The sequence below is a fragment of the Bos javanicus genome, chromosome 29 (assembly GCF_032452875.1).
Source record: "Bos javanicus breed banteng chromosome 29, ARS-OSU_banteng_1.0, whole genome shotgun sequence".
NCBI lineage: Eukaryota > Metazoa > Chordata > Mammalia > Artiodactyla > Bovidae > Bos > Bos javanicus.
Genome location: NC_083896.1, coordinates 32,030,409 through 32,102,497, shown reverse-complemented (window position 1 = coordinate 32,102,497; position 72,089 = coordinate 32,030,409). Strand labels below are relative to the sequence as shown.

The following is a 72,089-nucleotide window of genomic DNA, read 5'->3' as shown; positions in this document are numbered from 1 at the left end:
AAAAAAGCGATTCAGCCCTGGGTCTCAGTGTCTTCACCTCCCAAAAAAGAAGTTGTGCTAGAAGACAACTGAGTTACTTTCTGACATGTGATTGGAAAACTTGGGTAGTGATAATATGACCCACTTATCCAAATGGGAAGACGCAAGGGGTAGAAACCAAGAGAGCAAAGGAACTGTCCAGGGTGCTTAGAAGCACTCGGTCCATTCATTCTCTGGAATTATGACCAGAAGCCACAATAAGACTCCATCTGTTATTCATCCAGCATTTCTACTATGTTAAATACATAGCAAACTATTCTGTCAGTATCAGTTCAGTTCAGTTCAGTCACTCAGTCGTGTCCGACTCTTTGTGACCCCATAAATCACAGCATGCCAGGCCCCCCTGTCCATCACCAACTCCCGGAAATCACTCAGACTCATGGCCATCGAGTCAGTGATGCCATCCAGCCATCTCACCCTCTGTCGTCCCCTTCTCCTCCTGCCCCCAATCCCTCCCAGCATCAGAGTCTTTTCCAATGAGTCAATTCTTCGCATGAGGTGGCCAAAGTACTGCAGTTTCAGCTTTAGCATCATTCCTTCCAAAGAAATCCCAGGGCTGATCTCCTGCAGAATGGACTGGTTGGATCTCCTTGCAGTCCAAGAGACTCTCAAGAGTCTTCTCCAACACCACAGTTCAAAAGCATCAATTCTTTGGCGCTTAGCTTTCTTCACAGTCCAACTCTCACATCCATACATGACCACAGGAAAAACCATAGCCTTGACTAGACAGACCTTTGTTAGCAAAGTAATGTCTCTGCTTTTAAATATGCTATCTAGGTTGGACATAACTTTCTTTCCAAGGAGCAAGTTTCTTTTAATTTCATGGCTGCAGTCACCACCTGCAGTGATTTTGGAGCCCCAAAAATAAAGTCTGACACTGCTTCCACTGTTTCCCCATCTATTTCCCATGAAGTGATGGGACCGGATGCCATGATCTTTGTTTTCTGAATGTTGAGCTTTAAGCCAACTTTTTCACTCTCCACTTTCACTTTCATCAAGAGGCTTTTTAGTTCCTCTTCACTTTCTGCCATAAGGGTGGTGTCATCTGCATATCTGAGGTTATTGATATTTCTCCCAGCAATCTTGATTCCAGCTTGTGTTTCTTCCAGTCCAGCATTTCTCATGATGTACTCTGCATATAAGTTAAATAAGCAGGGTGACAATATACAGCCTTGACGTACTCCTTTTCCTATTTGGAACCAGTCGTCTGTCAGTATCAGGTGGATATAATTCAATATGAGTCTATTTCCTTTTGCTTAAGAGAAAAATTGCATATTTAGAATCATTTTGTTCTGTCTCCAATTTGTTAGTGGTCTTCAGACCAGTCATTCCATCCACTGGTTATTTAGAATAAGATCATTTCAGTTCAGTTGCTCCGTTGTGTTCAACTCTTTGTGATCCCATGGACTGCAGCATGCCAGGGATGGAAGGTTGATGCCATCCAACCATCTCATCAAGATATCACAGTAGATTTCATGGCATATTTGGAACATTGATTTTTAAAGAGTAATCTTGGGAGAGGTGAGAATGTGTATACTCTTAAAGAAGCGGAAGGGACAGAGATGGGAAAACACACCTTTGACCAAGGTACAAAAATGAAGATAAAGGAAAGAGAAAGAGGGAGGCTTCTAAGACAGACAAGGGAGCTAATTGTAATTAAGAAATCCTCAGTTGCTTGACCAGACCACACTGAAGGTGTTTGTGGATGAGTGTGCATGGGCTGTGTTAGCTTGTCACAGCAGAACCTGTTACTCCAGCACGAGTTGCCACAGCTTCTTGCTGACAGCCTACTTCAGGGCAGGGAAAGGTGCATTGAGAACCTGCTGCTGGTGAATCTTAGTGAGACATAAGCCTACTGGGTGGAAAGAAGGGATGTGAGAACTCCTTGAAGTTGCAATACTCGTACCAAATCTGTATCTTATTCCTTCCTAAGGAATAAGAAAAGGTGCATAAGCAGTCATCTTTTGGGCAGTGTCCAAGCTAAGGCCTAGGGACTGAGGATCTGAAGTTGTGGGCTTAGTGTGACTGGTAGAGATCTTAAGAGAAGTGTGATGCTCAAAGTGGCATGGCAGCATCACTGAGGTCACACTGGCACAGAGGACCCCAGAGGAGAGGAGTTTAGTACGAATTAGACAGTGTCCGAGTCTCTGCTTAGTGCAGATGAACTTTGGTCTCAGCAGGTTTGGAGAGTGCATAAAATAACCAAGACAGAGCCCTGCGGCTGCTGCTGCTGCTAAGTCGCTTCAGCCATGTCCGACTGTGCGACCCTATAGACGGCAGCCCACCAGGCTCCTCCGTCCTTGGGATTCTCCAGGCAAGAACACTGGAGTGGGTTGCCGTTTCCTTCTCCAGAAGCCCTGCTGCATGGACTCATTAAATGAGAAGAATGAATAGGAATTTACCCTTTAGGCATATGGATGCCAGACCACTTCTCAGGTCTGCTGAATACCAGATTACAGCAGGGAACTGGGGAGGAGGAAGGGAAAGGGTGCTCAGAAATTATGAGAATGACTGACTGAAAGATTTGTGATTCCATTTGCTTAGTCTGAGAACCAATGGGAGGGGATATTTGGGAAGAGAGCTGTTTAGTGCCTTTTTTTTTTTTTTTTAGCATATTGAGTTTGAGATTTTTACATCATCAAAGAAGACTGTGCAGCAGGTGGTCAGAGCATGAATTTGAATTTTGCTTGAGAAACAGCCTCAGGATGATACAACACCCTGCATTCTGACTTTGATTTTCCTCCTACCTGTAAGTCTCTTGAGTGTTTTTTTCTTTTTTCTCCAGCAATTTCTTTGATATTTATCCCAAGTTTTAGTGTCTTTGTAGCTGGGAGGTTTTCAGATTCTCAGTTAGTCATATATTTGGAAGCAGCCTTGGCACGTTAGGCACGTAATCAATACTATAGGGTAAATGAGTAAAGTGAAACCGAGGGTTTTGAGTACATTTGATGGGAAGATTAAGTGAAAATACCGGCTGATAGAAAAGTAAAAATACCTGGCAGAGTCCCCAGCGTCGCTGAGTGACAGAAAGGAAAGGGGAGGACACGGGGGTGTTCAGCTGCAGTGAACAAGGAAAGTGATCTGAGATTTGGAGGAGTACTGGAGGATTGTTAGGTCAGTTGTTTTTTTAAAAAAAATATTTATTGGAGTATAGTTGATTTACAATGTCATGTTTCTGCTGCATAGAAAAGTGAATCAGTTACACGTATCCATAACGTTTAAGGATTCTCTTTCCACGTAGACCATTACAGAGTATTGAGCAGAGCTCCCTGTGCTATGCAGTAGGTCCTTATCAGTTATCTGTGTTAAATATAGTAGTGTGCATATGTCAGTCCCAATCTTCCACTTTATCCCTCTCCCCCTTACCCCGTGGTAACCATAAACTTGTTTTGTACATGTGACTCTATTTCTGGTCACTTTTAAGAAGCCCAGTTTCTATAGGTGATGAAAGAAGAGCCCGGTGACAAAGGTTTGGGGAACGCGTGGGAGGAGAGCGAGAAATGTGGCTGAGAAGAGAAGGTGAGAGGTGAAATAGCAGTTTGTGTGGGAAGCAGATTTGGGGAGAGTTTCTTGAAGACAAGGGAGCCCAGAAATTGGAAGTTTTATTCTCACCACCACTAAGTGTTATCTAGAGTTTCAGGATAAAGCAAACTTTGTTGATTAACTGACTTTGTTGATATCGGATCTTAAATGGTTATTAAAATTTGTGGTGTTGTGCATGAAAAGATGACACCTAAGGGCATAGATCGGAGAAGGCAATGGCACCCCACTCCAGTACTCTTGCCTGGAAAATCCCATGGATGGAGGAGCCTGGTGGGCTGCAGTCCATGGGGTCGTTGAGGGTCGGACATAACTGAGCAACTTCACTTTCACTTTTCACTTTCCTGCATTGGAGGAGGAAATGGCAACCCACTCCAGTGTTCTTGCCTGGAGAATCCCAGGGATGGGGGAGCCTGGTGGGCTGCCGTCTATGGGGTTGCACGGAGTCAGACACAACTAAAGCAACTTAGCAGCAGCAGCAAGGGCATAGATTAGAAAATACGATAGGGATCTAAAGCTTTATACTGTTTAAAAACACAGTTAAATCCCCTACCTATGAACCTTCAAGCTGCAAACTTTCAAAGGCGCGAACGTGCATTCTTATGTCCAGTCTCTAACTTAGGTTGTGTGTCTGACGTGCATGGTCAGGTATGTGCATCCTCTACAAATGGCTGTGCTTTCGTTTACTTCACTGTACAGTACACTGTATAGAGTGGGCTTCCCTGGTGGCTCAGCGGTAAAGAATCCGCCTGCCAGTGCAGGAGACACAAGGTCGATCCCTGGTTCAGGATGATCCCCTGGAGAAGGAAATGGAGGCAACCATTTGCCTCCACTGGAGGTGATTTATTAAATAAGGCAATAAGAATACTGGAGGCACCCCACTCCAGTATTCTTGCCTGGAGAATCCCATGGACAGAGGAGCCTGGTGGGCTACAGTCCATGGAGTCACAAGAGCGTCAGACACGACTTAGTGACTAAACAACAGCACCTGTATAAGGCACAGTGGTGCAGCCTCTTTATTTCAAGCCCAGGATGTCTGGAAGCAGGCACAAAAGCAGCGGTGATGTAGCTGGTACGACTGTACTTTTCAAGGTTCTGCACTGTAAGATTAAAAAATGTTTTCTTTATTTCTTGTTTGTTTTTTTATGTATTACTTGTGTGAAGAATATTATAAACCTAATACAGCACAGTCCTATATAGCTGATTGAGTTAGTTAGGTACCCAGGCTGACTTTGTTGGACTTCTGAACAAATTGAACTAAGGAACGAAACTCATTCAAATGTAGGAGCTCAAATGTAGAAGACTTGCTCTTCTCTTAGCACTTTTTATCCTCTTTTGCATAACTTACAGATGATTACAGAACTTCAGAGATGCTGGTGAATCGAGCTGTATACATTTGAACTATCCTAATTTTAATGTTAAAATGCAAACAACATCTAACAGCAAGGTGCTAAGCATGGGTGAGCTAGAGGGTTTGGAGAAGAGCCTGTATTCACTTTCCCGAGCTCTCATAAGAACTCTTGAATATTTACTCAAGGGGATGTCATAGTTTGATTTTGTCCAGGAATATTTAGTTCTACTCAGAGTTCATTAAACCCAGCTGTTTGCTCAAAGCACCAGCTGAAGGAAGTGGCAGAAGTGGTGACAGAAAGGCAGAAATAGAAGACCAGAAAAGGTGAGAAAGCAAGTGTAAAACAAGAGGGGTGATCACAGTTTCAAGCTGTGTATATCATTTGTTTACTCTTGAATTCTGCGAGTAGGTGATTTATTAAATAAGGCGCTTTGCAATTACACCGCTGACTTCTTCACCAAAAATAGGACAGGGCTGGTTTGAACTTTCTGGAAATCTCATATAAATTAGCATCAGATGCCTCTGTTGTCTTCTGACTGTGTAAGGTTTTGAACTCTGTCCGTTCCTACTAAGCTCTTTGGCTTCAGGGCCACTGACACACTCTTCTCACCATCAGCCTGGCAGAGGCCATCAGGGCCCAGTCTCTAGTGGGGTGGCGAGGCCCCCAATCTCTCTGGTGACAAACAAAGCCAAGTGCTACAAGGAATCACCATGCCATGTGGTGGCCAAATGTTGTGAGACCTAAAGCTGCTGTGGTAGTCTGCTGTTTGCTAGGATAAGACTAATTAGGGAACAGGATAAACATGCATGTTGCTTTGGGATAAGTGGAGGACAGTCAACTGAGGCCAGGCTTTCAGCCTGTCTCACAGCCATCGCTTACCCCCAGGGCCCATGTAAACACACACGCTCACACATGCTTAATGAAAACTTGTCTCCAGCCCCAGGTCGAGCCAGCAGAGAGTACAGAAGGCAAAGACACAGTAAAATTCCTTTTCTTCAATTCTCAAATTCCGTTACACCATCTAAAGAAACAGATCCTATTATAACCTGTGCTTGAAAGTTGGATAACAGCAAGATGAAGTGGCAAATGCATTTCTACTTAGGATGTAAACTGGAGAAAATAGTTAAATAATTTTCCACATGGAAAAATCGATGCAGAATGCATGAATTCTTTCAAGCTTATTCGACAGTGGTGTTACTGTTTTTTTTCTGGGGGGCATGGCTATTTTCAACAGTCTGATGAAAAACTATGGATAGTTTTCCCCAGACATATGCATGCATACTTACACACACACAAACATACACACATACCCATAGATGGAAAGAGAACTTTGGATGCTGTTTCAAAGGGACTGTTCTTTCTCTGTAGCTTATTTATGGACCAATTTATGGGTTTGGGATAAGATGTCCTGGCATAGTATATCATGATTAGGCACTTCATGGACAGTATTTCTAATTTTTGTAACCATACTGAACAGTAGGGACCACTTGTGGTCAGTCTGACTCTTGGAGACCCTGTGGACTGGAGCCCGCCAGGCTCCCCTGTCCATGGGATTATCCAGGCAAGAATACTGGAGTGGGTTACTGTGCCCTCCTCCAGGGGATCTTCCTGACCCAGGGATTGAACCTGTGTCTCTTGTGTCTAACCTGCATTGGCAGGGGGGTTCTTTACCACTATCCTGTCTTTTATAGAGGAGAAAGTTGAGGCTAAGGGACAGAAACTTAGTTGGCAGGAAAAGAGTATTTCCTAGTGTTTAGGAGCCCAGACTCTGTGGGCAGATTGCTCAGGTTCAAATCTTGTTTTTCCTCCACTTATCAGTTAGAAAATTCTGGGTGAGTTTCTCATCCCTTGGTGTGTTTCCTCAGCCATCAGTGAACATAATGATGGGAGGTAACTTCATCAACTCTTGCTGTTGGTGTTTAGTCACAAAGTTGTGTCCGACTCTTTTGTGAACTCATGGACTATAGACTACCAGCCTCCTCTGTCCAAGGGATTTCCCAGGCAAGAATACTGGAGTGGGTTTCCATTCCCTTTTCTAGGGGATCTTCCTGACTCAGGGATTGAACCTGGGTCTCCTGCGTTGGCAGGTGGATTCTTTCCCACTGAGCCACCAGCGAAGGTCCCATAAGGTCTTATGAAGATTCAATAATACAAGACATGCCAAGTGCTTAGAACATTGACTGGCACGTGGTGAGCACTAAATAATTGTTGTAATACTATGGTTAAAGACCACAAAGCTAGTAAGTAGAGGATCCAAGAATCAAACTAAGTTCTGTCTGGCTGGAGCCAGACCCCTAATGCCACCACACACATTTTCAAACTTGTTTTTATGTTTGTCCTTTGGCAAATCATATAATGCTTCCAAATTTTAGTTTCTGCATCCATAAGATACAGATGATGATAGTAATAGTAAAGCACCTCCTTCCTTTTGGGGAGGATTATATAAGACCTGGCTTCCCTGGTGGCACAGATGGTAAAGCATCTGTCTGCAATGTGGGAGACCTGGGTTCAATTCCTGGTTTGGGAAGATTCCTTGGAGAAGGGAAAGGCTGCATACTCCAGTATTCTTGCCTGAAGATTCCATGGACAGAGGAGCCTGGTGGGCTATAGTCCTGGGGTTGACAAAGAGTTGGATAGGACAGAATGACTAACACTTTCACTTTCACATATAAGATACCAGTAAGTACAGTTGGGTAAACTGTTAGGCGCTGTGCCTATATTCATTGTGATTAAAGAACCAATTTGTGAACTTCTCTGGTGATCCAGTGGTTAAGACTTCACCTTCCAGTGCAGGGAATATGGGTTCTCCCTGGTTGGGGAACCAAGATCCCATATGCCTCCTGACCAAAAAATCACAACATAAAACAGAAGCAACATTGTAACAAATTCAATAAAGACTTTAAAATACAAAAAAGAAAAAAAAGAAAAGAATTTGACTCAAAGCAAAGAGTCTTATGTTTTCCCTTCTACGTTTATTGTAAATAAATTGGCACTCACCTCCAAATCTACTTAAAAGACACAAATCACTGGAGGTGATCACAATTATGAAATGAGCACTCCATCATCTTAATGACTCTCAAAGTGGGATAGAAAAGAGAGGTCAGCACTCCTCTGGACCTTCAATAACATTTGCCTAAGGTAGGTAGAAAAAACAAAAAGTGCTTTTATTAAAACAAATATTAGGGAATCACATTTATGTTTATGCCAAAACCAAGAGAACACAGTAGTATCCAACAAGTTCATTATGTTGGCAGAGAAATTTATATTTTGTTAAACATCGAGTTCATTGTCCTTAGCTGGAATGCATGATTTCAGTTAGTTTTCAAAAGGTCAGTTTATTTCAGGGAGTAATATTTCTGCAATGCTAAGAATCAGAGGCCAAAAGGGGAAAGAGGACATGGCCTGTAGAATAGATTACATCCCTTTCTGGAGTCCCCGAGGGAAGCTTAGAAATGAAAGCTTAGCTGTGCTGAAGTGGAGACTTGCACAGTGCAATGGAATGACGATGTTGCAAGAGACTCATCAAATTTAGTTCTATCTTGCTCACAGAGTCCAATTCCCTTAGATATCAATTCAGGTCTTTCTGCCAATTCTTGTCCATCAGCCCCTTTGAAAAATAATTCCATTTGATGACCAGGTGTATGCATGCATGCTGAAGTGCTTCAGTCGTGTCTGACTCTTTGCAACTCTACGGACTGTAGCCTGCCAGGCTCCTCTGTCCATGGAATTCACCAGGCAAGAATACTGGAGTGGGTTGCGATGCTCTCCTACAGGGGATCTTCCCTACCAAGGGGTCGAACCCACGTCTTCTGTGTTGCAGGCAGATTCTTTACCGCTGAGCCACTGGGGAAGCACTGACCAGTCATATACTGAGTGCCTAATATGTACGAGGTGTGTACACTAGTCCAAGAGGAAAGACACTGTTTCTTCCCCAAGTTGTTCAGCCTGATGGAAGAGACCATGCTGCCAAAAACCCATCTCAGGGCTTGCAGTGTGGTAGGGATGCAGTACATCTCTGTTGAAGGGTTCAATTCATGGCAATAAAAGTATAATGTGCTATAGGAGAAATGTTGCTAGGAAGTGCGCTGTTTTTGTGGCAGGTGGTCAGGGAAGAATTACCAAGGGCAGCAGTATATGCACAATGTTGGTAGAAATGTAGGAATTTGCTGGGTGAGAAGTGAGTGGGAGTTGGAGGGGAAGAGTGAACCTGCAGATTGGGCTAAATGCCCACCAAGCAGCAAGAGATGCCCGGACAAACTGTCACTGCGTTAATGTTCTCCATAAGAGAAAGTGCAAGTTCATGCTGTCCTTTGGAGGAGTCCCATGAATCGTCACACGAGTCATCTCTTCCTTTTCTTGTTTTTTGTTTTGGCCACGCCACGTGGTATGCAGAATCTGAGTTCTCTGGAATACCAGAGGAGTCTCTTTTATTTTTTGTCCTTTTTTCATCTCTTTCATTTGTCCTTTCAGCACTTCACATCCACAGGAAATTATTGACGTTCTGTCCACGTGAGCAGAGAGTTTCTGTTCTATATCTGAGTCGGATATTAAAAGCCAGTCCCCACTCCGCCCCAAGGGTCGAGTTCACACCCTTCGTTTCACCACCTACGAGTTCTTCTCTTTGGTGCTGCCTTCTTCCACGAGTGACTAAGGGCTGGGAGGTCGAGCGGCTGAGGCTAGGAGCATCACAGAGCTGGGGCTGCTGCAGGGGCAGGATACAGGGTTGAGCCAGCACTCACCTGAATGGGGGCCAAGTGGCTGCTGGAACCAGCATCTTCAGGAAAGACAGGCGAGAACCACAGTGGCTGGTCTGCAGCCAGAATACCTGGCCATAGAGTGGATGAAGGAAGGGATCCAAGACGGGAAACTAAGTGACCTACGGGAAGTTTGCAGAGGCCATTGGAGAGGATGGCAAGTCTGGAGGAATTTCCTGGGCTGGTTTGGATACTTGTGATGCTTTGGAAGAATTGCCTGAGGCCTCCTTCAGGGATGGAGGAGATCAGTAAAGGGATTAATTTATACACTGGATGGTTAGAACCTCTTTTGTGAGCTTCTATGCTATGGTACACTGTGAGTGTCTATCAAGCTAGTAATCAGTTCTTTTCTTTAAACTTTGTATTTTGTATTGGAGTACAGTTGATTAACAATGTTGTGTTAGTTTCAGGTGTATATCAAACTAATTCAGTTCCATATGTATATAAATGTATCTATTCTTTTTCAAATTCTTTCCCTATTTAAGTTGTTACATAATACTGAGTAGAGTTCCCTGTGCTATACATAAGGTCCTGGTTGGTTATCCATTTTAAACATAGCGATTTCTTAATGCCTGTATCCCTAACGGCAGGAACGGTGGCTGTTGCACCTTTGAGACTATGTTCTCAGTACTTAGCTCCATAGGCGCTCAATTAGTATTATTGAACAATTCATGGGATGGGTGGGTGGGTGGCTGGCCTGGCTCTCTCGTCTAGCCCTGTAGGTATGTAATTGGTGGTTTTGTTGAGATGGGAAGGAGAGGTGAAATCTTGATTAAAACTTGGATCCATTGGAGCTCTTTCCCCAAGGAAAGGAAGCTGCTGCCTTTTGAAGTGGTACTGAGGGGCCTGAAGAGAACCTTGCCCATTCATCGTTCTACCAGAGAACATGATCCTCCCCTGAACTTCCTGCTCCCACAGATGAGGACTGGGGGTTTTTCTTTGTGTAGCAGACGCTCAGGAAATGCCTGTTGATTTGACTTTTCAATGTGCCATACAAGAAAACAAAAGGCAAGACATTTGAGATTTTTCTGAAATGAAGGAAGCAATTTGGATAAAGGTCATAAGAAGGAAGAGGACTTTTTTACTAGCACAAATTTAGACTTGGAAGTTAGCCTCACCCTCATTTCATTGATACGTGTGGGGATCCTGAGACCCAGTGGGTGAAATTCTTCTCTCAGCCACACAAACACATAAGGTTTGTGTGTCTGTGCATCACATATGTTGGTTTTTATTTGCACACCCAACACTTGAACCCAACTTCCTGATCGCCTCTTAGACTCAGACTTTCTCCTTTCTCAGGAGGAAGAAGGTAGGCATGTCTGTCTATGACCAAATGTGGTGAAGGTAGCTGAATAAGAAGCCCAGAATATGCACCTTATTAGCTCTGATTTCCTCTTCACTTTGAAGTCCTCTCCAAGGCTTTGAGAGTTTTCTTTTATTCATCCACATGCAGCTCTGTACCCCCAGACAGCTCTCCAGCTCCACACACATACATATCTCTGATTCTAAGACAGCTTTGATGGATATCCGTGAGACCACATGTTCCTCCATTCATGCTTTTCCCTTCTTTTAAATATTTATAAAGGTTCACAAGCAGAAATAAAAGTCCTTCAGATTCAGAGCCAACTAAAAATAGCACCTCCATTCCTTGCCAGGCAATCTGGCATCAATCAAGGCCATCGGAAAGATGCTAGGGAGGAAAGAAGGGGAGCTGATAACCATTTTATCCAGCTTTTTTTTTTTTTTTTAAGTTATCCCCCTCTGTTATTAATAAGTTAGCAGGACAGACATCTTGGGATGCAACCCAGATGTTTTCTGGGTTCCCACTGCTGAAGATAGCTGTTGCTTCAGGGTTTCTCTGATAAAATGTGTCCATGTGGAGAGAGGGCTTTGAACTAGCTAACTGCCAGGGGAGTCTAGTTGTTGGGCAAGGGTAGGATGGGTGGAATCTTCAGGATGGGATGGGGACCCTGTGAATTCTCTAGAAAACCACTACTTCTATTTACTGGGTTTAGGCTTGCTTTGGGTCATGTATCTGGAGAAAGGAATGGCAACTCACTCCAGTATTCTTGCCTAGAGAATCCCACGGACAGGGCAGCCTTGTGGGCTACAGTCCATGGGGTCACAAAGAGTCAGATGCGACTGAGAGACTTTCACTCACTCACTCACACTTGGGGTCATGTATACGGAGCTGTCACTGACTCAGTGATAGCTATTGTATAGCTCCCTTGTCAATACTGGGTTTCTTTTTCAGTCTTGCAGTTTCCCAGAGCTCTAACATTGGGAAACTGGATAGTCATTCATCTGCTCTGGGATTGCCCCTTCGTTAGCTCTGGCAGACAGATTTTTGAAGTTTTCCCTTGGGATTCAGGTCTCTTCCTCTGTCCTTGGGTGCTGATGTAGTTGGTGAAGGCCCTTTTCAGAGAACTACCAACCCTAAATTCCAGCCACCTTTCTCTGAAACATTATTTTTGGATTATGATGCATTCTTTTTTATTTTTTTTTCTGCTGCTTCTCAAAATTTTGGTTTATGTGTTCAAAAGTTTTGATTTTTGATACATTTATCACTGACAAGGCTTTTAAGGGCAGATTTACAAATTTAATGCCTTGAATTTGACTCTTAGATTTGATCTGAATCAACTAGTCTCTCGGAGAAGGCAATGGCACCCCACTCCAGTACTCTTGCCTGGAAAATCCCATGGACGGAGGAGCCTGGTGGGCTGCAGTCCATAAGGTCGCTGAGGGTCGGACATGACTGAAGCGACTTAGCAGCAGCAGCAGCAACTAGTCTCTGCGAGTGTGCTAAGTCACTTCAGGTCTGTTCAACTCTTTGGGACCCTATGAATTTGTGGCCCACCAGGCTCCTCTGTCTATGGGATTCTCCAGGCAAGAACACTGGAGTGGGTTTCCATGCCTTCATCCAGGGGATCTTTCTGACCTAGGGATTGAACTCACATCTCATGTCTCTTACATTGGCAGGAGGATTCTTTACCTCTAGTGCCACCTGGGAAGCCCACTCTCATCAGGAAAGTGCATACAATTATTACTACTGCCTGAATGGTAATAAAACAGAAGGGACAGAGAGTGATGAGTACAAAAGAGAACAACCCTAGGTAATAGCTCGAGGTTTCATCCTGTTATACAATCGATAGTATCTTTCTCTTATCTATTTATTCCTTTTAATTCAGAAATAGTCACTGAGAAGGAGAAAGGAGAAAAACAGTTCTTTATATGTGGATGGATATGGGTCTGCAGTGGGGAAAACAGAAGTTTGAAACGTATTCAAATCTGAGCCAGGTAAGTGACTTTATTAAGCATCTATACCGTCCATACTGCGTGCTTGGTTTTCCCCTCAGGAACGTTTATTTCTTTGGCTCCAGCTGAACTGACTGAAGGAAAGAAGAGGTGCTTGCAATCTTTTTCACTATTTAATTTGCCATATATATATATATATATTTGGTTCAGAAGCTGAATGCCTTTCATGGTCACAAATAAAAGTGGAATAGGTGAGGGGTTCTTAATTACACTCACTTCCCATTTTCCATTACATGAGCTGTTTTAAGCCAGAGAGCATGTGGTCGAGACCTTATCTTTATGGTATTTTCTGTTTGTTTCCCTACAATAGAAAAAAAGTTTACTGAAGCTTATAAAATTAAGGGAAGATATGGGTGGGTGTGAAAATGGGTTAAAAGACCTAGAGAACCATTTCCTTGGAAGGAAAACTAGAGTGGTTGTTATTGATGAAGCTAATCACGGAAATATGCAGGCTTAAACATATTAGAACTTTTCTCTGTGTCACTTGCTGTCCCCTCACTGATGGATTTCAGCTCACATCACTTCTCAGTGTCTTGAGGTTATTTCACAACATTATGTGATACTTGCTTTTGTGCAAATACAGGCTTCTGTTGTCTCCTTGATGTAGATTGGAAGAGCTGTTTATTGGTTTCACACAGGCCACCTCTTGTGTTGAAGATTCGTGGAATTACTATTGCCTTTCTCTCTGACTCTCCTTCAGATTCCTGAAGCAACGTCAAGCAACGTCAGTTTCTTCATGCATATGTAGCACTCAAGAGCATGTTACTTTCATTTTCCCAGTTTTACTGAGAAATAATTGACCTGCATCATTGTATAAATTTAAGGCATATATTAAAGTGGTTTGATTTATGCTCATTGTAAAGTGATTACGATAGGTTTGTTATTCATCAACTCATATAGAAATGAAAAAAAATAATTCTGCTCTCAGAGAACTCTCAGAGTCTACTCTCTAAACAACTCGATACATACCACACAGCAGGGTTAACTACTGTCGCCACGCTGTACATTACATCTCAGCATTTATCTTATAACTGGAAGTTGGTGCCTTTTGCCTGCCTTCCTCCAGTCTTCCTCTTCCCTCCATTTTACCTTTCGATTATGTGATCCATGGATACTTTCTTCTGCTATAGAAACCCATCCACTCGATATACTGTTGTCGTCGTTCATTCACTCAGTTGTGTCTGACTCTTTTGCATCCCCATGCACTGTAGGGTTCTCCGTCCATGGGATTCTACAGGCAAGAATACTGGAGTGGGTTGCCATTTCCTCCTTCAGGGGATCTTCACGACCCAAGGATCGAACCTGTGTCTCTTATGTCTCCTGCATTGACAGGCCGTTTTTTTTTTTTTTTTTAACCTGGGAAGCCCTTTCTCAACAGTTAACATGTATAATCCTTTCTCAGAGTTCTCTTGTGTCCAGATCTCAGCAGGAAACAAAAGGAGTGCTTGAATTGGGCGGTTAGAGTGGAGTAGAGGACAGCTCATAAATGTGTGCACAGAGTGTGGGAACAGCACAAGAAATGTCACAACATCATAGGCTTCATAAGACTAGGCTGTTGGCCTCCCCAGAGGCGTTGCTAGTGGGTTCTGGAACCCAGGCACAGAGAGCTGAAGTGGAGAATGATAGACCCTCAGTCCTGCTCCTGTTGATGCCACAGGAGTAAAAAGGAATCTGTATCGGGATTTCCCCAGTGGTCCAGTGGTTAAGACTTCGCCTTCCAATGCAGGGGGTGTGGGTTCGATTCCTTGTCAGTAAGCTAAGATCCCACATGCTTCACAGCCAAAAAACCAAAACATGAAACAGAAGCATTGTTATAACAAATTCAATCAAGACTTTAAAAGTGGTCCACATCAAAAAAAAAAAAAATCTTAAAAATAAAAACAGAATTATTATCTTGGCCTCATTCTCCTCTTCTGTATGAGCTCCCTGATGATCAAACACGAGAGGAAGCCTGAGGGGAGGTGAGCATTGGCAGCAGTGTGCACGGCTCAGCCTTCCAGGGCACAAAGTAGGGTGGAGAAGGGGGCGGGGAAACGAAGGGGAAAAAAAAAAATCCATCTTCATTCCGGGCCAGGGATGGGATGTACTGGCCTTGAAAAGTCATTTGGCAGAGACATGTACAGTTTCCAGAAAACACCCATGCTCCCCAAATTTCTCAACCCCTTTTTGCCAGGTGAGGTCATGTGGCTAGTTCTGAAAAACGGACAGCGAGTGGACGTCGTGTGTGTTACCTCTGGGCTGAAACACATAAGGGGCAGCACTGGACCCTGGGCTTCCTCTCTCTTCGCTCTGCAACGTGGAGGCTCTGTGTGCTGTAGAAGAGTATTGGAGAAATAGGTTGGAGCGTGAACCACCTCCCGAAGGAGAGGCGGCCTGGAGAGACGCTGGACCTGCAGCAGACTTTGCGTAGTTAGAGATAAAACTTTGTGGGTTGGCTACTGAGATTCTGGGGGCTAATTTCTTCCTGCAGAATAACTTATTCATCCTGACTAACACAGCTAGGAAACTTCTGGCCTCAAACACTGACCTCTCAAAAATGAAATTGACTAGTACCATATACTGAAGAAGACTTTACCAGTATAGGAGGCTGTGTGATGCATTAAGAAAGAAGACCGACCACTGCCAGCTGGATACTTCTTTCCATGAGACTGCCGTAGGCGTTTACTGATCCTTGAGTTCTTATCCCTCAGTTTGTTTGATTATCCTGTTTCTGAACGTGATTCTTCCCCAGTTTCCCCCTCCTCACACTTGCCATCCAGATGTAAGCAAGTTAGGTACTGCTTCAGAAATCCCCACCTCCTTTTTTGAGGCTAACAGTTACTATTTTCTTTGTTTAAAATGTATTTTATCAAAGTATAGTTGATTTCGGACAAGGCAATGACTGATTTACAATGTTGTGTTTATTTCTGCTGTACAGCAAAGTGATTCAGTTATACATATGTATATACTCTTTTTCACATTCTTTTCCATTATGGTTTCTCACAGAATATTGAATATAGTTCCCTATGCTCTACAGCAGGACCTCATTGTTTATCCATTCCGTATATAATAGTTTGCATCTGCTGATCCCAAACTTCCAGTCTGTTCTTCTCCCAGTTCCCCTTCCCCCTTGAGGACTAGAACCACAAGTCTGTTCTCTGTCTGCAGAATCACTGCCTCTTGAAATATACCAGTCAAATTAATTGCTTGATGATAACCTAGAAACACATTATCAATTTGAAATCATAGAATCTCCCTACAGACTATGGGAAGAACTTGGATTTTGCAGCCAGCCCTCCCAGTGTTTGAGTTTCATTCCAGTCACTTATTAACTCTGTGACCTTGTGTATATTATTTAACTGAGCTTTAATTTCTTTTTCTCATCTGTCAAAGGAGGTTTTATTATCACTTTTATCAAAGTAGGATAAAATCTACTTTGCAAGATTATTGTAGGCATTTAAAAAGATAAGACATGAAAAACAGACTTATGGTTACCAAAGGGGAAAGGGAGGGGGCGGGATAAATTAGGAGCTTGGGATTGACATAGACACACTATTATATATATATATAAAATACAGCAAGGTCCTACTGTATTAGTATAGGGAACTATGCTCAATATTTTGTTGTAACCTATAAGAGAAAAATATCTGAAAAAAAAAAGTATAACTGAATCACTTTGCCATACACCTGAAACTCAGGCAACATTGTAAATTCAATACACTTCAACTGAAAAAAAAAAAAAAACAAAAATAGCACAGTGGTTGCCTGATATATTTTAGAAACTAGATGATTGAAAATCTTTATTTTCAGTTTGTGAGAATTCAGCTGAGTTTGTGGCTGATGGTAATTGAGTTTACCGTAACATCATCACAGATCTTTACCTCATGTTTGGTTATGTTGGTTGGGCCATGTCATGGGGCTTTGTGGGATTCTTGGAAATATAACATAGATGTTTTAAACTTGTGTACTAGTTTAAAACTGCTGAATTTCTGAGAGCGTCGTTCTTGTTGGCAAGCTGACTGAAAAGTTATAGCTCCTGACTCACCGCTCTCAATTGAGAGGTTATGGAGAGTATTCTATAATGAATAATGTTCTATTCAAAATGCAAAATACTATTTTATTGGCGCTATTTGGAATATTGGATTAGAAATTAGTCTGAGAGTCAAAAGATGTGGTTGCTCCCATCTCTCACAAATTTTAGATGTGTAACCGTTGCGAAATCATTTATTCTCATCAGTTCCTAGTACTATTCTCTTTATTAAAAAGTGGAAACAGGCATGTCTGACTTGCCTACACTCACAAGGTTATTAGGAGACTCAGAGAAATAGCACATATGCCAGGCTTTGAAGAATTATTTGCTATCTAGCATAGCGCTTGCGTGTGACTAAATATTTGCTGAATGGAGAAGGTTGGATAAATAAAAACTGAATCAAAAGAAATAGAACAGACTCAAATTATAGTTTCCCCTGAGGATGGAGAAGCAAACACAGACATCCACAAGCCTAGAATATCGAAGTCCTACTAACATGGCTGAACTTAGTGACTTAGAGCCACAAAATTCCACACTGGAGAGAGTTTTGAAAGTCCACAAATTCAATCTTCTTTATCCATGAGTACATCAAGGGGAAAGCGGCTTGTGGTCGTGGTAAAGTGGGAGTCCCAGCCTTTGTCTTCTAAATGTCAGATGAGTGCTGGACTCACGCCACCAGTTGGCGTCCTTCTAGGCTTGGTGACATCCCTTTGAGTCCTGAGACTGTGCAGATTCTAAGGGAGGGTGTCTGATCCTTGTGAGCACACATATGGATGAGATCCGATTCATGTGCTTTGCTTTAGATCCACAAACAACACAATCCTTAACCCACACACATTTTGTCCCAAATAAGCCCGAAGGGTGTTTATGGTTGTATTCTGAGAATTCAAGGGTGATGGGGAGATTTTACCATTCTCTCAGGCTCCTCCCACACTCTCAAGGTTGCCAGGTTCCTCTTCAAATGAATAGAGGCTTTCACATGTTGACAAAGCCTGTTCCAGGTGGTCTGGTGTTTCCAGGCATAGATAGAGATTCAGGTGCAGGGATGATGTCGCCTTCTGTCACAGGGCTGTCATAAATGCACTCTCCATGGTGAATCACTTTTGCATGAGGGGTCCTGAGACAACACGGGGGCTTGCTTCTGTCTCAGACCGCCCCATAGCCTGTAGGGCTAAAACTTCTGTACCCATAAAAGTTGCTGCTTCTGATAGCGTCAGTCTTGTTGGCAAGTAGGCTGTGAAGTTACCGCTCCTGACTCACCACTCTCAAATGAGAGTGTGAGAGCACACGTGGGCGTGGACACAAGATCACTTGCACCATGCCTGGAAATGGATTATGAACGGACGGCGCTCTTTCTTGCCATTGGTGGTTCCTTACTATAAACTGGAAGCAGCCCAACGCTGGATTTCAGAGTAGCTCTGGGGTATTTGCTACCTAGGAAACAGAAGTTCTGCTCTGTGGGTTCTTTACTTTCTTCAGTCCTGAAGAATGAGGGGAAAACTCAAGTTTTTCTTTACCTTGGACAGGATTCCAGGTTGTCTGTTCCAATTAAATTCCATGACTTGATTATGTGGGTCTTTACCCCAAAGTGTGGATTGCACCTGGGTCTCCAAAGCAGAATGCAAGTTGAAAGAATTTCAAACATCCTCGTGGAAAAACAGGTTCACTTTCATTTACTCGTAGGTGTGGGTGTCTTTCATGAAAACATCACAGTTATTCTTGATTATATAATTGCAACAGTACTTTCTATAAAATACCCCTTCTTTGGGTCAAAATTCCCCTTTGGTGTCGATAGGTTTGACATGATAGATGGATAGGGTTTGTGTGTGTGTGTGTGTGTGTGTGTGTGTGTGTGTGTGTGTGTTTGGGGGGAGGTAAACGTAAAACTGAACATGGGTCCATTGAGTGAAAAAATTGATGAGATATGAAGGACCAGAAAAGGAGCAAGGTAGATTTGTGTGTTCCTTACGCCTGGTAGAGAAGAGAAGTGGATTTGAAGAAGTGTGGACATTTTGGTTAAATTGGACTGAAGGTAGATCACTGAACAATCCCTTTTTCTGCTCCCCATCTAAATATGAAAATACAATAAATCCAATTCCATTTTCACTTTTAACCTTATTTAAAATTTTTTTCTTGTAATTATTTCTAATCTTTTACTCAAGTGACTTACTGGAGCTGAGGATAATAAGGGGGTGGTCTTTCATTTTCCCGTATTTTGTGTCCCTGGGATCTAGTAGCTATGAATTTTACTTCCTACCTTTGCTCCCCAGTTGCTAGGTGATCTCAGTTAAGGCCTTTGATCTCCCTTTGGATCTGAAAAAGAAAAACCAATGAAATTAATCTACATCTCAAGTATTAAGTCCCCCAAAGCAGCACATTTCAACATTTCCCCTGACAGATAAGTCTGAGGTGAGGCAACTTTATCGTTCACTTTGCAGGGAAGCAGGAAATATGAAGACAAGGACAGAAAGAGACAAAAAGATGAGACAATGAGTTAAACTTTTCTTTAATTTTAAATTTTCAGTAGTTTGATTTGAGAATTAGGTGAGCATGCACGTCAGTGCCTTTGGTAGGGACACGCGCAAGAGCAAAAAAGCCAGCTTGTGGTGAGTATCTTTTGATGAGAAAAAAACAAATTCAGGTATCTGTGGTAACGCTGTTTGTCTCCTTGTTTATCTCCTGAAACATCCCTCGATCTACACAGAACCACCAGAGAAAAACCACTGCCCCACATAGACCTTAGAGAGCTGACCTGAAAATTGAGATGGAAATTCCGTGACTGGACCAGACTGCAGTGCTTCCAGAGTGATCTTGGTCACTGTTGAATACCCCTCCCATCTCAGATGTGCACACATTCTTCTTACTGAATTTTCTTCGATTTGGGAAAGCTGGCCCGAGCCCTAATTCAGAATCCACCCTTTTTACTCTGTTAATCAGGTCAGGCAATTGACAGAAATGATTCCTGACAAGAAAGGGATTATACAAAATATCAAACACATTATCTAATGATTACTCTGCTGTTGAGAACAAAATCTAAAATTCCCAGCAAAGAGTCTGAAAAGATGTTCCTTTGCAGGGTTGAGGCTTAGAATTCTGCCCCTACTTAATAGACGGGATGTGGAGTGCTGACATTTTAGAGCTGAAAATCACCAAAGGCTTAGAGGAGAAAAACATACATGAAGCCCGCTGATTTTCAGTTCTGTGTTTGCATGGCTTGGAAACTCCCATAACTGTGAATCTTGATGCCATCCCCCAAAGGGGAGATTCTAGATCTAATATGAATGCACGCTCCCCAAACTTTTTCTGAAACAAACAAACAAAAAGGCCCAAAGAAACACACATCAGCTGAGTTTTACTACTAGCGTGTTGTCCGGAGCAGAATTTAAGGTTTTCGCAAGTGTCCAAATAGATTCTTTTTCTAATTTTCCCTGAGTCTACAAAGCCATATTCCTTCCACACATACCTGTTTTGTGCCTGTTCTGTACCGAGTTGTGATCTAAGGCGTTGGATACACAAGGAAATGTGATGATTCCAAGGAGCTTAAAGCTGGCATTAGTTTTCTTTCTATAGTAAAGAAAATCTACTGCAATTTCTGTACCCTTTTCCCTGTCTCGGTCTCATGGACCAAGTTTCACCTTGGTCTCCCATCATAACTGCCACCATTATGTGAATGACTCTTAAGTCATTTTCAGGACTTTTGAAATCTCTCCTAAGCTGTGGTCTAAGATTTTCAGTGTTCTGCTGTTTGTACTTACATTCATCTCAAGCTCAGACTCACTGACACTGTGCATAGATCTCCCTTTCTTGTCTGCCAACCAGATCATTCTCATAACGTTTCTTATTCTCTTAAAGGCACGATATTCCCCAATTGCCTAGCTGGGTTCCCCTCTGTGGGCCCTTACATGGCAGCATGTCAAATGGTCCTTTAATTCAGCCTCCCCTACGTGTTCCCCATCACTCCTTCACTACCATCACCATCTCATTCTGGTTTGGCTTATTATCTCCTGCCAGCTCTGTGATAGTTCCTCAGTTTGTCCCCCATTTTCCCCTCTCTTTTCTGTTTTTGGCTCTGCTTTGTCTTTGTTGCACGGGCTTTCTCTAGATGCTTCAGGCGGCCTTAGATGCCCCTAGGCATGTGGGATCTTTGTTCCCCCACCAGGGATTGAACTCATGTCTCCAGCTTTGGAATGCAGATTCTTAACCACTGGCCCATCAAGGAAGTTCCTCCTCTCTTTTTCATCTTAAACATAATGCTCACTGCTGATTGCTTTTAACAAAGCATCATTTCTTCAGCACTCAGCCTTCTTTATGGTCCAGCTCTCACATCCATACATGACTACTAGAAAAACCGTAGCTTGACTATATAGGCCTTTATCAACTAAGTGATGTCTCTGCTTTTAATACGCTATCTAATTTTGTTGAATAATCATTTTGCTCCTATTGACTTCCTTTTGGCCACAAATAAACTCTAAACTAAGTATTATTCTTTTTTATGTCTATCTTAATTTCATGGTGTCTAGCCAAATGTCTTGCCATGTTAGATACTCCAGACTATTTGGTGAATTAAAAAAAGAGAGAATTCCTTAGTCAATTGATTCATGTGAGATAGTAAGAGATTAGGGCTCTGCAGTCAGATGTCAGGCTTCAAATACATACTAATGGCCCTGTGACTTTTGTTGTTCAGTTGCCAAGTCATGTCCTTCTCTTTGCGACCCCATGAACTGCAGCACACCAGGCTTCCTTGTCCTTCACTTTCTCCCTTAATTTGCTCAAACTCTTGTCCATTGAGTCATTGATGCCATCCAATCATCTTACCCTCTGTCACCCCCTTCTCCTCCTGCCCTCAGTCTTTCCCAACATCAGGGTCTTTTCCAATAAGTTGGCTCTTTGCATCAGGTGGCCAAAGTATTGGAGCTTCCGCTTTAGCATCAGTCCTTCCAATGAATATCCAGGGTTGATTTCTTTTAGGATTGAATGATTTGATCTCCTTGCAGTCCCAGGGACTCTTAAGAGTCTTCTGCAGCACCACAATTCAAAAGCATCGTTTCTTCAGCACTCAGCCTTCTTTATGGTCCAGCTCTCACATTCATACATGACTACTGGAAAAACCATAGCTTTGACTATAAGGACTTTTATCAGCAAAGTGATGTCTCTGCTTTTAATACGCTGTCTAGGTTTGTCATAGCTTTTCTTCCAAGGAGGTACTTACATGTTGTTTATTCTCTCCATACTGCGGTATGAAGACCCATGCAAGGAGGATAGTGCTAATAGATTGAGGTTGTTGGGAGGTCTAGTTATGTTCATTTATGAGGAGTGTTTAGAATAATGCCTGGTGCAGGGTGGACACTCAGGAAGCCCCAGTTAGCAATTTCTACTACTGTTGTTTTAAGTGTTGTTGGGATTCAGAGAAGAGCGAATTCTGTGCAAACTGGAGTAACTGGAAGAAGCTTCCTGCAGAAGGTAGGACAGGAGTTGGGATCCTGAATGATGTTCAGGGGGAGAAGGCGCATTGCACTTTGTTTTCCTCAAGATCGCAGTGCGAGTCATGCAGATGGTGCAGTCCGTTGTCAGCCACAGAAGTGGTGTTGCTTTTCAGTCTCTAAGTCCTTTTGTTCAATAAAACAAGGACTTTTTAGGGCGTTTTTATCTCTCCTGCACCTGGCCCACATTTTCAGTGAAGACCATCAGGACGCAGAGTTCAGGGCTTCCTCCCGGTGCCAAAACCTCTGCTCTCAGCCTTGCTCAGCCCGTCAGCCCAGGAAACATCTGCGAGGGCGGCTGCTCGGTGACACATCTCAGCATCAGCCAGACTGGCCGAGGGCGGCCTGCTGGGCTCACCTCCTCCGGACCGCAGCGGGGAGGCCCAGGAAAGAGAACTGGGAGGCCGGGCTTGTCACCTGGACACAGAGGGCTCCGATGACGTGATCCTATTGTTTAAAGAGCAGCCATCTGATGCTTTGTTCTTGTTAGTAAAACAAATAGAGCCTCCCATTTCTATGGTAATGCCTGAGCCGCCTGCCCAAAACAGGCCTGATGGTCCCACCTGGACGTGGTTGCCTGGACTCTCAGTGAGGAGCAAGTGGGAGACTAATGACTTGCACAGCTCTGGCCTGATGAATAGCTTTGGAGGGAACTTCCTGGAGTGGGCGGGGGATGCTCCACCCAGGCATCTTGATTGCAGAGGCTATTTTGAAGCTTTTTTCTTTTTGACTCCCAGAGGGACAACCAATTGATTGAGATAGATTTCCTTTGGAGGCTGTTCATGCCTCACTCACCTTTCACCTCAACATGCATCCGCTGGGCCAATGCTCCTTCCACTCTATCAGTGCTCCCTCCACTTCATCAGTGCTCCCCCCACTTCATTAGTGCTCCTCCCCACTCCATTAGTGCTCCCCCCACTCCATTAATGCTCCCCCAACCCACCAATGTTCCCTTCACCCCATCAGTGCTCCCCCATTCCATCAGTGTTCCCTCCACTCCACCAGTATTCCCCCCACCCCATTGGTGCTCCCCCATCAGTCAGTGCTCCCTCCACCCCATCAGTGGGTTCTCCCCAAGGAAGCCTTATCCAGAAGTGTCTGGGTGGTACTCTTAGTGGCCTGGTTTCCTACATCGAGCCTGCTTTCTGCTTCTCTTCCAACTCGTCATTCTTACTGTGGATGGGTTCAGCCACAGCTGGAGATAAGGAAAGATTTTTGTGTTCAGAAAACCAATTCCTTCGTCTCCAGCATCCCATGCCTGCGAACAGCAGATGGAAAAGTTTTCTGTTTCCAGTGTCCCTGGAAACCACTAGATTTCCTTTTGAGACTTGAAAGGTAGAACAGAGCTCTGTCTTCTGAGATGTTTTACCTTATCTCTGATCGTGGACTATGCCAATCAGTCCTGAAATGCATTTCCTAAAGGGTATGAATGGCAGTGCCAGGGTGGGATGGCATGATGGGTTGGTCAATAGATGATTTGTAACTGGGGATAAGAGAAATGAGGTCTGAGGTGCTTGAGCTTGGAGTTATTTGTAAACATGTACCCAGGAGCCCATCACTCCCTTCTCTCACTGGGGACCCCTGTGATCCGTGTGTGTTTCCCTTTGAAATGGAAATGCGCACATGGCTCCAGGCTGGAGGCCAGGAACTCACAGCTCCAGGAGGAGGCTCAGGTTGAAAGTAGGAGAGCAGAATTCATCTGGTCTCTACTTCCTTCCTCCACACTTTGTCTGAAGTTTTGTTTCTCTTCTGGTGTTCTCTTTCCCAGCTCACATTCTTTCTGATGCTTAGGGATCTCGTCCCATTTTCAAAAGAAAATAAACGAAGCCACAGAACAGGCTTACCCCACTCTTAAAAATACCCAGGGGGTGGGGATGGGGGTAAAAATGTCTAAATCTTAAACCTAAAGTGTGATTTGGGAGATGGGTGCTCTATGCTCTGCCATGAATAATTCAGAGCAATAAGGAGATTCTGCTTTCTGAATGGCTTTAGATGAACTAAAAGAACACATTGGATGGGTTATCAGGCAGCAGAGCCAAGGGGGGGAAACTCAAGAGACAGTTACCAGGGACTTGTGCAGTGTTTCCTCCAAGTGAGAGATACCACATCTGAATTCAGAGGCTTTTACATAATGGGGCTAAAGGTTGTTTTCTTTGTTAAAAAACTAGGGTATAGTTGCTTTACAATGTTGTGTTAGTTTCTGCTGTACAAGCCTCCCATTCCCTTTTCCCATCCCAGTCCTCCAGGTCATTACAGAGGTGAGCTCCCTGTGCTGTATAGCAGCTTCTCACAAGCTCTCTAGTTTACACGTGGTCCTGTATATATGTCAGTCCCAATTTCCCTATTTCGTTCTCCACCCTCCATGTCCACCAGTGTATGTGTGCATCTCTGTTTTCGCCCTGGAAATAGGTTCATCTGTACACAATGGCAACCCACTCCAGTACTCTTGCCTGGAAAATCCCATGGGTGGAGGAGCTGGGTGGGCTGCAGTCCATGGGGTCATGAAGAGTCGGACACGACTGAGTGACTTCACTTTCACTTTTCACTTTCATGCATTGGAGAAGGAAATGGCAACCCACTCCAGTGTTCTTGCCTGGAGAATCCCAGGGACGGGGGAGCCTAGTGGGCTGCTGTCTACGGGGTCACACAGAGTCGGACACAACTGAAGCAACTTAGCAGCAGCAGCAGCAGCCGTACCATTTTTCTAGATTCTACACATATGTGTTAATGCAGAGATGTGAATGGACCTGGAGCCCATCATGCAGAGTGAAATAAGTCAGAAAGAAAAAAAAAAAAAGGTTGTTTTTCAAAGTGCAGTCTTCATTTGGGGAGACTTTTTACTTATTCCAACTGCGGAATTCTAAACTTTTCTGGGGCCCCTCCTTTGGGGCCCCTGCTTGGAGAAAACTACAGACGGTATCACAGTTTTAGTCTCCCTGCAGTCCTAGAGTTTTGTAAGGCCCTAGAAGATAATATTTAAGACTAGAAAACAGTTCCTGTTTCTCCAGTTAAAAAATAAGATTGTAAATAAAAATAATGAGTTTATTACTTTTTAGGCCAAATAATCCACAGCAATTCAACACAGAGATGATCTATAAGCTCTAGTTATGTAATAGGTAGGTACACTATAATATGTTTGATGTGTTATGATGTAGCACATCCAGTATTTAATAAGTTTAATTTGTAGGAAGTTTGTATGATGACCCTGCTTCAGGCCTATGTGATTAGATATCAGTTTAAAACTTCGAATTGCAGAGGAATAGAGCAGCATAATAGTAAAGAACTCAGGTCCTAGATTCAAACCCAGTTAAAATTCAGAATTTTTATATGACCTAGGGCAAATTCTTGACCTCTCAAGCTTCTTTTTCTCATTAATCAAGTAGAAATCAAAGTAATTGCATTTCTTTTATAGAATTTTTTGAAGGAGAAAAGTCCTTTCGTACAGTAATTGGAACACAGAAAGCATTCAGCAAACTTTTAATTACAATTCTTGTTTTTCTGTTGATCAAAAATGGTTTGCCCTAGATGATTGCTATTAGTACTCTTCACCCTGGGCTCTAATAGAGATTTAGGCTGCCTCTAGAAATCAAATTCATTCCTAAAGGAATAAAAATGAACCAGTAGTGGGACTTCCCTGGAGGCCCAGTGATTAAGACTCCATGCTTCCAATGCAGGGGATGTGGGTTCAATCCCTGGCTGAGGAACTAAGATCTACAAGCCACAGGGCGTGGCCAAAAAAGTAAAAAAAAAAAAAAGAACCAGGAGTCAGAAGATTTAGAACAACGAGCTTCAGATCTTGATGACATTGCTGTTATCGTTTCCAACTGTCCTATGGAATGTGAGCACCTCTGAATGACACACCTCGAAGCATGTCTCTTGGACCAGAAGTCTCTCACTTGGCTGCTTTGTTCTAGCACTTTTGGCTTAAAGAACAAAACTCCACATAAGAAATAAGCTATGTTTATAGTTGCTTGGAAATATTTGGAATATCAGCTGTTTCCATTGTCTAATAGTCCTCTTGAAGTCTAACAGATTCACTACACTATCTCATCACTTTCTTGTTACACAGACATCACAGCCTTCCTGGACTCTTTTTGGATCTATTGTCTTCTTTCTTTATCTGACTTACTCCTCTTCATCCTTCCAAACCCTGCTCAGATGTGTCTCCAAAAAAGCCTTGCCTAACTCCATCAGTTTGCATTGGGGACAGTGTTTTTCAGCTTCCTGTGATATCATCCAGTTTCTCTTATGTCGGACTGTGTCTGAGTTCAGTTAAATCAAAACTGATAAATGCTTTACTCAATATCTGTGTTTGTGCATGCTCAGTCACGCAGTCCCTGGCATTCTCCAGGCAAGACTGCTGGAGTGGGTTGTGATTTTCTCCTCCAGGTGATCTGCCTGACCCAGGGATGAAACCTGCATCTCCGATGTCTCCTGCATTGGCAAGTGGATCCTTTACCACTGAGCCACATGTCATTGTTGTTCAGTCACACAGTTGTCTCTGACTCTTTGTGACCCCATGGACTGCAGCACACCAGGCCTCCCTGTCCATCACCAGCTTCTGGAGCTTACTCAAACTCATGTCCATTGAGTCGGTGATGCCATCCAACCATCTCATCCTCTGTCATCCCCTTCTCCTCCCGCTTTCAATCTTTCCCAGCATCAGGGTCTTTTCCAATTAGTCAGTTCGTCGCATCAGGTGGCCAAAGTATTGGAGTTTCAGCTTCAGCATCATTCCTTCCAATGAATATTCAGGACTGATTTCCTTTAGGATTGACTGGTTGGATCTCCTTGCAGTCCAAGGGAGTCTCAAGAGTCTTCTCCAACACCACAGTTCAAAAGCATCAATTCTTTGGCACTCAGCTTTCTTTATAGTCCAACTCTCACATCCATATATGACTACTGGAAAAATCATAGCTTTGACTAGACAGACCTTTGTGGGCAAAGTAATGTTTCTGCTTTTTAATATGCTGTCTAGGTTGGTCACAGCTTTTATTCCAAGGAGCAAGCTTCTTTTAATTTAATGGCTGCAGTCACCATCTGTAGTGACCTGGAGTCACCTGGAAAGCCCAATTAAATACCTGCAAGGTGTTGTATTAATGTTACTTAAACCTAGTCAGTCGCAACTTAATTCACATAGCTCTGTATGTACTATATTCAATGTGTATGATTTAGGAGTATTGTAATATGAAACGTAAGAATGAGTCTATGAAAATAAAAACCTCCCAGGCATGTGAAGATCTTAAAAGACAAAGCTATTAATGATCAAGCCCTTGAGAGTTCTCACGAAGAGTAGTGTAGAGTAGGGAATATCTCTGTAAGAGTCCAGACAGCACTGTCTGGGTTTGAGTCAGTTTTCTACTAGTTAGTAATTGTATGAGTTAGGTGAGTCATTTAATTTCTCTAAACCTCAATTTTCCCATCAGGAAAACGGGAAAAATTATGGTAATGAGCCTTGTGGTTTCTTCTGAGCCTGAGTGCCACATGACATTAATGACCACATCTAATGGACGGAGAGTTCCCAGGAAGCGCTCTGCCAGGAAGACTGTGTCACTCGGCAGACCGCTGTATGTACGGGGCCCGGAACCAGGCCTGGGAATGCGGAACTTCTCGTTAGTGCTGGCTGACAGCAGAGCTGGTACCCATCAGGCATTCAGCGGAGGGACGTTCATCCGGACTGTTCCACAGCCTGCTAGTTGCCTCACTTCATTTTTCACTCAAGAATTGGAATGTTTGCTCATTGCAAACTTAGTCCTAGGATTCCTTTTAGCCCATTATTTCTTGGAGCTCCAGTACCTTGAGGATAATGTTCATGCTCTTTAGCTCTTGAGCATTCCAGGCCTTCTGGGGTCTGAGCTCCACCTGGAGAGCCCTGCTCCTCTCCTGCTCCACTTGCGCTGCTCTTCTGTGGTCTCTGGGCAACTCGAGACCCCTCTTTCCTCTGCTCCTTCTGTCTGCTGTGTCTCCCAGCTCCCAGCCTACACCCTAGAGTGTGTCATCATGAAAAACTTGCTCTAATACTGTTTCCTCTCTGAAGATATTTTTGATATTCTCCTTGTCCATCCCGAGCAGTTTTAGGCTCTCTGTGTACATCACTATTTTATGTATGTGTGTGTGAACATCTATGCATGTTCACATCAGGCTGTACTGTTTTCAGTGTGTCTGTTATCCCCAGCAAACTGTAAGCTCCAATGTGTTAGTCTCAGAAAAATTACCTGACATCTAGTAGAGTGTCTGACATAAAGTGTATTATAAATAAATGTAGATTGAATCTTGCTACGTCACTTTATTGAGTGAAGGATTGGGTTGAGGGAATGACTGACTCACTGATTGGCTGAATCAATGAATAGTCTTATATGGTAAAGGCTTCCCTGGTGGCTTAGTCAGTAAAGAATCTGCCTGCAAGGCAGGAGACCTCTTGCAGGAGACCCAGCTTTGATCCCTGGGTCAGGAAGAACCCCTGGACAAGGAAATGGCAACCCACTCCAGTAATCTTGCTTAGGAAATCCCATGGACAGAGGAACCTGGCAGGCCAAATTCATGGGGTTGCAAGAATCAAACACGACTTAGTGACTCAACTACCATTTGGCAAGGACTGTAAGTACAGTCTAGTTTGAGTTGAGGGCTGTTGGTGTGATTACACAGGTAGGGACATACTTATGGGTTTAATGAGAGTTTTTTGGTGGATGGTGTTGTTCTTTTCCTCTTTATAGTATGTATTGCTATGGCTGTATGACTCTAGCTTTTTAAACATTTATTTTTAACTGAAGGATAATTGCTTTACGATATTGTTTTGGTTTCTGCCATACATCAACATGAATCAGCCATGGGTATACATATGTCCCCTCCCTCTTGAACCTCCCTCTCACCCTATCCTACCCCTCTAGTTGTCACAAAGCACCAGTTTGAGCTCCCTGTGCCTCTAGCTTTATATAGAATAGATTAGGGTGAGGGGGAGAGAAGAGACTGGTCCCCAGGCCTGGTGCTTCTGGTCTACCTTTTCTCCACACCTGCAAGTAAGGATGTGTCTATTTGGGTGGGGAACTCTTCTCTGACATTTCACTCGCTTATTCTTTGGAAGCTAATTTGAGAAACAGGGAGAGCCCAGTGTCTGCAGCTCATACTTGCAACTTCTCCCCCTGCTGCCCAGGGGGGCCTTTTCCAGACACGGGGACATAATGCAGTTGAGGAGGTCACTGGAGTGGGCAGGAGGGTTGGGTGCAGATCCAGCAGGCCACTTGAGCCCTCTGGACCTTCGCCTCCTCATTTATTAAAGGAGAGGTCACTGTGCCCCCTCCAGCTTGGACCTTCTAGAGTTCTGAGATGACTACCGTGCTGATAAGGATGATCACCTGTTGGTGGTGACTTTAGGAGGGGGTCAGTGATGGGTTCAAGTCCTCCAGGCAAGCTCTGGCCCTCGTGGCATAAAATCAAAGAGGGCACGTTTTGTTAATGTGCTTTATCTTGCCATCAGCTCTGGGAACTTATTCCACTGGGTGATCACAGCGAGGCGGCCTCCTCATGTAAGGAGACTCGATCCCAGGAGCAGCTGCCCTCTGACCTCGAGCATTACTCACCCTGTCACTAGTCCCCAGACTGGCCCAGTGCCTGTCGGGAGCTGCAGCTGGGCCAGGAATGAAACAGGATGCTTGCTGGGAGAGGGGGCAGGGTGGAGACCAACGGGCTGGAGGAAGATGCAGCCTGGACCAAACACACATACATGCTCAGCTTGAGGGCTTGAGGAAATGTGACTGCATCGTGATCTGGGACAAAGACGTGGCCAGACGGGCCCCTGGGAGAAAAGTGTCTGGATGCTGGTACCCAGACAGGAGGAAAAGATCGTAGCTGTGCCAAACCAAACAGTCAAAGCGTGAGGGGCAGCCTTGCCTGATGGGTTGGTGGCTCCAGTCACCTTTGCCTGTGTTTCTCTTCTAATGCAGAGATCTGCCTGCAATAACAAACAACGGGGAGCAGCCCAGATCTCAGTTCCTGACGGGCTCCGTGGTGGGAGAGAGAACAAACGTTACAAAAAGCCAGCCCAGGCTAGGGCCGTGTTTAACAAGGAGCAAGCTCATTCCAGTGGACGGAGCCTTGAATGTTCTCCAGCAGCTGCGGGTCTGGAGGGCTCAACAATAAGTCCTTCCAAGAGGAGGTCATGCACTTTGGTAGATGTTACCCCAGGTACTCTATCCTGCTCCCAGAGGCTAATGAACGGTGAGAGGAGGTGATGGGGAGATGCTGGGGGCACAGAGCGAAGAAAGGTTCGAGTAATATCAGGAAGGAGTCAGCGACCAAGGCTCTAAACCACCATGCTTTCAGGTTGGACCTGGGCTCTGCAACTGGCTCGTGACCTTGAGCAAGTTCATTAATCACATGCACTGAGCTTCAGTTCTCATCTTGCTTGCGGGAAATGGAAGGAAATCCCTATTGAAAACAGACGGTGAACTGAGACATTTCAAATATGATAGCCACAGATACACGGAAGTACTGCTCTTTCCTTCACTAAAGTATATGACTGAGTTCATTCTTCTCATGTTGCAGACGTTCTTCTACGGAGAACAAAGACAAGAACTAGAAAAGAGAGAAATGCCATATTTTTGTAAAGGACATGTTTGCCTTCCCTGGTGTTTGCCCACAAGGGCAGAGATTTTGAGGGGGGAGTTAATGATCACTCTGGCAGGACACACCCTCAGAGATTCTCTAAACTTGAGAATAAAGCAGAGATTGCAATGGTCACCAGTTCTATATCCTAGGAAACAGAAGGAAATAGGCTGTGTGTGTTATCTCTCCAAGCCCAACCTCTTTGATTCGGGTTTTGACTCAGAACACCAGCAACTTCATCCAGAGACTGAAACACCTTTTGAGATTCCAGCTCACGACACAGAGGCCCTTGGCTCTTCCTTCTGGTTTAGTGCAGCTGCTCTGCCGGACTGAAGGCAGGGCTGAAGCGGTGCTGGTGGATTCTGCCAGAGGAGTGGCCAGAGAGATGCTCACAGAACACAGTAAACAGGACATGGAGGAAATCAGGAGCTGGACTCGGGCTGTTACCGAGCCCCCCCACCTCCCCCCAACTACCCTGCTCATTGTCAGGAAACAGGGGGAGCTGAGAGCCACTGAGCACACAATGATGCTGCGGGAAGTGGCCTTTATAAATACGCAGGGGTCAGGGCCAAGCCCGGCAAACAATAGGGGGAATGGAGATGGAGGGCAGTGGGTGTGGAGTGTAGGGAAGGCCAGGATGACTCCATCAATGACAATAGCTGAGCAGGCAGTTGGTGGGGGTGGAGGTGCACAGGGAGGCTGGGGGTTGGGAACCAAACAATACAAATTGCCTGCGACCCTGTAGCCACAACAAAGGGCAGTGGATTCTGTTAATAGTCCGCAGAGTGTCCCATTGTTCCTTCCATAACTTCTCCCTGGCCCCTACACGGCGGAGATCTCTGTTTTGCTCTATTTACTGGAAGCTGCCCCTGATTCAGAGGGTGCTGCTCCTCACCAGCGGTGAGCAGTGTGGGCTGTTTGGCCACATTTTCTGCCTTGAGTTCGTCCTTTTAAGCAAATAGGCACCAAAGCCAGCTTGGGAAGGCTGGTGTGGAAGGGACAGAGGGCAACAGGCAGTGCTCCCTGACATGCTCTTTGATGTAATCTCCCTCGATTCACTTGGATGGATAGATGGATGGATAGATCCATGGGGATGGATAGATGAGAATGTCACCCTCATTTGCCATGTAGGGAGATACAGCTACCAAGTAGAACTTCCCTGGTGGTTCAGTCAGTAAATAATCTGCCTACCAGTGCAGGAGACAAGGGTTCAATCTCTGCATCGGGAAGATCCCCTGGAGAGGAAACAGCTACCCACTCCAGTAATCTTGCCTGGAGAATCCCATGGACAGAGGAGCCTGATGGGCTACAGTCCATGGGGTCGCAAAGAGTCAGACACGACTTAGTGACTGAACAACAGCAACACCCACCACGGGCAAAGATGGTTGTGTGGTTATGGCTCAAGTCAGACATGTAAACTCAGCAGATCAGATGTTCTGTCCGTCCGTCATTATTCTGTTTTCCAGTGCTTCGTTGTAAAGATAGCTACACGTTTAATTGGGTAATGAATTATTCCATGGTCATCCCTTTCTCTGAAATGGGAGCTTTTTGAAGGCTGGTGCTAGATCTCTCCCGTTGATGTGGTTTCCCCAGGGCTCAACATAGTTCCTCCCGTGAAATTGGCCCTGAGTTAATATTCATTGAGTAACTAGAGGATGCATGCTTTTTTGCTGGTGAGTCCCCTCCCTGTACAGCCTATACAAGGAGCCATCTGGACCCTGTGACCTGGGCTGGCTTTATCAGAGCGGCCTTAGCACAGGTCATCTAGATCTAGGAAGACTTGACCATGGGGGTGTCCTCAGGGTGCTCTCTCAGGACCACGGAGTATGCTGTGCCAGCAAAGGAGCTGCTCCTTAAATATCTTGTAGCATATATAATTAATTAAAATGTTGTCTGAATTGGGGTGAAATAAAAGGCATATGAAATTCAAATGGAGATTAAGCCAATTTTTATCTATTTTAATAATTGTTTATAACATACATTAAAAAAAATAGGCTTTGCCTTTTAGTGAGAAAATACTAAACAAAATGCAAATTTAGAGCTTGCTAAAGGTAGCTTAACTCTAACCTGAACCTTCACATTCTGCTGGTGAAAGTAGAAACAGCCATATATTTTGTAGCAAGCCATCTTGCATAAGGCATCTCAAAAGCCTGAAAATATTCAGCTTCTTCAACCCAGCAGTTTTATTCTGGGACTTTTTCATGAAAATGTAGACAAAAAATTATAACCAAAGATGTTTATCATAGCTTTATACTAATAATGCTTAAAGTAGGAAATAATTTGTCTAATAATAGGGGATTTTAAATTAAATTACTAATGTGAAAAAAGTAGAATATTATGATGCCATTGAATTAAGTTAATTAAATTAATGGTGTGCTGTGCTGTGCTCAGTTGTGTCTGACTCTTTACAATCCTGTAGACTGTAGCCCACCAGGCTCCTCTGTCCATGGGGATTCTCCAGGCCAGAATACTGGAGCCGGTTGCCATTTCCTCCTCTGGGGGATCTTCCCGACCCAGGGATTGAACCCGAGTCCCCTGTGTCTCCTGCATTGACAAGCAGGTTCTTTACCATTAGCGCCACCTGGGAAGCCCCTTAATTAAATTAATGATATCTTGAAAACTTACGTATACTTTGGGTTAGTGATTATTATTTGACAAAATGAAAAAATGTAGGTGCAAAATACATACAGCTTATATTCTCAACTATGAAAATACACATTTAAATCTAAAAAAGACTATAAACAAAGTTTTAAACTATTAGTGGTGATGCTGTCAAGATGTCAGAGTAGTGGTTTACTATTTTTTTTTGATATGTTTTTCTGCTTTTTATAAAAGTGGAAATGTATTTATAAACAAGTATTTTATAATTGGTTTTTGAAAGTTTTGCCCTGGTAAGTTTACTTTTTAAGTTCCAAATTTTCTCTGTGAACCTCTGGAAGGAGTGAAATGTTGGAGTGAGTCTCTCCATAAAAAAAAAAAAAAAAAAAGAGGAAGGGAGAGGCTTAGTTGTTGAAGGAAATATTCTTCTGATTTGGGGAAAGATCATGAGGGAATCACTATTGTAATATGGGAAGACATTCTACGTGTCCACACTCTTTTTTTCCCTCCCTGCTGCTAAGCTGTGAATGAAGAACGTGTTTAGCAGAGGCTGTGGGAAGTGGCAGCCACATGACAACTTGAAGTGAAGAAGGCATGGTCTCAGCTGCTAGAGGTTGTCGTGGTCTTTGATGTGAGAAGGCTTTCGGGCAGAAGTCTGCTTTGATGGAAGGGTGAGAGGCAGACACCATAGGGTGAAGTTGACGAACCAAGGTTAGGTCAAGAAATAAGAGTTAACATCGGTTGCATACCCACCACACGCCAGGCACTGTTTTGAGTATTTAGTATATGTTAATTCCTTTTATCCTAGTGGCAAATCCATGAGCTGCGTATATTACTTTCCTCATTTTAGAGATTAGTGAGTGGAGGCATAACATGCAAGTAATTTGCCCAAGGTTACAGGACTAGTGGATAAATCAGGAATTGAATTCAGGAAATCTATCTGAGAGCCCTAGCTTTTTCATCATGATCTAATCCCTCTCTGATAAAAGCTCTGAACAATAGAAAGGTAGGATATTAGTCCCAGGTGTTCACAATTCTCATAGCCCCGGGACACATTCATCAGGACAAGAAATGACACTTAAATAGAAGATAGTATTGTAAAAGGAAATAGCTAGTGTTCCCTTAAAACCTCAAGTCCCATTCAATACTTATTTGTTTAATAAATATTTATAGAGGGCAGGATGTCCTGGAAGGGGTGATAAAAGACTGACTGTAGAAAGACAGACAGACAAGTAAGTAAATGGTGACGGGCCCTGAGAGCCCTTGGTGGACTGACAGAGATTGATGTGATTACACGGATATTTTAGAGAAGACTCTGACAATCAGTACAACAGCTGGGAGCCTATAGGGAGACAGATCAGGAAATAATACAGCAATCAGATCAGATGTACTGAGGGCTTGAAATGCAGTCATCTGAGTTGGATGGAAAACACAGAATTGGTGACTATATAGCAGTTGGGGTACCATCAGGAAAGAGATGGCACAGTCTAGCTGGGAGTTGTTATAAGTTTAATATAGGGATGACTTATGATCCAAAAGGATATATGCACTTCAATGCTCATTGCAGCTCTGTTTACAGTAGGCAAGACTTGGAAGCAACCTAAATGTCCATCGACAGAGGGATGGATAAAGAAAATGTGGTTGTTGTTCAGTTGCTAAGTTGTGTCCACCTCTTTGTGACTCCATGGTACATATATACAGTGGAATATTACACAGCCATCAAAAAGAATGGAATTTAAAAAATGAAATAATGTCATTTGCAGCAGCATGGATGCACCTGGAAATTGTCATACTGAGTGAAGTAGGTCAGACAGAGAAGGAGAAATATCATATGACATCCCTTATATGTGGAATCTTAAAAAGAAATGATGCAAATGAGCTTACAAAACAGAGACTCACAGACTTAGTTAGAGAAAGAACTTAATGGTTGCCAGGGGAAAGGATGGGTGGAAGGGATAATTAGAGAGTTTGGGATGGACGTGTACATGCTGCTATATTTAAAATGGATAGCCAACAAGGACCTACTGTAGAACACAGGGAACTCTGCTCAATGTTATGTGGCAGCCTAGATGGGAGGGGAGTTTGGGAGAGAATGGATACATATATATGTATGGCTGAGTTCCTTCGCTGTTCACCTGAAACTGTCACAACATTGTTAATCGGCTTTACCCCAATACAAAATAAAAAGTTTTAAAAAATATATACGGATGATTTACAGAGTATAAGAGTGGGGATTGAGCAGTACCCTGAGGTTGGTAACATCAGGAGGCAGGAGGCTCTACCTCCTCCAAGTTCAATGAGCAACAGGAAGGGATGGTTATCAGAACCCAGAACAAGCCATGTGGAAACGAATTTGTGATGGGCTCTGGCCTTATGTCCAGAATATAGCCAGTCCATGGGGACCTGACAGGGAAGGAGAAGGGACATAAATAAAACACCTTTTCTCTCCTGCCTCCTTCCAGTCTCTGGCCAGTGCTCACCAAAGGCCAAGTGCAACTGGCAGCCAGAGTTCAAAGGAGCTCAATGGTTTATATCACAGAAGTCAGTCTCCTTAGGGGGTGTGTTTGGGAGGGGGAAGTGAGCCTGGATGGAGGGGCGTCTGGAAGGTGTCTGGCTCACTTATGTATGAGCTTCCTGGGTAGCTCAGTTGGTAATCTGCCTGCAATGTAGGAGACCCCAGTTTGACTCCTGGGTTGGGAAGATCCCCTGGAGAAGGGATAGGATACCCACTCCAGAATTCATGGGCTTCCCTGGTGGCTCAGACAGTAAAGAATCCGCCTGCAATGCAGCAGGCCTGAGTTCGATCCCTGGGTTGGGAAGAGGCCCTGGAGGAGGGTATGGCAACCCATTCCAGTATTCTTGCCTGGAGAATCCTAATGGACAGAGGAGCCTGGAGGGCTACAAGCCCATGGGGTCACAAAGAGTCAGACATGACTGAGCAACTAAGCTCAGCGCATACTACTGTACATGCGTAAGCACTCATATATAGCAGTGATGGTGTGGGTTGACTCTGTCACAAGTCCCAGGTTTCTCTGATGCTTCATTATTTCTAGGTCCTAAAATAGGGAATATAGGAAGATGTACAGAGCGAGGATGAACGTGGTGTGTTCTGCTTGGAATGCATTTTTGAAGTGCATGTGACAAATTCATGTAAAACATCTAATACATAGTTAGTATATACTCAGCTAAGAAGAGAGGATGAGGGATGTGGAAACTGATAGTCACCATGAGTTATCTAGGCGAGAGATAAAGCCATTGGGAGGTGGCTGGGGAGAATATGCACAGTGATGACTAAGGCCTGGAGGATCTCCAATCTTTAAAGACGTGATGGAAGCAAAGGCACCCAGAAGAAGCTTCCAAAGAAGCACAGAAGCTTCCAGATCCCTCTTAGCCTGGCCACTGCCCGTGTGCCAGGATCCTTGGGTTTGTATTTCTGTACATGGACTCCTGCCATTCCAAGGGTGTGGGATGCAGAGTGATGGGATCGTAAGCTGAGAAGTTTAAGACCTGAGTTTGTCTGCTGGGCCTCGGTATAGAAACTCAAATGCTGACTTTTCCTCTTAAAGCCTTCCTCACTTTTTGGGAAGAGCACTGTTTGACCACATCCTACCTCTCGGGGTGTTTTTAAGGATAAATGAGATAACGTCTGTAAGGCCCCTAGAGAGGAAGTACCAGTGCAGATAAGCATATGCTTGGGTATTTTTAGCTGACAGCATTCGGTGTTCAGGACGTGCCATTTAGCAATTCCTGGAGCCTTGAAAAGGAAAGAGAAAGGGGTGGGGAGACAGGGAATCAGAGGCAGACAACAAACATTGTTTTTCGAGAAATCCCTCCTACCCTGAGTGTAAGAATCCACGTCAAAGGAAGCAAACACCATGTGTAGATAAAACAGGAAGGTGACAGGTTTGCTTGCTTGCAACCAAGACAGTTGATGCCAAAGGGCCAGCCCTGGCAGTTCGTTTGCCCTAGGGGGTGGAGGTCCAATCGCCGCCTCCTCCACTGATAATGAAAGCAAGGTTAAGTGACTCTCCGTCCTGTACAGAATGGCAGGAAACACCTTCATCACCCATGACTCTTGGAGAGAGTGGCCCGGGTGGGGGTGGGGCGTGCATTTCCTGCCCAGATTCCAGAAAGGGTGCTCAGACTGTTAGCAGGCATGAACCTGCTGACCCAACAGATGCAAGGTTGTGGAGTGACCACAGGGCCTGGCCTGGCCCACCCGTGTCCGTCCATATCTGCTTCATAAGCACAAAGCCTTCAGAACGTAATAACAGGAACCTTAGAAAGATAACTTACTTGGAGAAAGGTCTTAGAAGAGTTCATCTGACTGTTTCTTTCTCTTTTTTTAAACTTTAATTAATTAATTTATTTTTATTTTTGGCTGTGCTGGGTCTTCGCTGCTGCGTGTGGGTTTCTCTAGTTGCGGTACATGGGCTTCTCATCCCGGTGGTTTCTCCTGCTGTGTGCCACGAGCTCTAGGACACACACGGGCTTCAGTAGTTGTGGTACACGGGCTTAGTTGCTCTGAGGCCTGTGGGATCTTTCCTGACCAGGGATCAAACCTGTGTCTCTTGCATTGCAAGGCAGGCTCTTAACCACTGGACCACCAGAGAAGCCCCATTCAACTGCTTCTTCAGTGCTCTTTTCCATGCTGCAGTGAGATCTTTATTTTAGAAATAACGCATGCCCTCTGTAGGCACCTAAATGCGATGCATTGGAGAAGGCAAAGAAGCTTGAGTACCTGTTATGTCATCGGATCTGAGTTAAACATTTTATATACATTATGTCATTGAACTCTGTCTACAAAACTTTAGTGGCTGTTGGTGCATCTTTATAGATAGGTCAGCTGAGGTAGACATCCAGAGTTGATTTGAAATAATTAGATCTGGGTCCAAGTCCTACCTGTACTCTACAGAGTGGAAGTGGAAGTTGCTCAGTCATGTCCGACTCTTTGCAAACCCATGGACTATACAGTCCATGGAATTCTCCAGGCCAGAATACTGGAGTGGGTAGCTGTTTCCTTCTCCAACTCTACATAAGCAGTGTGGTATTTGGTAAGTAATTTAACCTCTCCAGGCTCAGTTTATACACAAATTGGGGGACATAACTTTCTTCATGAGATTATTATGAAAGTTAAATGAGATACAGCAGACAAATTTTGAATTTAGTTTTATATTATGTCCATGTTCTTTCCATGACTACCCTGTTAAACACAGAAGTCCAAAATGACACAGAGTACCATTAGGATGCTTTTCACAAGCTGCTTTGCCCCAAAGATGCAAGTTTATTTCAGAGTAAAATGAATGGGAGAGTATAATTTTATTCAGAACATGGTCATCAACTAACAAGTTTTGTTTTCTTAAAGTGGAAAGAGTATGCCCTCTGTAGACACCTTCAGAGATATCTAGACAGGTGTTTTTTGATTGTGTAAGATTATCGCTTGGTTTGTGAAGGAGTGACAGACAGAACGTATTATAGAGAGACTGGGGATGAAGCTCACATCACATGCCCAGATCTTGCACGTTGAGCGGTTTGATATCAAGACAGCAATCACCTGTAAGATAAAAGATTGGGTGATATACAATTTCCTTAGAAGATGGGAAGGCTTTAATCACACGAAGCCATGAAACATTCGCCTTACCAAAGACCCAGTTCTCTTAATTACAAATGAAGAAATTAGAAGCCAAGTCAGTCTTGCTCAAATTCTAATAGTCAACTAAGTCCAGAACTGGGATGGGCATTCCTCAGCTTTGACCCAAGGCTTTTCCTACTACATCACACACCCCTTTTTGCATTTTATATCTCTCACATTTTAGCTTCTCCTCTCCCCTTTTCTGGGTATCTCCCCCTAAAGCAGTGGATGGGGTTTGTAATAGTGCCTTGCCATGAGAAGTGTTCATTAAATGTTTGTCACAAGAATGAACAACAGAATACCTGGAGGCATTTTATTCAAATGTTTTCTCAAATCTCTGGCTTTCCTCTTTGGTTTGGGTTTGAGTCAGTTCATAGAATATAAACAGCAGTTCACTTAGAGTTAGAAAATGAAGAAAAATTGTTCTTTTATTTTTTAAGGATTTTTTTTATGAGGATTTGTTACTATATTGCCTCTGCTTTATGTTTTTGGATTTGGGGTCACAAGGCCTGTGGGATCTTAGGTCCCCAACCAGGGGTCAAACCTGTATCCCCTGCTTTGGAAGTTGAAGTTTTAACCACTGGATTACCAAGAAAGTCTCAACTGTTCCTTTTTAAAAAATGTTCCATTCTTCTTATACACCCAGGATCATCTCTCATTTGAGGAATATTAAATATTACAATTGCCACCAAAAGCCAACAATGATGCCCCCAGTGCCAAGTCTCTGGCAGTGACTGCTTCTTGCCAATGGAGAATTAGATGAAATGACAGGGTTAACTCCCAACGGGACACCAGGCGTTGGTGACGAGAAACTATTGCTGATCTGGGAGACGCGTCAGTTACTCTCCTGACAGTCCGAATGGAGTGGAGGAAGGGTTTCGTCCGTGCCTAGCATATTACCTCCTTTCATCATTTATCAAGGCCTTTGATGTTCTTCACAATGTGAGTAGGAGGAAATCAAGGTGCTTTCTTCCAACCCGAGTTTGGAAATTCCATTTGTGCGAAGTTTGCAAATGACTGGGCAGAAGTGAGCTCTTCACATGAAAAGGAGAGGCCAGCATCAGCATATCCCGTATAACTTGAGTCTGCTCTTCTCGAAGGCCTCACCAGGATTCAAGAGGCCCCAAGGGAACGCGCGGCCTATGGAGTGGAAAGGTTAAATGAGTTTTATCGTCTTCTCACAAAAACGACAATTCTCGTGTCAAGTTTCATTTAGGTGATAAATGTCATGGTGGGAAGGGACAGCAGTGAGCCCACCTCCTTGCTCATCAGCCTGCCCATGGGATGGCCAGGGGGAAGGACATGGCAGAGAGACCTGGAAGGAATGGCAAATAGCCCGCCGTGCTCTGGAAGAAGGGTCTCATCTGACAGTAACTGAGAGATCTCTGGTCTCAAAACACAGCTGTGTTGAGTTCCAGACCAATCCCTGCCATATAAATTTATGTCCGGGTCAATATATGCTCCCCACCAGCAAGAAACCATTGACAGAGATAACAGATCCAGAAGTCTGGATACTGACATTGCCATCTTGGTTGAGCTCCTTTCACAGGTTCTCTGAGTATTTACACCAGATATAAAATGGTTACCCAGCTTCCAAACAATTGTAATCTGTGAAATTAGTTGTCTGTGAACACTTTTTTTTTGTTGTTTGGTAAGGAAGGGCTGGTGAATGCTAATATGAGCCAACTTCATGGTAGATACTCAGTAAATTTAGGTGGAATGAAAGAAGCTAATTGAACTTCATGTTGCAGAATTTGATTCCTCCCTTTAAGACCGTGCTGCTCGAAATGTGATCCAGCATCCTCATTATCTGAGCAATTGTTACCCAAAGTGCCAAATCTCAGGGCTCACTCCAAACCAACTGGATGAGTATCTGCATTTTAGCCAAATCCTTAAGAGATGGATACGCACATTAAAGTTTGAGAAGCTCAGCTTTAAGATGCTGAACCAGTGAGTTGGGTGGTTTCCACAGGGCCAATGATGGTGCTTTTTACATCTTTTAATCTCAATGATAAAGACCCTCCCAGACCTAGATAACTGAAACAAGCAAACATCTCTGTAGCACAAAGTCAACTTGCATTCTTTTCTAGGGAAAAAAAAAGTGTATCTTCTAAAATAACTTAATACTAAATTTCTCATTCCTCCTTTCAAATGTTACAATTCTTTATTAACACGCCTTAGTCCCTTAAAAAAGTTTTGAGCTCTTGGAAAGTAAGGGTCATATTTCAGGTATTTCTTTGTATCTGTACATTTTATACATAATAGCGGTTTTAAAATGCTTGTTTAATAGTCTCAGACCTTCAGGTAAAAATAAGATATTCTCCCTCATTGCACTACACAGTCTCTGGGAAATAAAAACCAACATTTGTAACTATGTATTTCAGTATCTACTTTCTTAACGTCTTCTCCCCCTACTAGATACAAAAATTTATATGAGAATAAGACAAGATATGTCTCATTCACTTTGCTGCGATGTTTGCCAAATAGATAAATGCACAAGAGTAGCAAGCCTACAGTTAGACGTTTCAAAGGCTCATTAATCAAGTCATGATTTGCCTTTCTACTTTGAGAAGCCAAAAAAAAAAACCCAACTTCTGTATATACAATCTTTCTATAAAAAGATATATAATCTGTTTAACAGATTGAAAATATCCGTCCATCGCCTCCTTGAAGACCTGAATTTGGACCCTTCTTTCTCCATTGAACTGCATCTTCAGAAAGAAATTGTTTTCGATTCTCTGAAGTAGAAACTCTCAGTTTCAAGTCCTGAGAACTGTCGGTTTTATTTTCCTCCCAGAACTACCCTCCGCAAAGGAAGCCCTGTAGCATTCATCCCTCTGTGGGGACATCTCAGTGTCCCAGTTCCTCTGCCATCCAGCCAGCCCTCCATCTCCATTTTTGGCTTTTTTATGGGCACATGAACCGACCTTCTGGTGTGCTGAGACTTTGGGGTTAAACTTTGTTTTGGGGTGTGTGTATGTGTATACGTTGCTCTGTTTTGTGGTGTTTCTTTGCAGCCCTTACCATCTGTGGGTGTTTTCTCCATCTGCCTTGGAACCACTGACTGTCAGCAGCCGCGGCTGTTTGTGCAGTTCTCTGCAAAAAATGGCTTCAAGTGTTACCTTGCCTGCTCCACTTTGGGGCGACCACAATGATGAACAGGCACGAACCCCTTGACACATGCACTTCACCTCCCCAGCGGGGCCGATAAGATCAAGTATGAGGGCGGCGAGCGGTCTGGCATTCTGTGCGCGTTCTGCGCAGAGCTGATGCTCAGCCCCCCGTTATGCCTTCTCAGGGCTGCTGGTGTTGCCAGGCTCCCCGGCCCCCCATTTTGGTCCCGCAACTGGTGAGGGCCCTGCCTGAGTTTCCAGCGGGGCCTGAGGGTGCATTTCAGACACAGAGAAGGGCCTAGAACAACTCATATCTTGTCGCTTTCGTTGTTTATTTTTTAATATAGACATTTAAAAATCTACTTTTTTTTTCTTTTTTTGGCCACATGGCATGAAGGATCTTCGTCCCCCCACCAGGGATCCATTGGAAGCCTGGAGTCTTAACCACTGGACCACCAGGGAGTCCCCACCCATGGCTGATGCCCACCTCTGGCTATTTCTCCTCCTCTGCTAATAACAATAATGAAGACAAATTTCTCACATGGTGAGCATTTTTACTGAGCCAGGTTCTGTGTTGAGGCATTTATAAATATATGTATATAAATATTCCCTGTCAGCCACCTCTCTACGTCTGAGCTCACAGGCAGAGCCCCACACACCCCAGCATCTAAACCAGAGTGAGGAGAGCTGGCTGTCCTTGCAGCCCACTCTGGGGCTGCTGCAGCTGGTGGTATTTCTGATAGGCTTTTCAAGCTTTTCTTTTTCTTCTAATAAGAATTCTGTCTGACTCGAAAGACAAGCAACCTGTGATGGAGGCAGGGTTAGATCGTAATCATGTTGTGGGCAAAAATCATCTGGGTCTAATCTTTATGACCAAAGACATACTCAGTAAACTCTAACTGACACTGTTGGTGCAACACTCAGTATTAAGAATCTGATGACCCCGGACACAGGAAACCCTGAGAATCACTTGTACTTGGGAGAAGACGTAGGATCCAGGGCTGGGTGTGGTGGGCAGCTCAGGGAATTTTGTTCAGTTGAACTGAAGATGGTAGGTGGTGGGGATTTTTTTTCCACAGATAAAAAAATTGAGGCAAAGAGCAGAAAGTGGAGTGGATCAGGATCCACAGGGAGTTAGCCACGGAACCAGTCATCAAGAAAGTTGCCACGGCAAGGGAATTGTTTTTCCCCTAACTGCAAAAGATGGCTACTCATGAAAAGAAGTTATTCATTTTCTTTTCCAGAAAGATGCCAAAAAACAAAATTATCAAGGGTCACACAGAAATATAGGGAAATGCCTTTCTTGAACATCTGTGATGTTCCAGGTTCCTTAGCTCTTTTTTAATGTTTTTATTTCTTTATTTATTTGGCTGCACTAGGTCTGAGTTGCAGCATGCAGGATCTTTAGCTGTGGCATGGGAATTCTTAGTTGCTGCATGTGGGGTCTAGTTCCCTGACTAGGGATCAAACCTGGGCCCCCTGCACTGGGAGTGTGGAGTGTTGGCCACTGCAGCACTAGGGAAGTCCCAGGTTCCTAAACTTCGAATTAAGGTATTTTGAACTTTGTTTCACAGATGGAGAATTTGAAGCTTGAAGAGGGTGAGTAATTTGCCCAAGGTCGCCCAGACAACAAGTAGGGGGATTTGATAAGGGTGCTGCCGTGTGTGACTATCACTCGGGCTGCCTCCCCACGTCTGAAATGCAAAACAGACGGACAGGCTCTAACTCAGCCTGTTGGGAGCTCGCAACCCATGGCAAGGCCTCTGGTCATCCATGTCCCAGCCTGTGAGCTGGGCCCTCTTCCTCGGGCATCTTCTGGTGCCTGGGGTGTTGTAGCCATTCCAGCATGGGGGGTGCTGAGGCCTTTGTCTACATCCACTGTCTACAGCTACCTGCTTCTTCCCAGGCTGAGCCACTCTTCAGCCACAGACGGTTGGCCCAGTGTTTTCATCTTTGGTCCCCAGAGTCAGAGAAATAGTGTGTCCTGTTAGTAACTGTGAGAGTCCGACAGACACCCACCAACCATCCCAGCAGTCTCGGTAGCAGCAAGGATGAAATCCAGCCCCCACACACCGGGCAGCAGCATCTTCGATTGTAAAAGAGAACCAGAGCAGCAGGAGGAGTGATGGGGAGGATTTCGGAAGGCGTGGGGGTACCACTCTGCCCCAGAGCCCAGGAAGGGGAATTGGGAGAGACTTCATGTCATGGTCTGTATGCGGGTTGGAAAAGGATTTCCAGACACAGAGTATTTCAGAAAGAAGTGAATTTTTTAAGAACAAATGATGACATGCATGTGTAGTCGTGTCTGACTTTCTGTGACCCCCCATGGATTGGAGCCCACCAGGCTCCCCTGTCCATGGGATTCTCCAGGCAGGAGTACTGGAGTGGATGGCCATTTATCATCCCGACCCAGGGATCAAACTCATGTCTCTTGCATCTCCTTCTTTGGCAGATGGGTTCTTTACCATTGCACCATCTGGGGAGCCCATTAAGAACAAAGAGCAGAGATAATGTGGGCATTGCAAGCATAATGCCAGCTGATCTGAGAGATCAGAGAGAGCTGATGCTTTTTGCGGGTTATTAGCCAAGTTTTATAGACTCAAGACAAAGAAAATTCCTGCTGGAAGGGTGGCATTAGGTGATTGTTTAGGGCACTATAGGGTGAGTGCCCTAAACTATTAGGGACATTTTTACCTAATATGGCATCAAGGAGCTGGATCATTTAGATCAAATGGGCTCATGACAGTGTTTGCTATGGGGCTCAGTCAGTTCCGAGATGAACTTGATTCTGGGCTCCTCATCTGTGGCCTTGGTACAAGGCCTCGAACCTGTGACCTTGGTATGGGACTCCACACTTAAGAAAGTTGCTATGCTTTGATCACTGGGCTCATCTTGTGAAGGGCAGCTCTAGCAAAGGGGGCCTCCTGTCCCGAGCTTGGTGCGTTGCTATCTCATCCCTTCTCGGTTGCCTCTGGGTCACCTGGCAGGCGGCTGCTTTCCCTCTTTCTGGTCTGCTTCCAAATGTCAGAATCCCAGAGTCCAAAGTTCCAACAATTGTGTCAGCTTAATCAAAATCATGAGTTTCTCCAGAGGAGTTTTTGTTTGCAAAAAGGGTCAGGAATGGCGGGTTGGGAGAAGAGCAGGGAGAGAGCATGGGGGCATCAACAACCCCACCTCCCTCGTCTCCTCTGAGAACCCAGCTTGCTCTGGTCGCAGTTTCCTTTGCTTCAAGCAGTATAGGTGATAGGACGGGAGCCATTCACACACACGTGAAAGAACAGAATCGCTTCTGACTGCCTCTCAGATACTCCTTTCCTCTCAACACTCCCCCTCTTCAGAGGAGTGGAAAAGTTAAGTCATATCATTTTCTGGCTTTCAGAAGCTTACTTTGAGTCATCCTAGGGCCAGACCTTTATTTAAAAAATTCGAGCTGCAAAAAATTGCAAGCCTTACCCCCAAGGAGTGTGGCCATTCAAATATTTTCGGACAGGGTGGTCGTGTTTTATTCAGTGGTGCTGCGCTCAATTGCGAAATCATGTCAGACTCTTTGCAACCTCATGGACTGTAGCTCCTCTGTCTGTGGGATTTCCCAGGCAAGAATACTGGAGTAGGTTGCCATTTCCTTCTCCAGGGGATCTTCCTGACCCAAGGATTGAACCCAAATCTCCTGCATTTGCAGGCGGATTCTTTACCACTGAACCACTTGGGAAGTCCTTTATAAAGTCACAGAGTTTCAAAGCTGGAGACGCCCTTAGAGTCTCTTCCTTCTAATTCTGTCCCTTGACAAATGGTGAACGGAGGCAGGAGATGAAAGTGACCGGGCTGTCACACAGGAAATGACCGGCCCTCTGGCCACAGACCCCCAGCCTCACATGCTGAGGACCCTTCTTTCTTTTTATGGGGTGTAGCATCAGAAAAGGAAGGCTTTACAGCAATGCAGCAGGGCTGGGCATTCTTGTCACCTTCTCCTGCCTATTGTTCTTGTATTCAGTTACAAATCTGGCTCTGACCCTTGTTGAAAGGGGTCATTGAACCTAGGGAAGGGCAGAGAGAGCTACAGGCTTGGTCATGACCAAATCAGTCCATGGTTACTTAGTTTCCCGGGACTGGAGCCTCTTTTTACAAGGTCGAGACATGGAAGTGGAGGGAAAGCAGGGGCTGCGGACATAGGATCCAGGGAAGTGGGTGGACAGCTGGCCACGCCATTAGTTCTGGGATCACACACAACCCCCGTGGCCCCCGTTCAGCTCTCAGTGGCGAAGCAAAACCCACAGGAGAAATTGATTGTCCAGCAGTTTCAGTGTAGACTTCCTTCTGTCACTGACTAAAAGAGGCAGGAAGAAAGAAGATAATCTGAAACACAGTTGCTAGGAATGTCCTAAAAATAGTCGTTCTTAAATTTTAGAAGTTATTAAAACTAGGGCTTGTTACACCCCTGTACCCCCACTCTAGACATTCTGATACAGTTAAGAGTAGAGGCCAGAAATGTCTTTCTTGTTGGTGGTGATGCTGGTGTGTTCATCTAATTGCCCAATAGTGGGTTTTTTTGTTGTTGTTTGTTTGTTTTCTTTTTTTTTTTCAGAGTTTTTTTTTTTTTTTTTGATGCAGACCATTTTAATATCTTGACTAAATTTGTTACAATATTGCTTCTGTTTTACCTTTTGGTTTTTTGACCACTAGGCATGTGAGATCTTAGCTTCCTGGCCAGGGATTGAACCTGCACCTCTTGCATTGGAGGCCAGGTCTCATCCACTGGGCCCTAAGGGAGGTCCCCTAATAGTGTTTTTATGATTATTTTTTTAATAAACCTTTTTAGGGAGAATCATTTTAGATTTACAAAAATGTTGCAAATACAGCATCAGGAATTCTTTGTATCCTTCATCCCATTTCCCTTGATGTTAATTTCCTTTTTTAAAAAAAGTTTTGGTACAGCCACTATGGAGAACAGTGTGGAGATTCCTTAAAAAACTGGAAATAGAACTGCCTTATGATCCAGCAATCCCACTGCTGGGCATACACACTGAGGAAATCAGAATTGAAAGAGACACATGTACCCCAATGTTCATCGCAGCACTGTTTATAATAGCCAGGACACGGAAGCAACCTAGATGTCCATCAACAGATGAATGGATAAGAAAGCTGTGGTACATATACACAATGGAGTATTACTCAGCCATTAAAAAGAATACATTTGAATCAGTTCTAATGAGGTGGATGAAACTGGAGCCTATTATACAGAGTGAAGTAAGCTAGAAAGAAAAACACCAATACAGTATACTAATGCATATATATGGAATTTAGAAAGATGGTAACAATAACCCTGTATACGAGACAGCAAAAGAGACACTGATGTATAGAGCAGTCTTTTGGACTCTGTGGGAGAGGGAAAGTGTGGGATGATTTGGAAGAATGGCATTGAAATACGTATAATATAATATAATATATGAAACGAGTCACCAGTCCAGGTTCGATGCACGATACTGGATGCTTGGGGCTGGTGCACTGGGACGACCCAGAGGGATGGTATGGGGAGGGAGGAGGGAGGAGGGTTCAGGATGGGGAACACATGTATACCTGTGGCGGATTCATTTTGATATTTGGCAAAACAAATACAATATTGTAAAGTTAAAAAAAAAAGTTTTGGTAAAATACACATAATATGCAGTTTACCACTTAACCATTTTTAAACATGCAGTTCAGTGGCATTAAATAGATCCACATGGTTGTACTAGCATCATCACCATCCGTCTCTAGAGCACTACTATCTTCCCAATCTGAAATTCTGTCCATTAAAGAACAACCCACCACTGCCTTGCAGCCCCAGAGCAACCCCTGACACACCACCATTCTTAAGAGCTTACAGAAAAACCCAAACAAACTTTTTGGCCAATCCAGTACTTTCTGTCTCTATGAATCTGACTAGTCTAGGGACCTCATATAAGTGGAAATCATGGAATATGTGCTGTTTTGGGACTGGTTTATCTCACTTCACATAATGTCTTCAAAGTACATCCATGCGGTAGCCTGTGTTAGAATTTTCTTCCTTTTAAAGGCTGCATAATAATCTACACACACAGACACACATAGACACACACACACCATTTAGTCTTTCTTCTTCCAATGGACACTTGAATGGCTTCCACCTTTAGGCAACTGTAAATGGTATGTCTATAAACACGGTGTGCAAATATCCATTTGAATCCCTGCTTTCAGTTATTTTGGGATATTACCCAGAAGCCTAATGTTAATTTGTTACATAACCATGGCACATCACTCTTCACTCACCTACAGATTTCACTGACTTTTCTGGTAAAACATACTCTTTTAATAATCTCTCCAGGTGACTCTGGTTTGCTGGGCTTTTAGAAACATTGATTTTTTTAAAATTTAAATTTATTTATTTTAATCGGAGGCTAATTCCTTTACAATATTGTATGAAACGTTGCTTTTCATTTTATTTTTTTAATGTGAGATTCACTCCAGAAAACAGGACACTGTTGGGAAGTCAGTCTTGTGCAGGGGGCTTGTATGCTGGATCTTGTTTCATTTCAGCGCCTTTCACTGGCCCTAATGTTCCCCAACTTTCAAAGAAGAATGCTACAATAGATGGGTTGGAATTATCTGGAATGTTCTAGAGAGAAGTTCCGGGATGTAAAGTTGTTCTCAAGGTAGCAATTTCCAGACAGCAGCTGGCAAAGGAAAAATTTGCCAGTGCTTCTAAAATCTTAGAAGCAAATTCAGTAACAGAAAAAAACTTTGAAAAGGAATATGACTGGAGGTTTTCTGTATTTCTTGTTTGTCTGGTGTTGTCTAAATACAGGGTCCGTTCAGACATGTGACATCTGCCTTCCATTGCCCCAGAGGACAGCAGCAGAAGAAATGCTCGTTGGTTGCAGTGGTTGATACACATTAGCCTTGAAGCTCTTTCTGATATGCGAGTGGGTGACCCAAATCTTTGGTGCCCTGATTTTGCATCCCCAAGTGAATGAATCTTCTGTAGTTTCTCAAGTAACTAATGCTAATTTTATTTTTTAATTTACCCAACACACATTTACTAATTAGTAAGTATATACCTGAGCTTTACTAGGTGACGAGGATGCAGAGGTAGCTTCATAGAACCTCTGCCCTTAAAACACATGCAGGTTGGTGGAAAAAATAACTGTCCATGTCAGTACCCTGGAGAGCAGTGGTTATTTCAAATTGCAAATGATTTTTGCTTGAATTAAGTGTGGTTTTGACTAAATGTCAAGAGTTCTCGCCTGCCAATGCAGGAGATCTTAGAAATGTGGGTTCCATCCTTGGGTTGTGATGATCCTTGGAGAAGGGCATGGTAACCCACTCCAGTATTCATGCCTAGAGAATCCCATGAACAGAGAAGCCTGGTGGGTTACAGTCCATAAGGTTGTGGAGTCAGACATGACTGAAGTGCCTTAGGACGCATGCACATGAGTTCTAGGGTCCTTTGACAGATACACTGGGTCCTTACAAAACAGCATGGGAGTATTTTTCTATAGGAACCAGCCCAACATAGCCCTACCACACAGAGCTTTTGCAGATGAGCACTGAGACTAAGTATGATGGAGAAGAGCAAAGGTCTAGAAACATGTGAACCAGCTTTATTAGGGCTGCCTCAGGCGTGTGGTACTCTCCAGTCATCCTTTTCACTCAGACTTTTCATGAAAAAGATGTAGGAGAAATGTAAATTGAACCTGGGGTGGGGGGTACTTTTTTAGGATGCAGCCCTGAATGTAGCACAGGGATGTGCCTTTTGTGGTGGAAGCACATGAAGCCCAAAACAGGCAACCCAAGATACTCCAAACAAGTACTAAAAACAGGGAAGCAGGAAGTACTCAGCAAGAGAGGAGGACCTGGACTGAAATCTGGTTTAGATTCTCTTAATCTCAGTGGTTTGGGAAAAGCCCTGGACGGTCATTAGCTAAGGGAGGAGCAGTCATGACCTCAGCACTAACATCTTTACATCAATTCCTGGGGACCCCCTTGTGGCAGCCCTGACTCAGAAAGAAACTCACCAGCTACTGCATCACATCATCTTAGACCACTTCCTGAAGGGCTCTGGGTTTTCCCTAGAAGGCATGTATGTACAGGTCCTATTCACGTACAGATCCTGCCAGGAACCGACAGGGGATCAAGAGGTAGGCAGGCCAATGTGAAACTGAGGTCTTCTACATAATAAACATACACACCACAACACACAAATAGAGCAGATAGTTCTAGAGATAGGGGGATAAAACAGAAGTCATACCTTCCTGTGTGTTTATGTATATACACATATATACCTGCAGGGGCTTTCCAGGTGGCTCGGCGGTAAAGAAATCCACTTGCCAATGAAGGAGACGCAGGTTCGATCCCTGGGTCAGGAGGATCCCCTGGAGAAGGGAATGGCTACCCACTCCAGTATTCTTGCCTGGGAAATCCCATGGACAGAGGAGCTTGACAGGCTACGCAGTCAGACACGACTTAACGACTAAACAGCAACAGCAATACACAGGCAGACACACCCACACTCAATTTATTTAGTATCTGTGCTTTCTAATATCTATGTAAAAAGTAGATTCAGAAGTAGAAAAATAAACCCTCTGAAAGAGGGAGAGAAAAAGTCATTCCATGACCTAGGTCATGCTTTCCCAACTTTCTGTGCTTCAGGATAATTATGCAAAAGCAGAATTCTATAATCAAATAACCTTAGGAGAGGTTGGATAAAGCCAATTCAGGCTTTGATTGCTGGGCCTCTTAAGATGGTTAATATGCTAGTGGACTTGTAAATCTCTTTTCTCACACTTGTTGCCATTAGATGTGTTTTGTGAAAAACATCTTCAGAGGTGGTCTACAGGGCATCACTTTGGGAAATACTGACCTGGTCTGATGCAGCTGCCTTATTAGAACGTTAGCTCTGGCAGGGCCGTCTGGCAGGCAAGGCAGTGAAAAGAAATATGATGGGTCATAGTTTTTTCATCAAATAGAATCCTATCTTTTTCACATACTCCATTGAAATGGATTTTTGGATGTAAGGAGGTCATTGAACTACAAAATAAATTATCTAGCTAACAATGGCTTAACGGAAAATGTAGAATAATAATGATTATCTTATTAATTACAGTAATAACACTATTATTATTACATGTATTTCAATTATATTAAATGTTGGGCATAAGCCAAGAAGGTGGCCTGAAACCTTAACTTAGGCAAAGACATTTTGTATTGGGGGAAGGAGAGTAGGCCTGTTGCTTTCTGATAATCCTATGTAATAAAATTTATTAAATTTAGAATACCTTGAATACTCATTCATCTATCTATGATTTGGAGAGGAGTTGAAGTTCAACAATTTACATTTCAAATCTGTAGCTGGGTCCAGAGCTGTTTTGTGTTTTTTTAATATTATGTAATTTTTTTCATTTTTAAAAAATTGAACAATGATTGCTTTACAATATTGAGTTGGTTTCTTCCATATATCAGCATGAATCAGCCATAGGTATACATATGTCCCCTGTGTCCTGAATCCCCCTCCCATCTACCTGAAGTAAGTCAGAAAGAGAAAGACAAATACTGTACATTAACTCATGCATATGGAATCTAGAAAGATGGTACTGATGAGCCTCTTTGCAGGGCAGCAATGGAGATGCAGACATAGAGAGCAGACTTGTGGACGCAGTAGGGGAAGGAGGGGCTGGGGTGGTAGCATGGAAACATATCTATTACCATATGTAAAATAGATAGCAAGTGGGAATTTGCTGTGTGACACAGGTAGCTCAACCCAGACCTGCTTTTTGATTGAAGGAATAATTTGCACACATTTTTAACAGGATATGCAGATGACAATGCTTGCACATTCTATTAGACATTTGAAAAGGTGGCCTCTTCTTTTACCAAATAAAAGTCTTTTCAACCCCTCCAAGAATAAACGCATGGGGAATCCTGCAGGCAAGACCACGACTCTCTTCAGAGCCATCTTAGATCTTCTCAGATGCTCAGAGAGATGCTTGAGTGGATGAACAGACTGACAGGGGTGGCTGGCGGAATAACCATAGCACCATGGCATCGAAGTTAAGGAAGAGGGTTTCCCTTTTTGGATGGCAGAGTTTCTTAGAAAGTAAAGAAGTGCAGAGAATCTTCATCACAGCTGTCTTATCCCCTTGATCTCTTTTGTCTTCATTAGCACAAACCCTCTGGGACAGTTAGAGTGAAAGTCCTGATAAGCAGGAAATCATCACTTTCAAACTAATCTAGCACCTCTGTCTTGAGATGGTGATAAACAAGAAAGGTCTAATTGTTAAACAATCAATAACATAGATCTGTATTTGGAGACAGACTACTGGTTCCTCCCTAACTAGCTCTCCCACCACCCCTACCACACAACACACACATGCACACATGCAGATTTAACCAAGCAGAGTCTGGTGTTTTTTTTTTTTTTTTGTCCCCGTGGTATCCTGTGTTTCTGTTTATCAGAGAACTTACCACATGATGTTGAAATGAACTGTTTATGTGTTCACTAAACACAAAATGTTTCCCTCTTCAAAGATAGGCCCAACATAATCATCTTAAAACCCTACTGACCAGTGGAAAAAGTTCTTACAAATGTGTTGAGTATATTACCTCTAGACAAGTTCCATAGACACTCATTTATGCCATACTTACGGATGGGTTTGACAGATGTTTTCTTCCTTGAAGTAATCCACTCTTTTTCAGATGAGTAGCCAATGAGAAAATAAACTTTTAGTCCAGACTGTCAAACAGAGGTAACACCTCTAAAGAACCAATGTGTCTCTTTAGGAGAACTAGAACTTTGAAACATGGCAAGAGTAATAAAAAAAAAAAAAAAGTTGAGACAAACTAGGTCAGTCTTGTTTGTGAATTCAGTCAAATCCAAGGAAATCAGAATGATTGTGTGCCAGATAATGGAAACATAAATTAGTCCTTTCATCATTATCTTACTCCCAAGTCCACTCTGTGTTCTACCAAAATGCCTTTGTTTCACATCTGGTAAAGAATGGAATTAAAGGTCCAGGTAAGGACTGCCCTGGTGGTACAGTGGTTAAGACTTCACTTTCTAATGCAGGGGGTGCACATTCAGTCCCTGGTCAGGGAGCTATGATCCCACATGCTTCGTGGCCAAAACCCCAAAAAACATAAAACAGAAGCAATATTGTAATAAATTCAACAAAGACTTAAAAACAATGGTCCACATCAAATTAAAAAAAAAAAACAATGTAAAAGTGAATTTATTTTCTAAAATCTTCCTTCCTTACATGCAAGTAATATAAACTCCTTGGAAGAGAATTAAGAGATTGGGCTCTTTACATTTTGCTTGCATCCTTAAATTGCCCCCACCCCCCGAGTATTTTTTAGGCATGAGAGTATTATATTCAAGAACAGCACTGTTCAGTATATATAATTGACCCACATATGTAATTCTAAATTATATAGTAACTTTGTTTAAAAAGTAAGAAAAAGCTTTAAGAATATGTTTTGTTTAACTCAGTACATCCAAAATGTTATTTTAACATGTGGTCAATAGAAAATTGTATCATGAGATATTTTGCAATCTTGTTTCTGTAGGACTTCTTTGGCATCTAGTGTATATTTCATATCTACAGCACATCTCAATTTGGGCTGGTTACATTTCAGAGTTCAGAAGCATGTGTGCAGGTGGTTACTATTTTGGACAGTAGCCGTCTGTAAAACCTATCACATCAGAGCAAAGATCTCTTGTTTTTTTTTTATGGTATCTATGGTTTTGTTGAGAATATATTAGTACCTGAATTGGTGAGTCTAATTGTGCTGAGTTGAGATACAGTATCTGATAACAAATATTTATTGAGTTTTTAATGTGTTCTTAGCTTTGCTTTAGGGATTGAGAATGTGGTTGTGAAAAAAACAAAAGTCAAAATTTCCTCCCTCGTGGAGCTAGTGTTCTGTCAGTAGGAGACAGACAATAAAATAGACAAACTTATTTAAGTATCAATAAATGGTAAAGAAAAAGCTTAGAGTAGGTGAAGAGGTGTAGAGAGTAGTGATGAAGGAATTTAAGTTTAAGGAACAGCTATCAGGCCAAGTCTCACTCAGAAGGTAGTGTAATTGGTTAAAGACTCTCATGTTAGCAGCATTTCAGGAAAATCATGGTCTTGGGTAACTTTCCATTTTATTTTAGTAAAGAAGATCGATGATGCAATGTATAAATTAATTTTCTGATTAAAGTTTTTTAATTAAAAAGTTTTATGTATCTATAAAACTGAATGAATTGGGACAAAAATTCTCTCATTCAACAAATAGCTTGGGAAAGGGAACCGCATGCTAGTGTTGGGGATGCAATAGTGAGGGAAATTAACAGTTTCTGCTCTTCTGGGGTTTGCATCCTAGAGAGAGAATTAATGTACTAATTACATATTTGTGCCAATAAATATGTAATTAAAACTCGAGTTGGTACCATGATCTCATACCATGAAAGGACCCAAACCAGACCTAAGTGAGAGTGGATGGAGGCCCCAGTTCCCTGAGCCAGGACTGATGGGAGAAGTGGAGAGAGCATTCCTGGAGGAAGGCACAGGACGTGGGAATGCTCTTGGCAGTGAACTCAAGAATCAAAACTGTAGCTCGTCTGTCCAGAGGAGGGGACAATTCTACAAAATGAACCTGAGATTTAGGCTGGGATCCACAGGAACTTGTAGGCCAATTTCCTTCACAAAAAAATCCACCTTAAGAGTCCCGGTCCATTGTGACGATGGCTAAAAAGAATTTTCACTTCTAAGGGACCAAACTGAGAAACACTGAGGGTGATCTTCAAACGGTCTTTGGACAATACAGGGCTTCCCTGGTGGCCCAGGTGATTAAGAATCTGCCTGCAATGTGGGAGATCTGGGTTTGATCCCTGGGTCTGGGAGATCCCCTGGAGAAGGTAGTGGCAACCAACTCCAGTATTCTTGCCTGGAGAATTCCATGGACAGAGGAGCCTGGTAGGCTATAGTCCATAGGGTCGAAAAGGGTCACACATGATTGAGCAACTAACACTTTCGCTTTCTGGACAGTATAAGATATAAAAGACCTGCTGAGGCAAAATGAAGGAAAGAAAAAAAATAGTTTACAAAAAGTTTACTTATAGAGGATGGCAGTTACTTGCTTTGGGACTCCATTTGATGCCGCCATTAGTTCAACACACTCCACTCTGTCAATTCCCCTGTCTGCAGGCTCTTCTTCCTTCAACCTATGGGTTGGTTCATCCCGTGGCTCTCAGACCTGAGGTGGGGGCAGGGCTGGAAGTTATGTTACCAAGAACAAAGGGGAGAGAGGTCAATTGTAAGAGATAAAGATGGGGTGCTGGAAGCCCAGGCGAATTTCTAGAAATAATCCCCAGTTCCTTTACTTGTTCTTTTGTTCTTGTGGGACTCTTAAGCCAGACCCATAAGAACTTTTTGTGTGTGCTAAGTTGCTTCAGTCATGTCTGATTCTTTGTGACCCTTTGGACTGTAGCCTGCCAGAGTCCTCTGTCCACGGGATTCTCCAGGCAAGAATACTGCAGTGGGTTGCCATGCCCTCCTCCAGGGGGGATCTTCCTGACCCAGGGATTGAACCCAAGTCTCTTGTTTGGGTCTCCTGCATTGGCAGGTGGATTCTTAACCACTGTGCCACCTGGAAAGACAAGTTTCTATTGTACCCAGAGTTTATTGAGACTGCATCTCCATTCGTTGTTGTTGTTTTTGTATCTGTCCAGTGGAGTGTGAGCTTCCAGAGGGCAGGGCATTGCCTTGTTATCACTGTATCCTCAATGAGCAGAACACTGCCTAGTGTATAGTAGATGCTCAAGAAGCACTGATTAAATAAATGCTTGATAGCTAAAATTTAATTAGCAAACAATTGAATGCCCACATGTATCAATTTAGCACTCAATTTATCATTGAGTTGTCATTTGTCATTGAAAGTGTTTGAAAACAACTTTGAAAGTGTTTCAGAGATTTGAGAGGAAAGAGAGAGAGAGGGAACCAAAATTGAGAGCATTTGTGTACTAAGATATTGTTTTCTATTTTTGTTCGTAAAGTCCTGGGTAAAGTCCTGGATACCTCACCCTCAGTTCAGTCTCATACTTCCACAGTCTTGAGACATGTGACGAAAGTATCAGCACAGTGGCCCATTTTCCTTTGACAGAACTACCATACCAGGAACTTACGACAGAGTAAAAGCGTATCCTCTCCCACGGCACAGAATCCAGGCCAGGGCAAGGTGGGCAGCTCTCTGTACGGTGTGATTCTGCAGGTCCTCAGAGTGTTGTCAACAACTGATCTTGTCTGCCAGCTTGCCATTAGGTATGACATTTCTGCAACTGAAATTGTTCCTTTCACATAAGATGGTATCTTCCGAAATTCACTTGTTACACACAAAGCAGGTCCCCAGGATGGATATCACGTTCAAGGTTAATGAACAAGATGGCTTGGCAGAATTGGTTCCTACCGCTAGAGAACGCGTCTTAGAGAAGGTGCTCTTGGAGAATGGGCCACGAGAAGGTTCTTGGTGAAGAATTTGATGTCGGAAAATTTGAGCCTGAAGTACCGAGAGCAGGTGGTGATGGGAGACTCAGGTGTGAAGCTTAGTTGTGTGTAGTAGCTCAAAGGCTCAGGGGTCCGTTTGGAAAAAAAGGGGGAAAGTGGATCCGGATGGACCCGCTTCTCCGAGTCTTCACAGCATGTTCCTGCTTGCTCCTAAGTTGGGCTCTCAAGGTTAGGACACGTTTTTCATGATGTGTATGAGATATCACAAGACATCTTGGTTTCTCTGTTTTCTTGCAAAAGTGTAAAACTCTCTCTTTCCAGGGTGTGTCTCGTTGCCACAATTGAGAAGTGTACGTTTGACAGCAGCAGCACCTTTGATAATAAATGGAACTTTGTGGCCACTTTTCTCCTATGATTGTGCTGAAAGAAAACAAAAAACAGGCTCAGTGTTATGCAGGAAAGGCCTGAATCAAGCAACAAAATATTTTTTTGAAAGAGACGATCAACATGGCAGGGTCACAAGCTTTCATTGGCCCAAGCAGAGGAGCTCTGCTAAATCCTGTCCTGTGAAGTGCCTTTCCTTTTCTACTGCATGGCGTGGGAGGGACTCTGTGTGAGCATTTTCCCCTAAGAGCACAGACACTGATGAGATGTCCAGTGTAATTAATAACCACAAATAATTGAAACATGGGACTGAAAACTTAGGATCTCCATTCCCTATAAATTTCCAGGTTTATTACCTGAATTGTCAGCCTTGCTCTTTAAAATCCACTCCTGTTGCTAAGTCACTTCAGTCGTGTCCGACTCTGTGCGACTCCATAGACGGCAGCCCACCAGGCTTCCCCATCCCTGGGATTCTCCAGGCAAGAACACTGGAGTGGGTTGCCATTTCCTTCTCCAATGCATGAAAGTGAAAAGTGAAAGTGAGGTCGCTCAGTCATGTCCGACACTCAGCCTACCAGGCTCCTCCATCCATGGGATTTTCCAGGCAAGAGTACTGGAGTCGGGTGCCATTGCTTTCTCCCATCTATTTGCTTATCTATGCCAACCTGGAGTTGGGAGTTTGAGGAAGACCTAATTTTCCAGATACTCACCATGTGTTTTTTTTTTTTAAACTTACAAGTGTAGACTCAAAACAATTTGTTTTTGTTGTTCAGTCACTAAGTTATTTCCAACTGTTTACAACCCCATGGACAGCATCAGCCAGGCTTCCCTGCCCTTCACTACCTCCTGGAGTTTGCTCAAACTCACATTCATTGAGTCACTGATGCCATCCAACCATCTCATCCTCTGTCAGCCCCGTCTCCTCCTGCCCTCTGTCTTTCCCAACATCTGGTTCTCATCAATCATTTGTCTTTCTCTAGAACTTATTGGGAGCCCAAGAAGTATTTTTTCTAAGGCAAAAAAAAAAAAAAAAAAGGTGTCTAATGCAAGGAGTGAAAAATGAGCTTTTTATGTTTTACACTGACCATAACACACAGTTGGGAAAATTTGAATAACTCTAGCTCAATGTGGAAAGGTGCTTCAAAAAGCCTATAAAGTGCTTTCCGATGTATTTTGCTCATTTGATTCTTCTAAACTTGTGAAAGAGTGCTTACCCCATTTCAGATATGAGATACTGGGGCTCAGAGAAGTGGAGCAGTGAGAGACAAGGCCGCGCAGCTCAGAAGGCATTGAGCTGACACCAAAACCTGACTGCAGGCTGGGCAGTTTCAAGTCTCACCAACAATAGAGACAGAGATGTCTTGGCCACCCAAGGGTTTATTGTGATGCATTTTTAAACTCCAGGCCAACGAGCAGACAAACAAAACTCCCCACTGAACGCTGAAACATCCCCAACCAAACTCAAACCACCAAAAATGGGAATTACTTTTTCCTTAGAGGAGGCAGATAGAGATGGGTACCTGCCTGGTGGGTATCAACAACCCTCAGCTCCAACTGGCCTCATGCTTCCCCTCGATTTTCCTCAACCAAGCCTCTGAGGCTCTAGTTAATCAGACTGAAGGTCTGGGAATTTACCGCTCTTCCATCAGTATTCTTGCTGACGATTGATTTAAAGATACGAATCTCCTCGATTATCTAAGAGTTAGGGACAACTGAATCCAAATTTCGCTGACAGGGAGACGAGAACCCAGGGCAGTACCTAAGACTATGACTGGCAATTAATTAGACAGATAGCATCTTACTTTTGGAAAGGTCCTTAGAGGTTGAATCCAATCTCCCTCCTAGTGCAGGAAGCCTGACAAATAACCATCAGGCATTTGCTGCTGGGACAGGAATTTTCCCGTATCTCCACTATTGGTAGTTGGGCCCTTGTGAGAATATCTTGTCTTCACGGAATTGAATTCAAAGCCCTCTTACACTGTAAATCTATGTTCTGACTTCATTCTGCCCTCTGGCACTTTAACGACTATGGTTACTTGTCCATTTGTAAGTTCTTTCCCGGATATTTGAAGTTAGCTGTCTTGGCTTTCTTAAAACATCTCTTCTCCAGCAAAACATACTCAGCTTCTCCAACTGTTTCCGTATTTGCTGATTTTCATGACTCTTGACTCTCTCCAGATGGTCCCTTGTTTGGGATTTTTTTTTTTCTTCTTTCTATTTTGTTTAAGTGAAATGTCCATAGCTGATTAGGGTCTGTTTTTCCTGCTTTATTTGTCCCAGTATTAATATACTTTTAATAATTTTACTGGTCTTGAGCTCACCAGTGGGGCTATGTATATGGTGGTCAGTGACAGGATCAGTTCCCCAGCTCTGTAACCCACCGGAGATTACCAAATGAGAACTGGTTTTCTTCATGTAATTTACCTCAGAAGCCACACTACCAGCGAGAGGACAAGAACGAATTGTCATGTGAAGGCCACAACTAATACACAATTGTCACTTAGACCCAGTTTTTGCTTCTATAAGCAAAACCAGCTTTTTTGTTTATCTAGTACTGCATCTCTCAAATACAGAGAAAAAACAGGTAAGAGACTAGTTTACCAAGGACTTGACAAAGAGCCTATGAGGGAGACTGAGTGACATTTGGAAAGTTGGTAAAAGCCACCAGAGTCAAAGCAAATTCTGAAAAAGAAAAAAAAAAAAAAAAAAAAGATTGTGGCTACGCTCTGCTCAACCAGGCCACACCTGTTTTCAGAAACCACCGAGTGTTCTGCAGATAAACAAAGATGCCAGCTCTGACAGTCTCTAAGGCAACGAGATACAGATCACCCCTGCACACGGACAAGATAGAAAGAGACATTGGTGACAAAACAGAGAGCCCAGTCTTCAGACTTCTCAATGGTGTAGTAACAGCTGGAGTGAATTCTGCCCCAGGGGCTCATCCCACATCCAGTCTCAAACCCTAAACTCTAGCTGTAATGGAGAGAACCCTGCAGTTAGAGAAACACCTGTAGGATCTGGACCCCACTTCTTAAGCAATCATCCCACGACTCATGTGAACCTGAAAATGAGCTTCTGGAGCAAGAAGACACAATGCATCTCTTCTCTGGGTTTCCTTTTCCTCACCTGCAAAATAATGTTTTGTTGTTGTTCAGTTGCTCGGTCACATCCAACCCTTTGTGACCCCATGGACTGAGGCACACCAGGCTTCCCTGTCCATCACTCTCTCCCGGAACTTGCTCAGACTCATGTCTATGAGTTGGTGATGCCATCCAACCATCTCATCCTCTGTCATCCCCTTTTCCTCTTGCCCTCAATCTTTCCCAGCATCAGGGTCTTTTCCAATAAGTAAGCTTGTCATATCATGTAGCCAAAGTATTGGAGCTTCAGCTTCAGGATCAGTGCTTCCAATGAAAATGATGTTTATGTGGCTGGGATTCATGAGGGTCTGCACTTGGTGGTAAGCCAGTGAATTTGGCTCCCTAATGAGCAGGTTGGATATAGGAAATCACCATTAAAATAGAACAGTGTCTCTGATTTCTGAACATTTATATCTATTAAAGATGGATAAAATCAGGCTTTCCCATTTTGCGCTATTTCCAACTTGAGATATTTTAAAAGGAGTAAAGGAAAGAAGTGGTTTGTAAGAAGTTGGCAGAGACGCAAGATGGATCCAGGAGCTGGAGTGGGGGCTTGTGTATTGTGTTGAAATCATTGTCCTGGGGTTATTTATGCCTGCTTTTCTTGGTCCCTAGACTTTGAGCTGCTACATCTTGTCCACTGGGGTCATTCCCACTTTCTTGATCGGTATGTTCCTCACCTTGTTGGATCCCAAGTGATAACTGTTGAGTTGAATCACTGTGTTGCTTTGAGGAGATACGGCTTGAAGACCAGTGGATAAACTGGAATCTCATGGCTCAGGACATGGGAAACCACACTGCAAAGTCAGAATAATTAATAATTTAATGAACTTTGAAAAAATACCAGAATAATAAATGTCAATGACAAGTTAGTTTAAGGGGCCTAATTATAAACAGCAGCAGAAAGAGTAACTTAAATGATCAGCTGATCAAATGGCAGCCATCTTTAATTACAAGGTCTGGCTGGTTGGGATAAGAATTGTTAAGTGGAGATGACTGAGGGGCAAAATGTATAGAACTAATTATGATGGTAAATACAACCAGCTTTATATCAACACCAAGGTGTACAGTGGAGACATCAAAATAAAATTCTAAATCTCACCCTGTCCGTATTTATTTTATAGTTTATTGTCAAAAACTTATAAAATACAAGCAACCAAAGAGACAAAACCAAAATTCACACAAAGGCCTACCAGAAAGAAATAAAATAGCTGTTTTAGTATTATGAAGGTATACATATTTTTTTAGTTTGTTTCTCTCTGCAAATATCACAATATATATCACACATTCATACACACATTTTTGTTTTTTGCTTCTTTAAAAGTAAAACTGATACATACATTTGTTCTGTAATTACTATGTTGCTTAGTATAGCAGGGCATATTTCCATGTTATTTCAATATTCTCCGCTTTTCATAGCTGTGTATTATTTCATTATATTTATGTATCATACATAGCATATTAATGGACATTTAGACTGAGTCCAAAGTTTTTCTTCCCCCACTGCGTTTTGGTTGTGTCTGGTCAAAACTTCTGCAAATATTGTCTTCTGGAAAGTTCATGCATTTTATTTTCCTTCTTGTAGTATATATGGGGCCTGTTATCTTCTAATTTAAGAGGAAGTGTGGCTATCACTTTAAATGGCATGACACACATCTTCCTAATAATTAAAGAGCCTTTCCTATTAAAAATGAGAAGAATTTACAGCAAGTGACTTAGTCATCAGATTGCTCTACATTGATTAGGCCCCCAAAGTCGATGGTTAGAACACTCCAACACTGGTTTTTAACATAAGATTTAAAATCAGGTCAAAATAGTATTACTCCAGGAAATTTTTACATCATCAAGAGTTCAATGAATATTATCATCCATAAGAGAAAAATTTCTCACAGATGTGTTCTTATATTTAAAAAGTGATCAAAGAGAATTGAGGTGAAAACAATGAAATATAAAACAGTCTTCAGAGAGTATTCCTGCCTGGTGGTTGCACTCTCCCTGTGGTCTTTTCACTTTTGTCTTCTCTCCAAATACTTTCCATAAGCATCTTGCCAGTGGTCTGTGCTCCAGAGACTTCACCGGCTACTATCTCAAAATTTCTCTTTTCCTCTTCTGCTGTGAGAGCCAGAGTGACAGTTTCAGCTGGTGAGAACACAGGACTAGTGAGTGCAAAGCTGCCTGATTTGGGCTATTTAGCTTTGAGTAGGACAAAATAAATCAAAGCAGGAGACGTAAGAGATACAGGTTCGATCCCTGAGTCGGGAAGATCCCTGGAGGAGGGCAGGGCAACCCACTCCAGTACTCTTGCCTGGAGAATCCCCGTGGGCAGAGGAGCCTGGCAGGCTACAGTCCATAGGGTCACACAGAGTCAGACATGACTGAGACGACTTAGCATGCATGCATGCATGCAGGACAAAATAAAATGCTTCTCTGTAGACCCAGACCATCTATCTCTCACTCATAATAGCTCAACAGCGAAGAAAAGATGGCTGTTGGATGGCTCAGGACAACTTGTCACAACAGCTAGGAAAAATACTTATTGTCGAAGTCTGTCTTGCACTGAGTCAGGAATATGATCACATGCAGAAGACAGTAGCTTTCTCCCTCCGCAGTCTTCCTGCAGGTCTTCCTGTGAAAATCCTTTGAGATATGATGACCAGCCAAAAGCCTAGAGCTGGCAACCATATTGAGATAGAAACAGAGCATAATTCTTATGGTCAAATGCCCCACTCGTAAAGGGGAGAACCCTTACTTGAATTTGAAGACTGTTTCGTTTCTTTAACTAGTGATGTTAGGCTTGTTGTGTAATCACTGAGCTGTGTCCAACTCTTTGTGACCCCATGGACTGTAGCCCACCAGGCTCCTCTGTCCTTGGAATTTCCCAGGTAAGAAGACCGGAGTGGGTTGCCATTTCCTTCTCCAGGGGATCTTCTTGATCCCAGGATTGAACCCACGTCTCCTGGCAGACCAATTCTTTACCACTGAGCCACCAGGGAGGCCCCGATGTTGGGCTTAGTGTGAAATAATTAACTCTTAACTCTGACCTTTCTCCATGCTTGGCTTCCAGAATACAGGTAGAGCTTAGAGGGGCTGAGGCCTGATTGTACACACGTGAGTCCTAGCTCTTCCACTGATTCCTGAGCCCCAGCTCTTCCACTGTGTGGCCCTGGCGAGTCTCTCAACCTCTTTGGGCCTCAGCTTCCAGGTTAATCAAAAATGAGTGATGACAACACCTCCTGGGAGTGTCCTGAAGATGAAATCAGCAAACGCACGGAGAGCGCTTAGACCAGCGCCTGTCACAGGCTCACTGCTCCCTAAGTGTTAGGGGCTCCTGTGGTTGTCACTCCTCTGTTCTGACCGGTGTCTGGACGCATGGCTTTGTCTAGGATTGCCCTGGCAGCCTTGGTGTTGTCTCACCACAGCTCATGTGAGTCTAGGAATATTTACTGAGAGCTGTAATTCTAAACCCTGAAGGGCCCCAGGGCATGAGCGAAGGCTGTGGGAAATGTGAACAGGGCACTAGAGAGTCATTGCGTTCACGTAAAGGGTTGCTGTTTCACCAGCCTTTTCCCGCCCATCAGCACAAGACACATCCACAGGGTGATAAGAAACTTGCCTGGCAGTCGGGTCAACAGAGCAGAGTGGACTGGAGCCCAGCCACAGACCGGCCTGTGCCGTTCAGCCTGCGAATACCTGGGGTGCCCACCCCTTCTCCTTCCTCCTGTGATGACACGAGCAGGCCACGCACGAGCTTGTGAATGCGTGTGCACACACGATTCCCACAGCCACTTCCAGCAGCCCTGGTTCCTGATCTAGGGGAGCAGCTGCTTGGGTCAGATGAGGTGATTCCGTGATTTTCCTGGTTCCAGGCTCTGGGGAAAGGTTGAAGGGAGAGGCTTCAGGGCAGGGCCCAGAACAAGGTCTTGCCTGGAACATGTAACCTGCCTCCCACTTCTTCTCCCTCAGGCTCCCCAGCTCAGGGAAGCCAGGGCATGGGAAGAGTTGGTTAACTTGGTTGTGTCCCCACCTCCCTGTGTATCATTCCCTTTGGAGCCACACGCCATCTATTGTGCTGACAACGTCTGTCCCTGGAGGCCATTCCAAATAGGCTTAAGAACATATTGTTCCTAGATTTATGGTGACATCAACCAATCAGTTGGAAAGAATCCCATTACATCAGAAAACACAGTTGGGAATTCAAATCTCTTTCCTTCAACGTTTGTCAGGCAGTGTCTCTTCTCACCTAGGTCCAACTTCCTTTTTGATAGTAAATGAGACAGAGTAAGGCTGAATTTTCAGCCAGATCAATGGCCAGAGTGACCAGGGAGATGATAGAATGCTTGTGAAAGGCCAGCACTGACCTGCAGCTGACTTCTCCAGAAGAAATAGAAACAACAGAACCTCAAGCCTAATCTTAAGAGTTCGTCAGAGCTCCACCATTCTGCCAATGCAGGAGACATAAGAGACATGGGTTCCACCCCTGCATTGGGAAAATCCCCTGGAGGAGGGCATGACAATCTACTCCAGTATTCTTGCCCAGGAAATCCCATGGACAGAGGAACCTGGAGGGCTACAGTCCGTAAGATGGCAGAGAGTTGGATACGAATGAAGTGACTTGGCACATCCTCGTAAAAACTATCAGCATTAAGAACCCTTAACCTCAATGTTTATTGCAGCACCATTTACAATAGCCGAGACATAGAAGCAACCTAAATGACCATCAACAGAGGATGGATAAAGAAGATATGATACATATACACAATGGAATACTACTTAACCATAAGAAAAAACAATGAAGCAATGCCATTCGCAACAACATGGATGGCCCTGGAGATTATTTTACTAAGCAAAGTAAGTCAGAGAAAGATGAACATCACGTGATATCACATACGTGAATCTAAAGGGAAAAAATGAGACAAACGAACTTCACAACACAGAAACAGACTCAGACTTTGAAAACAAACTTACGGTTAACAAAGTGGAAAGCTGGTGGGGAGGGATAGATTAGGAGGTTGGGATTTACTTACATACGCTATTATGTATAAAATAGATAACCAATGAGGACCTGCTGTATAGCATAAGGAGCTCTACCTAATATTCCGTAACAACCTATATGAGAAAAGAATCTGAAAAAGAGTACATATATGTATATGTAAAACTGAGCCACTTTGCTGTATGCCTGAAACTAACACAACATTGTAAATCAACTGTACTCCAATATACAATAACAATTAAATTAAAAAAGAACTCAGTACTTGTTTTACACTTCACCTCTACACAAAGCTTTCACATTCATTATGTATCTCATCTTCACAAGCCCAGTAGATGGACACTCCCAGCTTGCCAATTTAAAGATGGTGGCTCAGATGGTAAAGAATCTGCCTGCATTGCAGGAAAGCCTGGTTTGCTGCTTGGGTAGGGAAGATCCCCAAGAGAATGGAATGACAACCCACTCCAGTATTTTTGCCTGGAGAATTCCATGAACAGAGGAGCCTAGCAGGCTACAGTCCATGGGGGTCACAAAGAGTCAGACTCGACTGAGCAACTAACACACATAGAGACAATCTCAAGGGCTTTCCTGATGGCTCAGCAAGGGAAGAATCCACTTGCCAATGCAGGAGTTGAAGGTTTGATCCTTGCTCCATGTTTCCACTGCAGGAGGGGGTGCAGGTTCGATGCCTGGTCTGGGAACTAACACCCCACACGCTATGCAGTGAGGTCAGAAAAACAAAACAGAAACATGCTCTAGAACGGGGAAATGGAGGCATGCACATTTTAACAATTAGCACAAGGACTTATCCAAGGTCAGAGAGTGAGTCAGAGGAAAAAACTGAGCTCCTGGTGATCTGATCTGGTCCTAAAGATTCCCTGGGGAGAACCCCATCTCTGCAGAAATACGTGCATGGCCAACACTTTGGCCAGCAGATGTTTTATCAAGCCTACTGTACAATGAGGCCCGCCCTGGCCTATCTGTTCCTATCTGCTTTTATTCTGCTTTGGGGCTGCAGCACGATAAGACCTCCCATATGGTACTTGTATTAACATTAAATAATGAACATTGTGTTGTGTACACTATCACCATAGAAATATTTACTTAGTGGAACACAGACACCGGTCAGGCACGGTGATTGAAAACAAGCTAATCATAAAAACCATTCATGCTCACATCTATTTATAAAATCTGTTTCTCTTGTGCCAGTTAAGTACAGGCTTTGTGCTAAACAAACACACGCAAACCTTCTGCACACCCAGGGACATGAAAGACAGCCCTTCCCCCCTCGGCCAGCCGGGCCCTGGGGTGTGGCTGTGTGTGAAATAGCAGGCGTGTTTCTGGGGCTCGACAAGGTTCCTCGGAGGCTGAGGCTGGCCCATGCTTTCTGGGCTCCTTTCTTTTCTCCTGGTGCTGACGTCCCTCCAGGGGCCATTCAGGCCTCAGGTTCTCAAACTTGGGTGTGCTCAAAAGCAGCAGGGGTACCCGTTGCAATTGCAGTTTCCACTGCACACCCGAGAGCACCTTTGAGTTGTGACAAGTGGGGCCTGGGAAACGGATTTATAGGAAACCCTCTGGTGGTTCTGGTTTTGAGAGTCTGTTTTCTTCACTTGAAAAAGGGTCCTGTCCTCTGGGCTGTGAGAGCGGGCCCCTACCTGCTGCTCCTCCCTGCCTATAGCAGATGCTAGGGAGCTCAGAGCCCTGGCTCCTGGGGGCTGCTTTTGTGTTTTTTTTCTTTCTTTTTTTTTTTTTTTAAGATCAGTTTTATTAGTTTTGGAACAAACTAGTATCAACCACAGAGAAGGCAATGGCACCCCACTCCGGTACTTTTGCCTAGAAAATCCCATGGATGGAGGAGCCTGGTAGGCTGCAGTCCATGGGGTTGCTAGCGACTTCACTTTCACTTTTCACTTTCATGCATTGGAGAAGGAAATGGCAACCCACTCCAGTGTTCTTGCCTGGAGAATCCCAGGGACGGGGGAGCCTGGTGGGCTGCCGTCTATGGGGTTGCACAGAGTCGGACACGACTGAAGTGACTTAGCAGTAGCAGTAGCAGTATCAACCAAACTAGTGAATACATTTTCACTTTTGTTGCATATCCCAAATACTCAGATTCATTGATTCTTAACAATGAAATGATGCAGAAAATGGAACATCATATTGATGAACTTGAGGATCTGCTTTCTTTTTGGTTAGCTTTTTATTTTGTATTGGGCTATTAACAATGATGTGATAGTTTCAGGTGAACAGCAAAGGGACTCAGGGATACATACACATATATCCATTCTCCCCGAAACTCCCCTCTCATCCAGGCTGCTACATAGCATTGAGCACAGTTCCCCGCGCTTTACAGTAGGTCCTTGTTGGCTATCCATTTAAAATACAGCAGTGTGTCCATGTCCCTCCCAAACTCCCTAACTGTCCTGAGGGCTGCTTTTTGATGCCCTTGAATTTTGTTTCAAGAGATACCAGCGATTTCCATTAACGCGAACTCTTAAGAACAGCCAAGTGGCTGAGAATCTGGATTCGCAGTCAGTTTGTATCTGTCTCTGCAATTTACTAACCACATGGCCTCTGCAATGATGGAGCCCCTCCAGACACCATATATATATTTTTTTGACTTATAAAATGAGGATAATGATACCACCTGCCCCATCGAATTGATGGGAGAGTAGAGGTAGTCATGAGTGTCTGGCACACAGCCCCTCTCATGAGCAGTTCTGTTTCAGAAATAGGTTGGGCAGGCCTTTCAGGTCCAGGCATGCGGGAAGATGCTATCTGAGAGAACACAGTGTAAAGAAAAGGGCAGAGAGCCTGTGTTGATACCCGACCCTGCCACCAAAGGACAGTGACTGGGGGCTGGTCCCTGTCCTTCTCTGGGAGAATCTACGAAATGTTACCTGTGACATGAGTAGGCAGGTCCACAGCAGTTATGTACAAACAACCTGAGCAGGGGATGCCTTCCGATGTGAAGAAAGTAGCAGTGTATCTGCTGGTGTTTATACTCTCCTGTTCATTGACACATCGTGACAAAAGGTTTTTACATATTCTGTAATTTTAAATTTTATATTAACATTTATTCACACCAAATCCTATTTACGTTGATTTGGGAAATCGGCTTGTTTTGCATGACAGATGTTATTGATCAGACAACAGATAGTGTTTGACCAGTCATTAAGGACACCCAGTAGTTACGATTGTTTCAAGTGGGGGTCACCAGGTGCAATGGTTGTTTTTTAAAATCTTTCAGGCACACCATGTGGCACATGGGATCTTAGTTCCCAGATCAGAGATTGGGAACTGATCGAGCCCCCCTGCACTGGTAGCATGGAGTCTTAGCCACTGGACCGCCAGAGAAGGTTGCTTTTTACTAGATCACTCTTGGTTAAGTAATGGGATCTGAAAGCCCAAATTGTGAAATGGATTCCCTGGGAGCAGATTCGCTGTTTCTCCCGCTCACTTCTGATTTTCAGCCAGCAAAGATTTGACAGGTGGCTCTGTTTATTCAATAAATCATTTCTGAGCACCTAGTGTAGGGAGGTGCAGTTCTAGAAGCTTGGGGCATGTCAGGGACACAAGCTCCACCCTTCCTAGTGAATGCATGCCTCTCTAGTCTCTCACAAGGGGTCCCAGGTCTCTGAGGCTGAAATGCCTGGGAGGACCCAGGGGGAAGAAGTGAGGTTTGCTCAGGCCACTTGCTCTGTCCTTTTTCCCCTCCCACCCTTTTCAGTTACTTCTTCCTCTACCTTACTTTTTTTTTTTTTTTTTACAAATCAGAAGCTTTGATTATGACTAGACAAAGATCTTTCTCTCTCCAAACTTTAGTTTCCTCATTTATAAGAATAGAGGTTGGCTTCTCAGATGCCAAGCTCCTCTCTAGCTCTGTAACTCAGTCTGATTCACCCAGCAAAAACAAAACACCCCATTTACCTCAACCATCTTGTCATCCTCTCCCCATTTGCCCCAATAAACACTTTGAGGCACCTTAGAAACAAGCCAATGATATTGATATAATTTTTTTTTTTTTTTTTGCCACGTCTTGGAATCTTAGTTCCCCAGCCAGGGATCGAACCCAGGTCATGCCAGTGAAAGTGCCAAGTCCTAATCACTGGACAGCCAGGGAATTCTCAGTGTTGTTTGTTCGCAGAAGCTATGTTTGTTTGCAGAGTTTAGGACTACTTTTCTCTCTAAATGTCAATCTCTCAGTCCTGACAATAGATACTCAAGAACATCTTTTTTCTTAGGCTCAGCCAGGGGACTGATGGGAACTGAGGCCAAGGTCACGGCATCAAGAGTTTCTGAAGTAGTTGAGTATTAAGTGCAAAACGGGGGGGTGGGGGTGGGGGGTGGGGAGAGGTGGGGAGAAGTGCTCCTCAACCCCCAGCCCCAGTCACACTGTTCTTTATTTCTTTCACTGGTGTGGCATCCATGTGCCTGTGTGGACTAGGTTTCTAGCATGCCCAGTTGGGAATATTTGTTGAATGAATGAGCAGACTCTAGCCTGGCTCATTTTTCCACTTGGTTTTCCCCACCCTTCATCAGCCAGCTCTGCTTTGGGAAGGAAAACACACGCTATTAAGCAGATTCATCTGCAAAAAAGATGGAGGGTGGCTGAAGCCAGCCCCGTCTCTGTGCCGGTTACTCCATGTTCTGCTTCCTTTTTGCTCTGTGTTCTTACACACACCCTGTTCAGCATCAGAGAAGTCAGCCAAGGGTCCTCTAAGGGGACTAGAACTTTATCACGGGCTAATGTCCTGGCCTCATCCTCATGGGAATTAAGTGGCAAACCTTCAGATGGATAGTAATACACTCAATACAGACCTCCAGGTCTGCCCATGAGAGCTGGTCAGGCTGGTCCCCCAGGATCAGAGATCAAGTGCCCGCACACATGTGGTCTTGCAACCATGTGCCGAGCTGATGTGCCTGGGTGTGTGTCTACCTAATTCTGCAGCCAATAGTGTCCTGAGCAGAAGCCTGCTTTTGTAGACAGTAATGTGGATTCAGAGGGCTTCCTAGGAGGCGCTAGTGGTAAAAAGCCTGCCTGCCATTGCAGGAGACATAAGAGACCCAGGTTCGATCCCTGGTTCTGGAAGATCCACGGGAGGAGGGCATGGCAACCCACTCCAGTACTCCTGCCTGGAGAATCCCATGGACAGAGGAGCCTGGCGAACTACAGTCCATAGGGTTGCAAAGAATTGGACATGACTAAAGCGACTTGACAACATACCCTCCTGTAATAAGTGAGGAGGGTTTTGGGGCCACATAGGCTCAGCCCATGCTGACTTCCACCTGCCACCAGGATCAGCATTGATCCACTTCGCGTGCCCTGTCTCTGGTACTTCCAGGGGAGCACCCCCCCTGCGAGATGCTCCCACCCTGGAGAGGAATCTGATACATAAACCCTTGGGGCAGGCCTAGTGGAGGCAAAGTGGTTACATTAAGGATTGGGGTTCTGTTTATTGACGAGGTCATGGCCTCTCCTGGTTATGACCCCCGAGGGACCCCGGCATGGAAACGGGATTTGTAACGTAACACTAACAATAACACACTAGAGACAGCCGTGACAGGGCCCGTCTCTCCTACACGCTGCAGCTGGTTCAGGATGAGGATGGAGCAGATGGGCGGGCAAGCGGGCAGCAGACAAAGGAGCAGAGGTGGAGACGATGTGGCTGGAGGTCCCGGGGCCAGGAGTCCAGCGGGGTTTTGGGGATCCCTGTGGTTGGAGAGGTTGCCCTCTGCTCATGAGCCTCTGTGGGCCTGTGTCCCTCCAGCGTCCGGGGACGTGCTGCTGGCTCTGCACCCTCTCACCCGGCTCCCAGCTACCCTCTCACCAAACAGGCCTGCTCACGGGGCCACCTCCTTCTTGCTCCTCATCCTTTGTTTGTGGATGTATTTTGTGTCTCAGGGGTCAGGGAGGGAATGGGGCAGGGCAGGAAGAGTGCAAACCTGAAGTCCCAGGACATTCTCGTGGATTTTTTTTTTTTTTTTTCGTCCACAGGCAACCTGGACAGAACTGGAATAGATATTTTCTACAATTTCTGTCCTGGCCTGTTAGGGAGAGGACTTGGGGAGCTGTGACATATTTTTGATGGGATATGACATAAGGGTTCTCTGAAATCCCACCATATTGGAAACCCCCTCTTCTAGCGTTTCGTCAATGGCTTCTCTTCTGGTCCATGTGAGATGAGAAATCTGTGTGCCCGCATGGGACCTGACCCAGGAGGATTTTCCCGTTAGCAGATGACTAGCCCTGGACTCTGCTATTTTTTTCCCGTCAGGGCTGTGCTTTACCTCTCACCCACCCAGTGGGCCAGAAGCACCAGAGTGGAGATTCTAGAAGAGCCTGGCATCCCTTCAGGGGTGATTTCCAGAGGAAACAGTTAAGAACGCTTTTCTTCATCGTGTGCTCTGGGATTGTCCATTTCCTTGAACTGAGGTATCACGGTCCTTGTTGGCAGCACCTCCACAGTCTCAGACGAGACCCTCCCTTCCTGAAATCCTCCAGGAGCTCAAGTTTCCAACTAATGTCCTTTTCTGAGGTTGTTTAACCAAGCCTGGTGTCCCAGATGTCACGGCAACCCTGCTTTTACCACGTGCTCTTGTCCTTTTGAGGGAGATGCCAACTAACTCATTGCTATATTTGAAAT

The 72,089-nt window shown here is 43.9% G+C and overlaps 2 long non-coding RNA genes across 2 annotated transcripts; both read left to right on the top strand.

Annotated features, from left to right (window-relative positions):
* The first annotated feature begins 28,887 nt into the window (after positions 1-28,887).
* On the top strand, positions 28,888-42,776 carry LOC133241203 (uncharacterized). Its single transcript, XR_009734547.1, has 3 exons — positions 28,888-29,086; positions 30,430-38,742; positions 39,967-42,776. It is a non-coding gene; the product is annotated as an uncharacterized LOC133241203 (long non-coding RNA).
* A 6-nt stretch (positions 42,777-42,782) lies between these two features.
* LOC133241204 (uncharacterized) lies at positions 42,783-51,722 on the top strand. The gene is made up of 2 exons (XR_009734548.1): positions 42,783-42,977; positions 49,254-51,722. It is a non-coding gene; the product is annotated as an uncharacterized LOC133241204 (long non-coding RNA).
* Positions 51,723-72,089: the final 20,367 nt, after the last annotated feature.